General features: G+C 43.4%; 1 protein-coding gene across 4 annotated transcripts; it reads right to left on the bottom strand.

The window, feature by feature from the left end:
* Positions 1-29,351: 29,351 nt before the first annotated feature.
* LOC138744617 (glutathione S-transferase A-like) lies at positions 29,352-70,867 on the bottom strand. Of its 4 annotated transcripts, none has more exons than XM_069901046.1 (6): positions 70,588-70,853; positions 70,382-70,447; positions 69,944-70,049; positions 50,918-51,036; positions 48,204-48,292; positions 29,352-31,534 (listed from the first exon to the last, which is right to left on the bottom strand). In XM_069901046.1, exons 1-6 carry the CDS (start codon positions 70,753-70,755, stop codon positions 31,390-31,392), a joined length of 693 nt encoding a protein of 230 aa, XP_069757147.1. In that variant the 5' UTR covers positions 70,756-70,853; the 3' UTR covers positions 29,352-31,389. The 4 variants fall into 4 exon arrangements, with proteins under 4 accessions (XP_069757147.1, XP_069757148.1, XP_069757145.1 ...); XM_069901047.1 differs by having other exon boundaries at positions 31,424-31,534; positions 50,887-51,036; positions 70,588-70,862; XM_069901044.1 differs by lacking the exon at positions 29,352-31,534 and adding an exon at positions 35,512-35,866 and having other exon boundaries at positions 50,887-51,036; positions 70,588-70,867.
* Between the last annotated feature and the right edge of the window lie 1,222 nt (positions 70,868-72,089).

The raw sequence follows: 72,089 nt of genomic DNA, 5'->3' as shown, positions 1-72,089 counted from the left end.
CCAACCTGAAATGTTAACTCTGTTCTTTCTCCATCAATGCAATTCCATGCATTTTATAATTTGGTTGCTGATGCCAGTTTTCAAGAAGGAAGAACAATTCTGAGGAGGGAGATTCTACCAATCTTTCCTGAGGTTTCTCCCTTGTCTTGTACACACAGTGGACTCAGTTACTCATTTCAGTTTCAGGGCAATGGGGACACATTGATCACTATTTTCAGTCTCATCTTGGTTTGGTGCTAGTGGTGGAGGCGAGTACAATAGGAACATTTTTAATACTCTTAGATAGGAACAGGAACATAAGAAAAGCTAAGGGTTACAGGCTATGAGGTTGAGGAGGCTTAGATTGATGTAGAATAGGTTAATTTACTTCGTCACAGCAACATGGTCGAAAGGGCTGTTCTGTTCTGTGCTAGGCCTATGTTCATTGCTGGTCTTGAATTTTGGACTGGTTCCGGGAATGTCAGTGATCACCTGGAACCTAGGCCAAGAAACATAGGCCTCAGGGAGAAAATTTGTGAGTCAAATAGTGACCACTTAAAAAAATGGTTTGTAACCCTGGTCACTTTGCTTATGAATGTTGATGGAACATTTAAGGTTAACTACTGTCAAGAAGGCAATGCTAAGTGGACACCACAAGAGATTGCTAAATGAATATTGAAAAGAAATGTGTCAGCCTGAATAATGGGGAAATTATGCAAAAGGAATGTCATTTTGTTTCAGTAAAAGTGGCTCATTAGTGATTAACACAAATGCAGAGCCAACCTAGAAGTATTTTATTCCAAAGTGTATTTTTCAGACATAATTACAGAATTAAAGGAATGAGTGAAACATGAAGTCTGCAGATGCTGTGATTGTGTGATGTGTCTCGAGGTTCTAGCTCGGAAATAAGACACACACACAACAAGGAGGACAGTTGACACTGACTTCAATGAACTGGCTGCTCTCTTTTCTATGGTCAGGCAGATGCTGGGTGTCATGTGACCGATGGGTGTAACCCGTGCCCCTTCAGGCGGGATCGGCCCATTTTGCTGCAGCATTATCGACAGGTGTGGTTTGTGTCAGCGATTGGCTGGCAGAGCCCATTTTGCAGTGGCCTATGGGAATGGGCCACTGACGCCTCATGCAGCCCGCTCGATTGCCTTAAAGAAGGACTCAGCTCAAAATGTTGCTTCTATATCTTTACCTCTTATGGACGCTGCGTGAACTGCTGAGTTCCTCTATCATTTTTGTATATTTAAAGGAAGAGGTGACTGAACAAAGACTGGCAGCAGATGAGAGCTGCAATAAAAGGAAGAGACCAGGACTTGTGTGAGGATCCTTGCTCATCTAATTTCAAAGCATAAAATAGAACTGTTGTTGCCATCGTGGAGTTTAATAATAGTCAGAGAGAGACTGGTAAAATTAGCAGACATGTGGGTGATAAAAAATATAACAGAAAAGTGAGCAATGATCAGTTTTGGAAGAAATGATTCAGAGAAGTTACATGAAATAAATAGTGCCAATTTAAAAGGGTTAAAGGAGTGATGTAGAAACACAAATGAATGAAAGTAGGAGGACAGAGTGAGCATATTGCTGATGCAATCTTCACACTTACAATTCGAATCCACACCTCAATCTCAATAAAAGCACTTGTTTGATTTATTAACAAGAATGTGACCTGTTCCAAGAACCAGAGTCCTAGCTTGGTTGTATGACTGAGGTTTTGCCTGTTACTGAAAAAGACAAAAATGTGAAAGCTGTTTTTTTTTGATCAGTGCAGTTAACAGATGGATCAGGTTGCTAAAAAGATATTGCTGCTTGTTCCTTGAATAAAAGGAATTGACTTAAATAGCAAAAAAAGTTTGTGTATATTAATAGAAACATATACCTCTTTCACTTAGTTTTTCAGGGAAAAACACTTTGATAGGGAAGTTATAAATTGATAAATTCAAGGTAAGGGCTCAAGCCTGACACGTTGGTTATGTATCTTTATCTTTGCTATATAAAATGCACAATTTGACTTGCTGAGTTCCTCCCACATTGCAGACCTTCGTATTTTACTTCAGCTCCTTGCAGTTACTTTTGACTGCTCCTGGTGAGATAAATATATGATAGGGCAGCATGGTTAGCGTAGCAGTTTACACAATACCATTACAGTGCCAGTGATCCAGATTCAAAACCATCACAATCTCTAAGGAGTTTGTATGTTCTCCCATGACCTGTGTGAGATTTCTCTGGGTGTTCCAGTTTCCTTCCACCTTCCAAAAGCATATGGAGTTGATAGGTTAATTGGGTGTAACTGAGTTTGGCATGGGTTTCAATGGCCAGAATTGACCTACTGTGTGGTATATACATTTAAAAATGTAAAAATAACATATATGCATAAATGTACAAAATTCCTTGAAGGTGGATTCCCATGTAGACAGGGTGGTTAAGAAGGCATTTGGTATGCTGGCCTTCATAAATCAGTATAGAGTATTGGAGCTGGGAAGTGATGCTGCAACTGTTTAAGGCATTGGTGAGGCCAGGTTTGGAGTATTGTGTTCAGTTCTGGTCTCCAAATTATAGGAAGTATATAGATAAGGTGGAGAGGGTGCAGAGAAGATTTACAAGGATGTTGTCTGGCTTACAACATCTAGAGTATGGAGAAAGATTAAAGAGACTAGGACTTTATTCATTGGAATGTAGACGGTTGAGAGGGGATTTGATAGAGGTATTTAAAATTATGAAGTGAATAGATAGACTGGACATAAGTAGACTCTTTCCCCTGAGGGCAGGGGAGGTTGGAACAAGAGGGCATAAGTTAAGTGTAAGGGGGAAAACTTTAGGAGAATGTTAGAGGATGCTTCTTCACTCAGAGAGTGGTGGCAGAATGGAATGATTTTCCGGAGGAGATAGTTGCGGCAGGGTCCTTTCTGTCATTTAAGAGAAGGTTGGATGTGTACATGGATATGAGAGGGTTGGAGGGTTATGGGTGAAGAGTGGGAGTGGAGTTGTTCAAGTGAACCGGCATGGACTCGAGGGGCTGATCTGGCCTGTTTCGGCACTGTAAACTGTTATATGGTTATATGTATAGTCAACCAGAATTATTGATATGAGGGGAAAGTTACTCGTCCACATCGTCAGATGTAATCCCTTCATCTGCAGCCCACTCCCATCCATGCCACAACTTTCCCTGTACACATTTCTTGGACAGAGTTAAAATCAATTCAAAGTCAAAACTGGAAGATTTGCAGCAAAGCAACACAGCAAGGAATCTAAACAAGTAAAAAATACTGTACCCACTAAACTACTTGGCACCTCAGGGCTATTTGCTCAGCCCGCTCCTGTTCATGCTACTGTCCCATGAATGCATCACTAGTTCCGGCACTGACATGGTCATCAGGTTTGTAGGTGACACAACAGTCGTTGGCCTCATCAGCAATAATGATGAGTCGCATACAGAGAAGAGGTGGAAAATCTCATGATATGGTGTGAGAGTAACAACCTGAGCTTCAATGTGGACAGGGCAATAGAGATGATCGAAGACTTCAGGAGGACCAGGAATGATCACCCTCCACCACACATCAACAACTCCATAGTGGAGTTCACTTCACTTATCTTGGACACGCATTATCTCCTCACTCGTTAGGAAGGTGCAACAGTGACTGCACTCCTTGAGAAGACTGAAGTGGGCAAGGTTAATGGCCATCATTATGTTAACTTTCTATAGGAGCTCTATCGAGAGTATTGTTACGAGCCCAGAGGACCCTAAAACCCATCAGCAATAGATACTCTCCAAGACAAATGGTTACTTAAACATAAGTTGCTTTTAATTATCTTTAAACATAAAAAGAGAATCAAACTTTAACTTTTCACTATTGACTTACTTAACCTAACTTAACCCCCTTCTAATTCTAAGTGCACGTGTGTATAATGTGTGTGTGTAAAGTTCAGAAAAGTTCTTTGGTTCACAGTCCAATCTCACTTCTCATTCCTCCAAGTTCAGTGGATGCAGGCAATTCTTATACTGTACACAGAATTTAACATTTATAAAGTTCACCAGGCTTTGATGCTTGAAAGGTAAATGGTTACCATCAAGGAAGGCTCTTGTCAGTTTTCAGAGAAAGATTTGTTGTTTCAGGACGTCCACAACTGATGTACTTCCATCAGTCAGCTCAGTGTCTTGCTGACGAAACTTGCCCCGTCAGGGTTCTTCAAATGATAACCTCTTTCTTTCGGGTCACCACAGAGTTCCTTTTTGTTTCACTTATTCCAAATGAACCATTAGACAGCCAGTCCTCTCCTCTTGCATGAACCACAAAGGTTTTGATCAGGCTATCTTCTAAAAAGGCTTTCCACAAGCTTTCCAGCTTGTCTTGTTCTAGTCCCAGCTGCTTCTTCTGGCTGTACACGTGATCTCTCTCTCTCTCTCTCTCTGAGAGAGAAAAGTCTGTTTGACTCAATCTGCTTGCAAAACCACATGACCCTCCAAGAAGAACAAGTTCTCTTCCAGACAATCTGCGGCTCCAGCAAGGTCTTTCATCTGTTGCTTTTTGTAAACAACAATCCATTAGTGAAGTCTCTTGAGTGCTCTTCAAAACTCTTGCAAAAGCTCTGAGGCCCCGATGTGTCTAGCATGGGGCAAAGCTCCAGTATTTTATATAAGATCTGTTTTAAAGTGTTTGTATGAGACTTACTCTAACAAACTTTTCCCAATTCATCTCCCAAAAACATATCTATATACTCAATCACAGTATCCTGACTGGCTGCATCATAGTGTGGAATGGTCGATGCAGAGAAATGGATGGGATCATAAGAGCAGTAGAGAGGATCACTGGAATCTATCCCACCCCCCCCCCCCCCCATTGACATGATCTACTGGTATCACTGTCTGAAGAGGACACAAAGAAACTTTGAGGACCCCTTCCACCATGCACACAGCATTTATCAGCTCCTCCCTTTGGGATAGAGATATAGGAGGATCAGAGCCAGCACCACCAGGCTAAGAAACAGCTTTTTCCCACGGGCAGTGAGAATGCTGAACGACCAAAGGAACTGCTCACACTGACCATTGGAGACCAGTGGAGACTCTCATATTTACGAAACAAATCATTTATTTATTTGTCTACATCATGTTCAAGTTCATTCAGAACCTTGCACGTGGCATCAGTTTCATCTCAACCTTTAATCATTTTACTCTTTGACTCTGTGCAGCAGCCAAATATTCATTCTATTCCCTAGTGTGAAGAACAACTGGATGAAACGGCTTTCTTCAGTCCTCAATATAAAAATGTGCAAACACATGTATAAACATAGCACACATATTTACAAATGAATACTTATCCTGCACGTGTGTTATTTGTCTGTATGTGGGTTGTGTCTGGTTGTGTGTTTGCATGTTTCGCACCGAGGACCAGAGAACAGTGTTATGCAATCAGATGACAATAAACTTGACTTGCATTTACTATGTTGCACGAGTCAATTTTGTCTCTGTTAACGAACAGCAGCTCTAGGGAATAGAATGAATATTTGGCTGCTGCACAGAATCAAAGAGTAAAATGATTAAAGGTTGAGATGAAACTGATGCCACGTGCAGGGTTCTGAAGAAACAGGATGCAGAAAGATGCAGGTGCTCATCTTCAAGAGAAAATTGCCAGCAAAGCTCTGCCAAAGGTAGTGGACACAGCCCAGGGTATCACAGGTAGAAACCCTGCCCACCATCGAGAATACCTACAGGGAACGCTGCAGTCAGAACAGCAGCGATCATCAAGGATGCACATCATCCAGCACATGCTCTGTTCTTGTTGCTGCCCTCAGGAAAGAGGTATCGGTGCCACAAGACTTGTAGCTCCAAGTTCAGAAACACCTGCTGCATGTGCTACCCCTCCACCAACAGGTTCCTCATCTACAAATTCAATTACACTTTATTAATTTTTTTATATCTCTATATTGTCCAGTCAGTTTGTTTACATTCATTTATTCGTTTAGATGAATAGGTTGAATTTGGTTTTTATTTTTAAGTGGTAATTCTGCCTCACCTACAGGTCAAAGAATCTCAGGGTTGTATGTAATATCATGTATGTACTCTGACAATAAATCTGGAATATGAATCTGAATCTGAGCATCTGTGTCTCCTGTGTTATTGAGCAACTTGACTTGGATTTTGCTGCATTGAGGCTGCAGTTCTAATGGAATATCTAGCACAGTGGTTCACAACCATTTTTTTCCAATCACATTCCACGTTAAATAAATATGCCATATGGCATATTACCAATTGAGATCCTACTTGAAGGATAAATTAGGAAGCAGCTTGAGTTTGCCAGAGGGAAGTAACCTTGAATATGTGATTACAGATACAATGTTAATCAAAAGATTTATAACAAATATGTATATTAAACTGCAAGAAAAGGAGAATGAGGAAACAAATGGTAAAACTAAACAAAAATGGGAACAAGATTTAAATATAAAGATAAAAAAGGAAACATGGGAGAAGTTATGCTCCGGAACGATGAGAAATACAATAAATACGAGGTTACGTATGATACAATATAACTGGATACACAGGCTATACATTACACCTCAAAAGTTAAATAAATGGGACCCAACAGTATCTGATAGATGTTTTCGATGTAAAAAAGAAATGGGAACAACAATTCATGCAATCTGGACATGTGAGAAAGTAGAAAAATTTTGGGAAGATCTCAATCAGATATTAAATAAAATAACAGAAAACAATATACCAAAGAATCCAGAGATCTTTCTCCTAAGTAACATAAAAAACAAAGAATTTGGAATTGATTTGGAGGATGCACAAAAAAGATTTGTTAAGATAGCTCTAGCCGTAGCAAAAAAATGTATTATGTCAACTGGAAATTGGAAGATAATCTGAAAATACAACAATGGTATATAGAAATGAATAAATGTATTCCATTAGAAAAAATTACATATAGTTTAAGAAATAATATTGAAATATTCAAACAAATATGGGAGCCTTACATTAAATACAATAGCGAAAACCTACCGGGGACAATCATTACCTAAGTTGATGGAAGGAGAAGGAAAGAAAAGAATGGACTCAGTAGAATTTCTGGTGTATTTTTGTTGAGTGACAACATTGTCTGACTGGTTTAATGTAACCTAGATTGTATACCTTAAATGGATGGGAGGGGGGGGGTGGGGAGGGTGGGTTGGGAGGAGGGAGGGGGGGGAGAAAATGTCACTGTATATGTGTGAAAAGGAAAAAGTGTGTATCATGGCTAATGTGATTTATGGTGTGAAAAATAAAAAATTTAAAAAAAATAATAATAAATATGCCATAGGTGCACTGTAAGGGATTATTTAAGGTATGTGAATGGGGAAAAAAGGACCACTGATCTAGGATTTATCCAGTGCAAGGTCTTACAAATTCTGGGGCTCTAGCAGATATCCCAATCTCTCTGGTTGTTATTGATTTCTCAGTTGCATTTTGCTATCAGTACAGCACAGGACTCAACAGTAGAACAGGGTCTTGCTCATGTTCCCCAGGACTTATGCCAAGAGATCGGTGTTCAGATCTCGGCCAGGTTAGACTGAATGCTGGATCCTATTCAATATAATGGAGACTGAGCAACTGCAGGATGGAAAAATAAAGCATCAAATAAGAAAATCTGCAAATGCTGGGGTCGAGTGCAATACACGAATGTGCTGGGGAAACTCAGCAGGTCACGTAGCATCCACAGGCCTTGTACAGGCTCTTCATCAGAAAATCTACTGAAAGAGGAAAGTAGGTTTGCACTTAAGACCTGAGTAAGTTCACAGTGGTTGGTTGTAAGAGTATTGCATGGTTTGATGCTGTTGCAATGCCAGTTTATCTTGCAATATTAAATCAAAATCAATGTCCCAGATGAGTCTTTTCCCCGAATAACTAATGAAATGGTTTTATTTTTCAGCAGGAGAACCAAAGCTGTTCATAGTTCTCTTGATGTGACCTCACTAGTGCCTTGCACAGTTATAGAAACACGTCCTTACTTTTCTACACTAGCCCCTTGAAATGAGGGCCAACATTATTACCATTCCTCATTGCCTGCTGCATCGTTTACTGGGTTTCTGAGGTTAATGTCCTCGGCCCTACATACCATTTGTGTAGTTTATGCCCATTGAAAGAATACACCATTCTTTTGTCCCTCTTTTTAAAATTAACCTCTTCCCATATTAAGCTCCATTTGCCAGCACTTTGCCCACTCACCAAAACTCTGCAAACTGTTTCAAGTCAAGTCAAGATTTTTGTCATCTGATTGCACAAGTCCAACCCAACAAAACAGCGTTCTCCAGTCCTCAGTGCAAAACATGCAGAATCACAACCAGACATAACTCAGATGCAGACAAACGATACACATGCAGGACAAGTATCCATATGTACAAATAAATCAATAAATATTGTTTTATAAATACCTCAGATGATTAATATGAGCAGTTCCTTTGATAATTCAGCCTTCTAACGGCCTGTGGTGCTGGCTATGATCCTCCTGGATCTCTTTCCCGATGGGAGCAGCTGAAAGATACTGTGTGCAGGATGGAAGGGGTCTTCAATGACTTTGCGCGCCCTCTTCAGACAATGATTCCAGTAGATCATGTCGATGGTGGGGGGTAGGGTAGGGGTTGGGGGGAAGGAGACTCCAGTGATCCTCTCTGCTGCTCTTATGGTTCTGTACATTGACCTCTAATCCATTTCTCTGCAACAACCATTCCACACTGTGATGCAGCTGGCCAGGGCTCTCTCGATAGAGCTCCTGCAGAAGGTTGACATGATGGTGGCCAGTAGCCTTGCCCCCTTCAGTCTTCTCAGGAGGTGCACAAGTGAGGAGATGTTGAGTGTCCATGATATGCCACTAGTTAAGCGAATGCCAAGGAATTTGGTGCTCTCCACTCTCTCCACTACAGAGTTATTGTAGTGGAGGTTGGTCGTTCCTCATTCTCCTAAAGTTCAGGATCATCCCCTTCATCTTGTCCACCTTGAGACTCAGTTTGCTATTCTTGCACCATATCATGAGATTATTCAGTTCTTCTCTGTAGAGTGACTCATCATTCTTGCTGATGAGCCCAATGACTGTTGTGTCATTGACAAACTTGATGACACTGTTGGAGCTCTGGCATTGTAGTCATGGGTTAATAGAGTGAACAGGAGTGAGCTGAACACAGTACTGAGGTGCACCAGTGCTCAGTGTAACACTTCTTGGTGCTCTACTACTGACCCGGACAGAATGTGGTCTTTCCATTAGCAAGTTCTGAATCCAGCTACAGTGTGGGGTGTTGAGTCCCCAGTGAGGACAGCTTCTCCACCAGCCCATGGGGAATGGTTGTACCCTTCTTGGAGCATGCCCTCCCACCCTTGTTTGGGTCTTCCACAAACTTGGCTGACCATATATTTGTCTCTTTTCTCCAGCTCTTTGATAATTATTATATACAATTGCAGTCCCACACTAATCCCTGCAGGATCCCACTGGTCACAGTTTGCTAACCTGAAAATGACTACCCATTGGCTGCTTATTGCCAGTTAACCAACATTCTATCTGTGCCAATATATTATCTATAATATTATGGGCTCGTGCATCTTAACCTTTCTTGAGGTACGTTGTTGATCCTTTACTGGAAGTCCAACACATCTGGTCCCTCTCTACCAAAATCTGGTTTGAGGCATTCTCTTTATCTTTGTGTTCAGTTTGAAGTTGTCTATCATAATCCACAATTTTGTTTCAGGAAGCAAACCTTTTCAAAAAATTTGTTGTCCAGTGTAATTGATTTCGACATTTTTACCAATAACTGACATTAGTTTGGCCATTCAGCCTGCGGTTACCTAATTGTTTGAGAGTGTTTGTTCAATGCTGTTGGAGAACATCATAAAAGCAAACCATTTTTAAAATAGATTTTTAGAAAAGTTAACCACCTTTAATTCAAGATCAGAATCAGAATCAGGATTTATTGTCATGATCAAGCCATGAAATTCAGTGTTTTGCGGCAACATCATAATTCAAACATACATTTTATATCCATCTCTCAATATTACTATCAAAAATAAAATAACAATAACATTAACAGGGCATGAAAAGTCAGGCCATGTCTTTGGTTCATTGATTATTCAGGAATCTGATGGCAGTGGGGAAGAAGCTGTCCTTGTGCCACTGAGTGCTCTTCTTTAGGCTCCTGTACCATTTACCTAACAGCAGCAGAGTGAAGAAGGTATGGCCTGTGGGTGGGGGTCTTTGAGGATAGAGGCTACTTTTTTAAGACACTGCCTCATGTAGAGGTCCTCGATGGAGTGAAGTCTGGTACCTGTGATGTTGCAGGCTGAGTTAACAACCCTCTGGAGTTTATTCTTGTCATGAGAGTTGGCGCCTCCATACCAGACAGTGATGCAACCAGCCAGAATGCTCTCCACAGTACACCTGTAGAAGTTTATGAGAATCTTCGGTGACATACTGAACCACCGCAGCAGGCGTTCTTGGTGTAACTGAACAAACCAGCCTCACTCTAAGAGAGCTTCAAATTGCTATTTTGAAAAATCGCACATGGCCCTCAGCTAAGTGTATTAGGTTTGCGAAAATAGCTTGCAAGTAACAGGAAGCTGTTAGCCCACAATAATGTCCCTGAGCAATTGCAATGCACTAGCTTGAGATGTCAGTAACCATGCTTTGCAAACTCAGGTCAATGCAAAACTCTCCCAAGTTCACCTGTCAATAGACTCAGCTGAACCCTTTAACAACTTAACACTTTAATAGCACCTGTGAAATTTAATGGAACGAAACCATAGCCATTTGCTAAAAGTACTCTAAAGTATCCCTGGAGCATCAGAAAATGAGAGGAGATTTGATAGAGATATTGATACAGGGAGGTAAATGCAACCACTCATTAGGTTAGACAAGAACTAGAGGACATGGGTTAATGGTGAAAGGTGAAATGTTTAAGGAAGAGTTTCTTCACTCAGAGGGTGATGAGAATGTGGAACAAGCTGTGAATGGAGGTGGCGGATATGGGTTCGATTTCTATAGTTAAGAGAAGATCGGATAGGTACATGAAAAGGAGCAATATGGGGGGATACTGGTTGCAGGTCGATGGGACGAGGTGGAATAAATAGGTCAGCACAGATCTGTTTCTCTGCTGTATGGTTCTGTTATGGTATTGATTTACCATAGCTTACAAATAAAGAATACACTCACTTGTTTCTTTCAGTGCATCACGAAGTCAACTTTCTTTTATTCTTCACTCGGCACAACTCTGCATTCTTCAACTCCCCAAATCTTCTTCTTCTTCTTTGGCTTGGCTTCGCGGACGAAGATTTATGGAGGGGTAATGTCCACGTCGGCTGCAGGCTCGTTTGTGGCTGACAAGTCTGATGCGGGACAGGCAGACATGGTTGCAGCAGTTGCAAGGGAAAATTGGTGGGTTGGGGTTGGGTGTTGGGTTTTTCCTCCTTTGCCTTTTGTCAGTGAGGTGGGCTCTGCGGTCTTCTTCAAAGGATGTTGCTGCCCGCCGAACTGTGAGGCGCCAAGATGCACGGTTGGAGGCGATATCAGCCCACTGGCGGTGGTCAATGCGGCAGACACCAAGAGATTTCTTTAGGCAGTCCTTGTACCTCTTCTTTGATGCACCTCTGTCTCGGTGGCCAGTGGAGAGCTCGCCATATAACACGATCTTGGGAAGGCGATGGTCCTCCATTCTGGAGACGTGACCCACCCAGCGCAGCTGGATCTTCAGCAGCGTGGATTCGATGCTGTCGGCCTCTGCCATCTCGAGTACTTCGATGTTGGAGATGAAGTCGCTCCAATGAATGTTGAGAATGGAGCAGAGACAACGCTGGTGGAAGCGTTCGAGGAGCCGTAGGTGATGCCGGTAGAGGACCCATGATTCGGAGCCGAACAGGAGTGTGGGTATGACAACGGCTCTGTATACGCTAATGGTGATCATGACGCTCTCACTCTGCTCCTCCTGCGACTGATATCCATCACCCATATATTGACGTTTAACACACCCGAGCATGTGTCCTGGGTAAACTTGTACCTCTCACTTTATTCATTTTAGATTGATCACAGTGTTTGAGCTACCGAAAGAAAACAGAGACATACACCGAGAGCAGTTCAGTTTATGCAAATCTTTATTACTAAATCTAAAGCTGATTTCAAACTACAATATGCAAGCCCTTCCCAATTATACTTATCAATGCCGAAGCGAGGCAATGACCGCACACTTGTAGTAGGTTGTCGGGGCGCCGGTAGCAGCTTCTCCACCGCACCTGACCGGAATGTTGGTTGGACTCTAGAAGTTCTTCTTCTTGCTGAGAGATGTTTCCACCCCTCAGAGAGTCTGAGTCTTCAGCAGCGGGACCACGGCTTATATTACCCAAAAATTGCTTACTCAAACACCTATTCCCTGCGCAAAAAAAAGGATAACCGAGCACACCTTTCTTTCTTCTTCTTTGGCTTGGCTTCGCAGATGAAGATTTATGGAGGGGTAATGTCCACGTCAGCTGCAGGCTCGTTTGTGGCATGCGAGCACACCTAGGCTTCTATCAAATACCACAACTTTCTCGCTTATCACTTGGAATACAATGGTTTACTTAGCTTCAAGGTCTCACCTGACAGTCTGCGACCAAAAGTCCCATCAATCTCAAACAGCAACCAGCTAACAAGCAGGAAGATTAAACGTTCTTGGTACCAGATATCTTTTTGTGAGATAACTGCATCTCTGAGCCCCATGGTGGAATTTAGCTTATGTCTGCTGATTTTTACATTATTCTCAAAGTAGGTTACTGATACTCAGCCTTGCATAGGCAAAAGGAGGGTCTAAATCCTCCATTACATTCCACCCCTTGGTTGCAGTCTGTCACTTACGAGACCTAACAAGCATTCGAGTACAGAAGGAGCGAAAAAGAGAAACTAAAACTATAATAAACACAAAAATAAGCAATAATGCAAGCAACCAACGGAGAATATTGTGGCCCAATCCCCCAAATGTACCAGTTAACCATGGAAAAGGATTCCAACCAAGGCTCAAACTATCCTTGTGGGCCACAATACCCAGACGCTGAAGCTCACAAACAGATTTTGAAACTTGCTGAACAATATCAGATATATTAGTGGATACATCAGATCGTGTCCCCCACGGGCAACTCCCTCGGAACATCCTCGATATTACAAATCCAATTGCTGGTACCAAAGCAGCTGTTAAGCCAGATCAGCAGGAGCGCAAGATGGAGGACCTGGAACAAAGAAGCCTGACATATGTCACTCACGAAGCCGTAAGCGCTCAGTATTTAAACAAACTAAACCATCCTGTCCCACAATAGCTACCCACCGAGTGTTACCCTGGGCAGGTGTCGCTATTTCTCCTTTTACAGGAGGGTCACTACCTGGTGGTGCCACCCATACCTTTTGTCCAGCATTCTCTAGTTCAGGACTGAGGGGCAATGACTGTTTTTCCTCTGGAATAGGCTGTAGTTCAGAAGCGTGAAGAAGTCAGTGGAAAGGTGTACCTCCCTTCAAAGGGCGATGATTCACATTGTCGACTGCCTGCTGCAGCACATGGCACCACCCCTTCAGGCTCCCCAGTGGTGTTAATAAATGAATTTGTTCCTTCAGTAAGCCATTCATTCATTCAACTAACCCAGCAGCCTGCGGGTAATAAGGAATGTGGTGGAACCATAAGATACTGTTGTCATTTGCGCAATCACAGATTGCCTTCCCGGAGAAGTGCGAGCCATTATCAGACTGAATTTCCTCTGGTACATCATAACGAGAAATTAAATGGTTTAGGCCTTGGATAGTGGTAGTTTGGTCAGCTGTCTTGGTGGGAAAAGCAAAAACCAGGCCTGAAAAGGTGTCAACCATTACTAGGACGTAACGTTTACCCATACAGTCTGGCATGAGGCCTATGTAATCAATTTGCCAGACCACAGCCGAGTGTGCTCCCCATCTTATTCGGCCATGCGGACCAGGAGGAACAGTGCAGGACTTCACAAGCTGGCATGCTGTGCATGTATGCACGACCATGCGGACATCATCCTGATGGACGGGTAAGGCATGTGTACGGGCCCACATAGCTGATCCCTTCTCCCCCAAATGGCCACTCTGTTCATGTGCCCATTGAGCCTGGGGAACGGTATCGGTGTGGCTGATAGTGGCAAGCTGATCTGCTACTGCATTATGTTGTGCCATGTTTGTCGTCGCATTGGTATGGGCGTCAACGTGATATATGGTTATCTCACGATGGTGGGAAGCATCCCTACAACAGCTGCCACAACTGTTTGCCCCATATTGGGCAATCATGTATCAGCCAGTCGTTCTTTTGCCAATCAGGCATCCATACCACTAGTCCATTAGCCACAGCCCAGGAATCGGTAAACAGGCGAAGAGGGTGATCATGGGGGTCTAGTGATAAAGTGACCACCTTCAACTCAGCATACTGGCAGGAGCCACCATCCCCCTCCTCCAATAAGTGAGTTCCCGACCTGGGATGGTAAGCCACCGCCTTCCACTTCTGTTTCCTTGCACCCACCACCTGCTACCATCAGTAAACCAGGTGTCCTCTTGTTCTGCTGGAGTGAACAAATCATATGGTTTACCCCACTGAACTGGTGAAGGGTGTAGGGGAAGGGGAAAGGCAGGTTCAACATCCTCATGACGAGACGGAAGATCAGCCACCTGTTCGTGTATGCGGCCCACTCCTTCAGGCCCTCTGGTCGCACGACTCTGAATATACCACTTCCATTTAACAATAGAAGACTGCTGAGCCCGCCCAATCTTTAGATTAGCGTCATTAGCCAGGACCCAGTTCATTATTGGAAGTGCAGGTCACAACTGAGCATCTGCATCGCCTGTCATTCTTTTCGTCTCCAGCAGGGCCCAGTATCAGGCCAGTAACTGTTGTTCAAAAGCAGAATAACGAGTGGCAGCCTCGGGCATGGTTCGTGACCAGAATCCCAGTGGGACTCAGCGGCCCTCTTGTTTCTGCCAGAGGCTCCAGGAGGCCACATGATCAGTAACGGAGACCTGTAGTTTGTAGGGGGTATTTGGGATGCGGGGAGAAATGGGCAGGGCCTGAAGAATAGCCTGCTTGGCGGACTGGAACACCCTTTCCTGATCGTTCTCCCATAAAAAGTCTGTTTTCTTTCGGGTAACCTTATATAGAGGACATAAAAGCAACGTCAAGTGTGGAATATGGCGTCACCGGTATCCCAATAACCCGAGGAAATGCTGGGTCTCCTTTTTACTAGTAGGAGTGGCCAAGACTACTAAAGTGCGAACTTTATCGGGAACCACCTGTTCTCCAGCATGCCACTGAATTCCAAGGAAAATAACCGACTCTGTATGTTTGCAGTGTTGTATTTAAGTTTTTTATTTTCCAATTCCTGATATTTCTCATTAAATCCCTGGTTTGGTATCTTTTTCAAATTTTGTGATCTCCTGTTCCAGTGTTTCCACCTGTCATTTTTTTAATACTTTTGGTATATTAAGTTATTTGTCCCCTTAGATAAGCCTTTAGTGAGTCCCAGATTAGAAAGTTATTATTAGTTGAGGGACAATTTGCTTCACAAAATAGAGCAACTTGGCTCCTTAGAAAAGTAGAGTTTTTCAACAGCATATGCCATCTATAGGCATCTGCCTGTTTTTCAGGCATTGTTATTTGTAAGGTCAATACTAGCCTTGCTAAATATACTGATTCAAGCACTCTGCCTTCAAACTGGACAGACATCAGAAAATAATCAATTCTGGTGTGAGAGTCATGGACTTCAAATAAAAGGAGTAGGCCCTAGCCTGCGGGTTCCTCTGTCTCTGTCTGTCAGAATGGCTTTCCCTGCCTTGGACCTTGGCAATGTCTTTGTTGTCTTATCTACAAAAGGATCCAGAGAGAAATTTAGATCTCCTCCAATTAATATTTTCCCTTTGCAACCTTGAGGAAAGCATTTTGCATAAACTGTTCATCATCAAAGTTTGGTGCATTGAGATTTAGCAGTGTCCACTGTTCCCAATACTACTGGCGGAGCACCATTACAAATCTCCTGGCCAGTTCTGTAGCCCCACCACTCACCACCACTGGAAACTTTCTCTGTATTAAAATGTCTACCCCTTTCCCCCTCCCCCCAGCCTTAGAGTTAAAGAAAGAGAACACCTGCCCCACCCAATCCCTTTTGAGTTTATCATGCTCCTTTTTCATTAAGTAGGTTTCCTGTAAAAATATTATATCTGCTTTCAGTTTTTTAAGGTGAGCCAGGACCCACTTCCTCTTTATGAGGCTGTTTAAGCCATTCACATTAATACTAATAAATTTGATAGGCTTTTCACCTCCACAGCACCTCATTGGTTTCTCTTTAATAGTGCCCTTTTCATTCCTCTCTGTTGTTCATGCTCTCTGCACACCAATGTCCACACCAGTCATGAAGAGAAAGAGAAAGTGAAAATAAAAATTATAAACCCCCCTCCCCACCCCCACCTCCCCATAAACATACCTGGACGAAATAAAATAAACCTTTTCAAAAACCCAATAGATCAAGATTAACATTCAAAATAATCTTGTCCTCTGTTTTGGGCCCCTCCTCTCTGCATCTGCACCATCTTCCCTCGTATTTCGAGTCTCCTCATGTACCATCTTCTCCCTTGCTCAGTCTACTCTGCAGCCTTGCGTAGCCCTTTCTGCCTCGAGCTCCCATTATCTTTTTTCCCCATTGATACATTTCTAAAACAAGGAAACGTATATAACCCTCCACTCCCTTCAATCATTATAAAACCCCTGCAACTATATACAACAGCAGTATCAATAGTCTTATTTGTTTCTGTGAATCAATGATTATAAAATCCATAATATCTTCCCTTTGTTCAACAGCTTCTCAGGCATTCCATTCATGGCTCTTTCAGGGTTCAGCTCCAGTCTGTATTCTTGCGGGTTTTACACCTTTTCTGGTAACTCCCGGCCACATAACATGGCCTCCCGTGGCTCCTTAAAGTGTTTTCTCTCCCCTCGTGGTAGCATGATCCTTAGGGTGGCCGGGTACAGCATCGCATAATCTATTATTTTATCTCGCAATATTTTCTTGCCCTGATAAAATTCTTTCTGTTGTTTGAGGAGCCCTGGACTTAGATCAGGGAAGGACATCAGTCTTCCCTGCTGCCCTCAGCACTGTTTCTCAATCCCGACTATTAACAAATCAAATCAGAACTCCACAGAGTCCTATTCTTCCTTCCCCTCTTTCAGGCCCAATAGTCAAATATTATTGCACCTATTTTAGTTTTACAAATATTCCAACTTATCTATCAGCTGCTTTTTCTCGACACATGTACCTACTACATGTGTGCAGCGAGGCAACGACTGCACACATGTAGTAGGTTGTCAGGGCGCTGGTAGCAGCTTCTCCATCTCCCCTGACCGGGACGTTGGCTGGACTCTAGAAGATCTTCTTCTTGCTGAGAGATGTTGCCACCTCTCGGAGAGTCTCCCACTTTAGCAGTTTGACCATGGCTTATATTACCCAAAAATTGCTTACTCGTAGCTTATCACTTTGAATAAATGGTTTATTTTGCGTCAAGGCTAGACCTCTGACAGTCTGAAACCAAAACATTGTGTCAAGGCTAGGTCTCTGACAGTCTGTGACCAAAACAGGAAATGTTCTTGGTACACAGAAGTCCTTTCGTCAGATAACTGCATCTCTGGGCCCCATGGTGGAATTTAGCTTATGTCTGCTGATTCTAAAATACAAGCAGGTTCAAAAGCAAAGGCTGCAAAAGTAAGAAACATGGTTAGAATTTTCCATTACATTCCACCCCTTGGTCACAGGCTGTCAGACATGACACTTAACAAGCATAAGATTACAAAAAGAGCGCAAAACAGAAATCAAAACTACAATAATCACAAAAACAAGCAATAATGCGTGCAACCAACTGAGAATAGTGTGGCCCAACCCCCTCCCCCCCCCAAATGTACCATCTAACCATGAAAAAGGATTCCAACCAAGGCTCAAACTATCCTTGTTGGCCACAATACCCAGATACTGGACCTCACGAACAGATCTTGAAACATGCTGAACAATAACATATTTATAGAAGCTGCACTTGAGGCGGGTGACCAAGGACTTCCTTGTTGTAATGCATCAGACTGTGTCCCCCATGGGCAACTCCCTCGGAATGTCCTCGACATTACAAATCCAATTGTTGGCACCAAAGCAGCTGTTAAGCCAGATCACCAGGAGCGTAAGACGGAGAACCTGGAACAAAGAATTCTGACACATGTCACTCACGATACCGTAAGCGTTCAGTGTTTAAACAGACTAAATCATCCTGTCCCTCAATAGCTACCCACCGAGTGTTACCTGGGCAGGTGTCACTATTTCTCCTTTTATAGGAGGGCCACTACCTGGTGGTGCCACCCATACCTTTTGTCCAGCATTCTCTGGCTCGGGAATTGGGGGCAATGACTGTTTTTCCTCTGGAATAGGCTGTAGTTCAGAAGCGTGAAGAAGACAGTGGAAAGGTGTACCCCTTTTAAAGGGTGATGATTCAAATTGTCGACTGCCTGCTGCAGCACGTGGCACCACCTCTTCAGGATCCCCAGTGGTGTTAATAAACAAATTTGTTCCTTCAATAAGCTGTTCATTTGTTCTACTAACCCAGCAGCCTGCGGGTAATAAGGAATAAGGAATAAGATACCGTTGTCATTTGCCCAATCATAGATTGCCTTCCCGGAGAAGTGCGAGCCATTATCAGACTGAATCTCCTCTGGAACATCATAACGCGAAATTAAATGGTTTAGTCCTTGGATAGTACTAGCTTGGTCAGCTGTCTTGGTGGGAAAAGCAAAAACCAGGCCCAAAAAGATGTCAACCATTACGAGGACGTAACATTTACCCATACCATCTGGCATGGGGCCTATGTAATAAATTTGCCAGACTGCAGCTGAGTGAGTACCCTGTTTTATTCGGCCATGCAGACCAGGAGGAACGGTGCAGGACTTCACAAGCTGACATGCTGGGCATGTACGCACGATCATGCAGACATCATCCTGATGGACGGGTAAAGCATGTGTATGGGCCCACATAGCTGATCCCTTCTTCCCCCAAATGTCCACTCTGTTCATGTGCCCATCGAGCCAGGGGGACGGTATCGGCGCAACTGATAGTGGCAAGCTGATCTGCTACTCTATTATGTTGTGCCATTTTAGTCGTCACATTGGCATGGGCATCAACATGATATACGGTTATCTCGCGGTGGTGGGAAGCATCCCACAACAGCTGCCACAACTGTTTGCCCCATACTGGGTTGTCATGTATCATCCAATCGCTCTTTTGCCAATCAGATATCCATACCACAAGTCCATTAGCCACAGCCCAGGAATCAGTAAACAGGTGAAGAGGGTGATCATGGGGGTCTAGTGGTAAAGTGACCGCCTTCAACTCAGCATACTGACTGAAGCCACCATCCCCCTCCTCCAATAAGTGAGTTCCTGACCTGGAATGGTAAGCCACCGCCTTCCACTTTTGCTTTCCTTGCACCCACCAACTGCTACCATCAGTAAACCAGTCATCCTCTTGTTCGGCTTTCTGTACCATCTCTTCTGTGGCCCCTTGGATCATCACATCATCAATATAATCGTGAATCGAGAGAGAAGGCGATACTGGCACCATCTCCAAATCACGGGCAATTAGGCTGTGGCAAATAGTGGGAGAGTGTACATAACCCTGAGGAAGGCGGGTGAAGGTATACTGGCGCCCCTTCCAGGTAAAGGCGAACTGATCCTGTGAGTCCTCAGCTATAAGAATACTGAAGAAGGCGTTAGCGAGATCAATGACAGCATACCATGTTCCTGAGTTCCCAGTAGCAATGTTTTCAATAAGGGTAACAATGTCCAGAACTGCCGAAGCAAGTGGTGGGGCATGTTTGTTCAAAAAACGATAATCAACTGTCATTCTCCAGGAGCCATCCGGCTTCTGGACTGGCCATACAGGGCTATTAAAGGATGACATTGTGGGCCTCGCTACCCCTTCTTGCAAAGCATCGATTATGGCATTAATCTCTTCTTGCCCTCCAGGGAGGCGATATTGTGGAATGCACACTGATTTCATGGCACTGTCACAGGATCCCACTTAGCCTGACCCACTACTAGTCTTTTTGTAATAGTTTGAATTCCAAATGCAAATCCCCCTTGGCTAGTATTAAGGGCCGTACCGGCCAACATATTAATACCCAGGATACACTCGTTAGTAGCAGCCACCAGGGCATGTAACCAGACAGGGGAAGGGCTATCACCCACTGTGGCACGGACTTTATTTCCTTTGCCAGGGTGACCGCTCCTCCCAACCCCTCTATTTGAAATGTTGGTCCAGTCCAGAGGTCGGGGTTACCCGGAATCACCGAGTGCTCCGCACCGGTATCGACCAAGGCCAAATATTGGCCCAATGGATTGTTAACGGTATGTAGGGTCGTGGGTCCCTGAGTATCCTCCGTATCTCAATGGAGTAGACACGGGAGCCCTGCCCACACCTTCATGCTTTAGTAGGGTTCGGGGGCTTCCAGGCCACATGCCACTATTATCCATAAGAGCCTTGTTAACCATTTGTTGTACCTCATCACGGGTAACTGGAGCAGGAGAAGCCTGCTCGATAAAAGCAGCAGTGGGAGCAGAGGGCACAGCTGGGCCAGGAGGACTCAGCAGCTGGGGATGATGTTCCCCTGCTTTTCTCTTATAAAGGGCATAAAGGACTGCAGTAAGTTTCCCATCAATATCACTTTTAGATACGCCTAACTTTAACAAGGTTAGAAAAAGGTCCTTTCTTGTCGGTCCGTTATTAGTAGCAGCCCCTCTCTTTTCATCCTGCTTGTCTGATGTAACCTGGGCTGTACGTGAGTGGATTTTACATCCAAACTCTAATTCTCCAAGCCCAGATAAGGCGTGCACCGCCTCAGACACAGGGTGCCCAATTAGCGGACTAGTTACGGACAGAACCAGCCCCCGTGTAGTGGGTTGGGCGGAACGAACCAATCTGGTATGCATTCTGGCCGTGAATATCTCTTCATCAGGGCTCCCCCTGTGTACCCATAGCCTCAAACGCCCTGCATACAAGGCAGAGGCCAGGGCCTGTTGACGAATTACTGCTATACCCTCCTCTGGGGTTCTCCAATTGTTCTGCAAATGTAAATCCCAATGTACTGGTGATGGGTATACTCGTAGCAGGGCATCCCCTAGAGTAGTAAGTAAGTAATCCTCCTCTCTCCCTCTACCCCGCAGCTCAGCAGTGACCCAGATATCAGTAGATAATGTTCCTAATCTCAACAATTCCTCAGGGGTTAAAAATACATTACCCACCCCCCCCCCCCCAACTTATTCCCAAACACGCAGGAGCCAGGCTGCCAGAGTTTCTCCTGCCTTTTGCCTAAATCGATCTCCAATGGCAGCCAGCTCTTTTACAGAGAAGTCACGTATCATTGACTGTTTCCGACCCCTGTTCCCACTTTGGCCTGCAGGGTCCTCCACCCAGTCTAGGGGAGGATTCCGAGGCCATCCTGTAGAGGGAGTAGGCCATAGAGCATAAGCAGGGGTTTGGGTATTTTCCCCTGGGTCCATGTGGGAGACCGGGGTATCTATCCCTTCAATATCTACCCTTACATCATCCCCCCTTCTGTCTGTTTAGGAAGTCTGTTGCCTTATGGGGCAGGCGTGAACAGCAGGTGGAGAGGGCAGTATGTTAGTCACATGCTGAGGAGTATCTGCATTATTACGATTGTCATTCCAGATATTCCCATCCGAATCCTCAATTACATCAGGATCGTCACCATTCCTTATCATGGCATGAATACGATATGGATCAGGTTCTATTCCATGCCTTTCCTTATCTGCACAGAGCTGCTGCCGGAGTTTAATATTACGGCAGATCGTTTGGACATGCTTATCTTCCCATTCTTTGGCTCTGTCCTGACTGGTGCGAACAATCTCGCTCATCATGGAACAGCGTTGCCGCATGGCTTCTAACTCCTCCTCTAATTGCTCTCTCTTGCGCTGAAATTCTACTTCTCTTTGAACTGATTCTGCTTCACGCTGAACGGAGTGTTGTAAGGCTGTGGCCAGCAGCCAAAAACCGTCCATCAGCGTCCCCTTTTTAACAGGAAATTTACTTTCTCGAAGGAGAGTGGCAACCCGCTCTCCCAGAGGTGCACTTGACGGGTCTAAATTCTCATTCCAACTAATGGGTGGTCCCAGCAAAGACAGGGTATTGGCCAACATGCCAAACCCATCGTCTTTGGAAGTCCATCCCGAATCAAGAACTGCTCAGGGCAAATCTCTTTCTTTTGGCGAAACATCTTGAGACCAACCCTGCTCGCTGCGCCAAAAACTTATACCTCTCATTTTGTTTGTTTTAGATTGGTCACAGTGTTTGAGCTACCGAAAAAAAATAGACACACACTCCAAGAGCAGTTCAGTTTATACAAATGTTTATTACAAATTCAAAAGCTGATTTCAAACTACAATATGCAAGCCCTTCCCAACTATACATATCAACACTTGGACTGGTCCCAACTGCCGAAGCGAGGCAACGACTGCACACTTGTAGTAGGTTGTCAGGGCGCCGGTAGCAGCTTCTCCACCTCCCCCGACCGGGACGTTGGCTGGACTCTAGAAGTTCTTCTTCTTGCTGAGAGATGTTGCCACCTCTCGGAAAGTCTCCCACTTCAGCAGCGGGACCATGGCTTATATTACCCAAAAATTGCTTACTCATAGCTTATCACTTTGAATAAATGGTTTATTTTGCGTCAAGGCTAGGCCTCTGACAGTCTGTGACCAAAAAAGGAAATGTTCTTGGTACACAGATGTCCTTTCGTCAGATAACTGCATCTTTGGCCCCTTGGTGGAATTTAGCTTATGTCTGCTGATTCTTAAAAAAAAACAAGCAGGTTCTCGGCCTTGCGGAAGCAAAGGCTGCAAAAGTAAGAAACACGGTTAGAGTCTTCCATTACACCATGTGGCATGTACAGTCAACAAATCCCAACAGGCTTGTTTTGTGATTGAATAATTGGGTTTAATTATGCCTCACCCTGTATAGGAATTTATTTGTGGCCATAATATATAAAATCCCACCAAAAATGTGAGTCAAGTGATATGGAGTTACACAGCATAAAACAGGCTGTTGGGCTCAACCCACCTAAATAGTTGAAGTTATCTACCTGTGCAAGTCCCAACTACCATATCCCCTTAACGCTTTCCTATCCTAGTACCTTTCTCAATGTCTATTAAATGTCACAACTGTTCCTGCATCTACTACTTCCTCTGGCAGCTCGTTCCATGTACCCACCACCTTCTGAGTGAACAAAAGTGCCTCTCAGGTCCCTGTTAAATCTTTCCACTCTCATTTTAAGCCTAAGCCTTCTATGTTTAGACTCTCCTGCCCAGGGGAAGAGACTGTGACTATTCACCTTATCTGTTACCCTCGATTTTATAATCCTCAACACAATCCCCCCTCGGCTTCCAATGGGAAAAGTCCCAGCATATCTAGCCTCTTTTATAATTCAGTCCTACCAAAATCCTCATGAATCATTTCTGTCACCTGTCCAGCTTAATGATATCATTCCTCAAGCTGGGTGACCAGACCTGCACACAATTTGTACAGCTGTAACTCGAGGTCCCTGATCCTCTCTTCATTGCCTGACCAATAAAACCGAGTGTGCCAAATGTCTTATTCACCACCCTATGTTCCTGTGCCTCTCTCCTCTCCAGGATCCTATCATTAACTGTGCAAGCCAAAGGTAAATTACAGGGAACTCCACTGGATATTGATCATCACTTCCTGGCATTAGTAACTTGCTCTGTGATTCCAAGCCTAAATGATATCAATGTTCAGGCATGGATTGCCTCTCTGAGAACATCTACAGGGAACGCTATCATCGGAGAGCAGCAGCAATCATCAAGGATCCACACCACCCAGCACACGCTCTGTTCTTGCTATCATCAGGAAAGAGGTCTAGGTGCCACAAGACTCGCACCACATCAGGGACTCATTTAAGGACTCTCACTTTTGTAACTTACTGATTTTTTTTTCTCTCTGCATTGCACAGTTAGTTTGTTTACATTTCTTTATTTGTTTACATGTGTTCATTGAGTTCAGTTTTTTTTGTCAACACACTGAGATGCCTGGGGAACTCAGACCGTCTTTTCAGCATCTAAAGGAGACAAGGATATATTGCTAATATTTCGGGCCTAGGCCTTTCTTCAAGGAAAAAAATCAGAGAAGGTAGTAGCAGGATATCTCAGAATTCAAACAACGGGGAAGGAATCCAGACCAAAAGAAGGAGATAATGGGATGTGATAAGGGACTAGGTGAGAATTTATGTGACGGGAAACAGGGAGAGACAATGGGGAGGGGAAGAAGTGATTGATGGGGTTGGGGGTTAAATGAAACCAGAGAAGTCGATATTAAGGCGCTGTTCCTCCAATTTATTGAGTCAGTGGGTTTGCAGTAAATGTGGTCTCAGACTGGCAGTACATGAGACCAAATCTGCTTCACCCACAGGAAAAAGAATCTCAGGGTTGTATGTGATGTATGCTATGCATGTACGCTGACAAATCTGAAATCTGTAATCTAATGGCTCAAGTTTATCACAAGCCGACAAGAACAAATCCTGAAATCATGTCCTTTGTCGCCATCTACTGCCTCGTTCTACCTCCTGCAGCTCTGCAGGGAAGCAAGGTTGTGCCCCAGAAATGTCTCAACGGTGCAGAAAGAACACGAGAGATTCTGGAATATGGAGCCACAATCAGCCGCAGGAATTCAGTGGGTTGGGCAGCATTAATGGGAGAAAAAAAATTTGTTGACATTTCAGGCCAGAATCCTTTGTCAAGACAGAAGGTGCAGAGGAGGGTGGGAGGGTTTGGACACAGGCCAGTGGGGATGGGTGAACCAGGTACAGGGGAAGGAGGCAGTTGATTGGCAGGTGCCAGAGAAAAAGAGAGAGAAGCAAGGGGAGCAAAGGGGTCAGGTGGGAAATGAGCCGTATAGGCTGGAGCAGAGTGATGCAATCTGATAAAGAAGAGAAGGCCATAACAGTTGCATAATGAGATCTGGGGAGAGCTGGTCAACGAGAGCAGATGGATTCAAGGAGGGGTGGAGGAGGTAGAGGGCAAAAATCCATGGGAAATATGGTGAGAGGAGAATGGAAGAGAGAGGGGGTGAATTTGTGGCGGGGGTGGTGCTGGGGAAGGCAGACAATGGGGTGGGGAAAGAACAGAAGTGGCTGGGGAGAAGAGAGAGAGATTTCCAGAAATTGGACAAATTCAGTGATCATATATATAAAAGTGCTGGAGAAACTCAACAGGTCACGCATTGTCTATTGGAAGCAAAGTGTAACCAACATTTCAGGCCTGAGGTCTTGTCACAGTATGAGCAAAAAGCAGGCAGAAGCCTAAATACGAGGTGCTTGTCCTCTAGTTTATGGTGGACCTTGCTCTAACAGAAAGTCAAGATGGACAGGTCAGCATGGGACTGGGAAGGGGAGGTGAATTGGCAGCAACTGGGAGCATCGGTGTTCCCGATGTGACCTCCTCTACATCGGTGAGGTTGGAGGAAGTGCGTATGAATCTTTCCCTCAGCTGGAAGAGCTGTTTTGGCCCTGGATGGTGGTGAGGGAGGAGCTTCACAGGAATGTGGCAGGGATCACAGAGTGGGAAGAGATGAATGGACCAAGAAGCCACAAAGGGAATGATCCCCAAGGAAGGTGGGAAAGAATGGGGAGGTGGTCCAGTTGCACCTTACAGGAATGACAAAAAATAAAGTGCTGAATGTGGAAGCTGGTGGGCAAAAGGTAGGGAAAAAGGAAACCTTCCCCTGTTCCACATGATTGGGGGTGGGGGGGAGCGATAGTGAGAGCAGAACTTTGAGGGAATGTGAGAGCTGGCCCGATTGACCACAAGAGAGGGAGAAGCTGCAGTCCTTGAAAAAAGGACACTTCAGGTGTCCTGGAACAGAAGGGTTCATGTTGAAGGCAGGTGAAGTAGAGGCGGAGAGAAAGGGGTGGCATCCTCACAGATGACAGGGTAGGAGGAGGTGTAGTCAAGGTAAGTCCACGAGTCAGTGGGTTTGCAGTAAATGTGGCTGATCGCTTTGCCTCCTGAAATAGAGGCCACGAAAAGAGAGAGTGAAGTGACAGAAATAGTTCAAGTAAAATTCAGAGCAGGGTTCAGATTTGCAGCTGAGATTGCAGGAACTGTGAGGCATTAGTTGTTCCAGATGTGTGACTATGTTGCCCAATGGAACTCCACAAAGCTCCTCATACGTACACACTAGAAGGACCAGGAACTCAAGGCACCACAGACTGCATTAGGATGAATGCTGCACATTGTATTAGCTTTCCAGCTGAAGTTGAGGCTGGAATCTATGGTAGAATAACTTGTATTTGCTTAACACCTTTCAAAATTCCAAATCTTCCCTCTGGAATGACTGAATCACAACCAATATGGACTACCTGCTCTATTGTACGAAATGCAGCTGCCACTGGATTGCATCCTACTTATACAATGCTGGTCTGCTTGCAAAACAACCACTATTACTGTACTGCATTTACAATGTGACAATAAACAGAAACTTGAACCTATGCTTATGGATACTGTCCAATTAAATTTCCCATTGGATTGTGATTTCTTTATTCGATGGTATTATAATTTAAAGAAATGTAATATTCATGATCAGACCGTAGAATGAGCTTGTATTCATTAAGAATTTGACAGCATACTTGTCAGACTGAATTCATCTTGGAATTTCTGAAAATCTTTCAACTGCAGAGAAAGACATTTGTTGTTTTTTTGCTGCTCACTTACCTCCTGTTACATTTTTAGGATGCTTTTCCACCCACATATTTTGTAAGCCTTCTAAAGGGAAGGATCATTTGTATGATAAATGTTAACAGTCAACATTCGAAGTTTAGATTAATAATGATGGATTTTGCAGAGACATAGCATTTTTGAAGGGAATAATTCAGACAGAAGCAAATCAAGAGCCATAGAATTTTGCTAAGTGAGACCCAATGTGCATTTGATTCCTCCAATATAGAAATTCCAGGTGCACTGAATGAAATACACAGGATTTAGGATCTATTCTGCAGTCTTCTCTATTTTGGAAATAAAAAGGCAGATTCAGAGACTACTTTCTAATTTAATTCCAAAGACCATGCTAATCATACTATATTCTTTGACTCACTACCGTTGGGATCAGCTGAAGGTTTGGATTCGTTTGAGAAGTGGTGGGACACACTGGTCCTTACCCATATAACCATATAACCATTTACGGAGCGGAAACAGACCAGGTTGACCTTTCGAGTCCGCACTGGTTCACTAGAACAACTCCACTAGCTCAAACCTCCCACTCTCCGCCAATAACCCTCCAATCCCCTCTCCTCCCAAAAAGGTACTCCTACAAAATTTGATCAGGCCATACACAGTATGAAAGTCTATAGGCCAAACTGAACAAATTTCAACCATGACCTACTGTCAAATCTAATAACCCCACTGTACTTATTTGAGTTCAGGCTTTGCGCATGCAGGCTCACCATAGAGAACTCAAAGGGAATGGGCGAGTCCATTGTTTATTGGGATGTTCTTCTGGGAAGAGAGCTGTGGTGGTTGGGGAGGAAGCAACAGAAGGGAACTGGCTCTCAGCAGTGAAGGACCTTTTAAGAATGACTAAAGCTCTCTCCCTATCATTTGCCCTCAACCCATGAAGGAAAAATATGAGATAATAAATTTTACCTGGGAAACCATCAATTTCTCATTTGCATAGCCAATTCAATTTTTAGTCCTTAATTCCTGTTAATAGTGCGTAATCCTAATAGTGCTATTATTCTCCAAAGTTGAGAGGAAGAAAGGTACAAAGGAAATGGACAACAAAAAAAGACTCTATCTCACATACCTTCATTCAAGCCTGTGCAGTACCACTTGGTCTCTAATCATCTAGGACTAAGTCGGTACAGGCCTTGTGTTGTGGATAAATCCCTCTGCCCCTACCCCCCCCCCCCCACAAAAAAATCACATCTTCCACATTCCACCACAGATGCCTATTTGATCATGGAGCAATTACAAGAGGCTCCACCTAAATGAGGAGCAAAATATTTGGTAAGAACTAATGTATTCTCTTCAGTGGATCGTGGACTTCTTTACCAACTAGCCCAGTCAATCTGCGGTGGCGGCAAAATCTCGAGTCCCATTATGCTGAGCACAGGCCCTCCTCATGGTTGTGTGTTCAGCCGGCTCCTCTTCAGGCATCTGACTCACGACAGCACTGCCAGATTCAAACAGAATCATCATGTTTGTGGATGCTGACCTTATTGGCACCGATGTCGAGTTGGCTCACATAGGCTTTTTCAGGTGCATTCTACGCTAAGAATGCACCTGAAGAAGCAGAAGCGGCCCTTTAAATTGTCGTTCGGGTGGCAGCGTTTAAAACACAGCGCTGGCCACCTGAAAGGACACAGCTGCACAGGATGCACATCTGAGCGCATTCCAGCTCCTGTCCATTGGGCTGTCAATTCAGGATGGCAGTCAGCGCGGGGACGTCCCCACACTGATCCCACTACTCCACTCTCTCCCCACTCATTAATTCAGTCCCCACACTGTGGGGCGGCCGGCGCTGGCTGTCAGCACGGAGACATTCCGCACGGGACGTCCACACACTGATCCCGCTGCCCCGCTCTCTCCCCACTCACGGGGCTGGAGCGGCCGGCGGGAGAGAAGGAGGCTGGAGCGGCCAGCGGGGGAGTACGGCGTTCGAATCGGGTACCGGCATTGTTTCGGCCAGCCCCCGTTCTCCCCCGCCGGCCGCTCCAGCCCCCGTTCTCCCCCGCCGGCTGCTCTAGCCCTGCAGTTCCCGCGCTGACATCCCAGCCAGCTGCCCCTGCCCCGACGTCCTGTGTTGGGGGCAGGGGCAGCTGGGAGAGGAGCCGTCAGGCGCTCGCCAGCTGACTGTCATCCCAAATACAGCCGCTTTTAGGCGGCTGCATTCAGATGGCTGGGGAGACCACTATGCTGCGGCAATTATCCCTCTTGGAGGAAGGTTACAAAATTCACCTTGCAAGCACCTCTTGCACATTCACGAGGCCTCCCAACAGCAGCATATTACCAAAATATGCAGCTTTACAAGCGGGGAAATTGGCCACCTGAAAGTGCCAATAGTGGAGGTGGGGAGGCTTATCAAAAGGTGCAAGAAGAACCCGAATCTCTTCGTGGGCAAGACAAAGGAGGAAGGCTGACCATTATTTCTCCACTACATATCATGGTTCTATCTGGATAGCAAAGTTTTTTGGTGTGCATACAAAGTACATCTTATCCTGGACGCACAACCCCTCCTCATTAGTCAGGAAGGTGCAGCAGTGTAAAAGATTCTATTTTTGAGTCATCCAGAAGCAACAATTATTACGTTTATTAATACAGATTCTCTGCTTTACTCCAGGATTTCAAGAGAGACACAAATTTTGCATATTAAGAAAAATCAGTCCACCAAATTAGTATTTAAGTTAACTATTCAAACTACTTCCTAAATGAATTGTTTCACAAGTTGACAGGAGCATTAATAGCTGAAGTGATCTGACAGACTCTGTTCCCATGTGATTGGGGTCGCCGATAGCGATTTGTCAAGATTACTGCAGAAGGCATAGACTTCACTTTTTGTATTGAACCAGGTCTTTCTCTTTGAACTTGAGGAAAAGTTCCTTTTCCCTTGTGAGTCTTAAGAAATCAACTAATTCCCAAGACTTCTGATTTACGCGTGTAAGATAAATCTTGAAATTCATGTACATAGGACAGGCTTGTCAAAGTGTATTAAAAGGCCATTTTAATATCAGGCGTCCTCCTGGAGGCCGGCTACAAGAGTGGATCGAAAACTTAAAATGCCTTTCAGACAGCAGCCCTAAAAGGCTGCTCCAGCATCATATTCATAATTGAGACATGCCTCTGGAGCCAGGGTGACTGGTGCCGTAGTGCCACCCGTCATAAATATGCAACAGAGCAATGGCCATCTTTCCTACCCATAACCCCCCAAGCAGATGGAACCACTGTTTCCCAGAACAGTTCCAGCCATGTGGGGGATCATGGGTAGGAAAGACGGCCATTGCTCTACTGCATTTTGAGCTGCAGAGCAGTCCCCAAGACCGAAGCAGCCTGGTGAGGTAGTCACAGCCCACACCAGACACTCTTGCTGGGCACCACTGCCCCTGCCTTGAGTGGGGGGGGGGGGGGTCGGGGTCATGGAAGGAGAGGGGAGATGGGTGACGGCGTCATCAGCCCGCCCCTAACCAGCCGTTTGCAGCAGTTGTTCATTCAGGTCAGACAGCAGAGCATAGCGCCCTGCCGATTATCCTTCCCCGAGAAGGGTTGGAATCGGCACCTCGGAGCCGGCCACTGCACATTCAGAAAAGTACGTCTTTAGGCACAAGGGTGAATAACCTCTGCCTTTACAGACAGGTGTTTTCCCTGCTTGAAAGGGCCTAAAGACAAAACCTCCTAGACAGGAGTTCATCTGTTTGGGAGATATGAAGTTTCAATAGCTGATTGGTGTCAATCATTTACATTTCTTAATAAAGGCAATGGTGTTAAAAGGAACTGTCATATAATTCTTCAACTGAATTCAAAGATTTATGCTTATCAACGCAAGAAATATGATGTAAAAAATAAGTACAGTGCTGTTTCACTGAGATCTTTGAATGAGATGCAATATTGACAAGGGTGCCATGGTCTACCTGACATTAGTATCACTCATTCCCATCAGCGTGCTTTAATAAATGTGTTTTGTATGATCTATGGTTCTGTATGTATTTTTCTATCTGGACAGCGAAAACTATTACAGCAACACCTACAGTTCATGAGGGGGCAATGCTACTGGCTCCCATCTTGACATTTTGCCGAAAATTGACTACACGATCAGGCTGCATCAGCACGAGGTAGGGTAGCAGTAAAGCATTGGACCAGATGTCAATAAAAAAACAATGGCCAATTGGATCATTGGAACTTCCCTGTCCTCCATTAATGGCTTTCACCAGGAACGTTGCTCAAATAGGGCTCAAAGAATTATGGAGGATTCCTACCACCCATCACACAGTATCTCTTACCCGACAACCATTAGGTAAGAGGTATAGAAGCTTCAAAATTAGGACTACTAGGCTGGGAAATAACTTCCTCCTGCAGGCTGTAAGATTGATGAACAGTATCCTGTAACTTTAATAAAAAGTAAGTACATTATTCAATATTAATACCATACATTTATGTGATTATTGTGTGCTGTGAGAAAATAAATGAACTCATCCAAACTTGTCATTAGGGTGGAGTCTGCCAAAAAACTTGCTTGATAACACAAGGTGGAATTAATAGTTTAATTAATATGTCAGTTTTGGTATTGCTCCTGTCAAGGGCAAAAGAAAGGCTCTTGTTTAATTATGAGGTTTTCTAGGAACTCAGTCTGACATCCTTCAGCACGTCCATAGGTGGAGGGCACTCATTCCAGTGTGGAGGCCACGAGGCCTGGATGCTTGGCCGCTCTTTCACTCTGGTATAATATTCTGACAGCTTGGGATATTCATCCAGTGATAGCCTGGAAAAATTAAGATTTTTTTTTACTCATCTTCCCCAAATGCACACATACTTCACACAATCAGAGAACTTGCTCAAATGTCTTTAGTATAGCTCAGAGACCAAGTCTGCTATAGAAACTTAGTCCAAGATGGGAAAGAGTTTAGAAGTCACCTTAGCATATGATGTTGCTATGTTTTAATTAAAATTTGTTTCTTAACAGCACAACAATTTCAGAAATATCTGGGACAGAGACTTAAGTTTCTAACAGTGTGTATCAACTGCCACAGATAGATGAAATATCAACCAAATTTCCACTGAATCAGAATGCAAGTCTGAACATTACAATGATAGTTTATTGGAATTCATCATAATTTCCATCATGTAGTTAGTACAAGAGCACAATCAACTAAAGTACATGGTAAAGTGTATCAGGGCTGCAGGGTTAGTGTAGTGGTTAGTGCAATGCTGTTTGAGCGCCAGTAATCGGAACTGGGGTTCGAATGCTGTGGTGTCTGTAAGGAGTTTGTATGATCTCCCGGTGTCTGTGAGGTTTTTCCCTGGGGTTCCGGTTTCCTCCCACTGTTCAAAAGGTACAGGGGGTTGTAGGTCAATTGGTGGCACAGGCTCATGGGCCAAAAGGCCCGACATCATGCTGTATGGCTAAATTTAATTTTTTTTTTAAATGTCACGATGTGGAACAATACAGCAGATCTGGCACTCACATCATTTTTTCCAAAGACTAACATTGTTAGCAGCAACTTCCTCCATCCAATTTCCTTGGCTGATACAGACCATAATGCAAAATGTCTATTAGTTTTGGCAATTCATCCACTTCAAATTTTAAACTTGTACCTATCCACCCCTATCCACCATGACCTCTTGCCCGTGGCCTGTGCTTCTCCCCCAGCCCTTCTCCCTATCATTTTATGCAGAGGCCTTTTAGCTTAAAACTGGAGAAAGGGCTCAGGCACAAAATGTTAGATAATTATATTTATCTTTGCTACAAAGAATGCTGCACAGTTTTCAGTTTCTCCAGCACTTTTGTGTAAAATTCAATAAAAGATCTTTACCCAATGCATGAGATCTCCAGGTGCATTTTAAATATACACCAAGGACTAAGCTTGCAATCTTCCAAATGTGGTTATCTATTCAAGCAGCAGTTTTGAGCTGGCATTGAAGAGGGTCCAGTGGAGTTTAGAAAGACAATGGTGGGGGTTTGTTTTTGAGACACTAGAATTGAAAGGGCTTGATAGACTCAATGTGAAGGGGACAGCTCAGAGTAAAAGGACATCCGTTCAGAAGCAAGATGAGCAGAAATTTCTTCATCGAGAGCAGTGCTTCTCAACCACCTTCTTTCCACTCACATACCACCTTAAGCAATCCCTTGTTTATCACAGAGCACCTATAGCCTAGGGATTACTTAAGAGTGATATGCAAAAAATAGAGGAAGAAATAATAGATCCGGCAGGGAGGTATGTAATGATAATGTCAAATATATTCAGAATTTTGGAATTTGCTCTATATATATGCACCTAACGATGAGGATCAAAAGTTTATGGAGGATAGTTTTTTGAAGATTGTAGACACACAAGGAAATATATTGATAGGAGGGGATTTTAACCTTAATTTGGACCCAATGTTGGATAAAACTGGACAAAAGACAAGTGAAAAGAATAAAGTAGCCACATTTATGGTTAAGTCAATGAAGGAAATTAAACTTATGGAAATATGGAGGAGGCAACACCCAGAGAGAAGTAATTTTCATATTATTCGAGTAGACTCAAGGATTGATATGTTTTTGTTGTCAGCCCATATTCAAGGGAGAGTTAGGAAAAGTTAGACTACTATCAGATCATTCACCCCTATTATTAGCAATAGAACTGATGGACATCCCACCAAGAACATATAGATGGAGGTTAAACTCCATGCTACTTAAAAGTCAGGAATTTAGGGAGTTTATTGAACGCCAAATTAAAACATATTTTGAAATAAACACACGATCAGTGAAAGACAAATTTATATTATGGGACACAATGAAAGCCTTCATTAGAGGGCAGATAATAAGTTCTGTGACTAAGATGAAAAAGGATTACAATCGGGAAATAGAGCAGTTGGAAAGGGAGATAGTAAGTACAGAAAAGGAATTAGTAAAAAGGGATGATATAATGAAAAGGAGAGAATTGGCAGACAAAAAAAATTAAATACGAAACATTACAAATGTACAAGGTTGAAAAGAACACAATTTCTTTGGCTTGGCTTCGCGGACGAAGATTTATGGAGGGGGTAAAAGTCCACGTCAGCTGCAGGCTCGTTTGTGGCTGACAAGTCTGATGCGGGACAGACAGACACAGTTGCAGCAGCTGCAGGGGAAAATTGGTTGGTTGGGGTTGGGTGTTTGGTTTTTCCTCCTTTGCCTTTTGTCAGTGAGGTGGGCTCTGCGGTCTTCTTCAAAGGAGGTTGCTGCCCGCCGAACTGTGAGGCGCCAAGATGCACGGTTTGAGGCGATATCAGCCCACTGGCGGTGGTCAATGTGGCAGGCACCAAGAGATTTCTTTAGGCAGTCCTTGTACCTTTTCTTTGGTGTACCTCTGTCACGGTGGCCAGTGGAGAGCTCGCCATATAACACGATCTTGGGAAGGCGATGGTCCTCCATTCTGGAGACGTGACCTACCCAGCGCAGCTGGATCTTCAGCAGCGTGGAGTCGATGCTGTCGACCTCTCCCATCTCGAGTACTTCGACGTTAGGGATGAAAGCGCTCCAATGGATGTTGAAGATGGAGCGGAGACAATGCTGGTGGAAGCGTTCTAGGAGCCGTAGGTGATACCGGTAGAGGACCCATGATTCGGAGCCAAACAGGAGTGTGGGTATGACAATGGCTCTGTATACGCTTATCTTTGTGAGGTTTTTCAGTTGGTTGTTTTTCCAGACTCTTTTGTGTAGTCTTCCAAAGGCGCTATTTGCCTTGGCGAGTCTGTTGTCTATAGGTAACTGCTTGACCGTTTTGAGTTTTGTGTGCCCGATGGAGATGTGGGGGGGCTGGTAGTCATGGTGGGGAGCTGGCTGATGGAGGACCTCAGTTTTCTTCAGGCTGACTTCCAGGCCAAACATTTTGGCAGTTTCCGCAAAACAGGACGTCAAGCGCTGAAGAGCTGGCTCTGAATGGGCAACTAAAGCGGCATCATCTGCAAAGAGTAGTTCACGGACAAGTTTCTCTTGTGTCTTGGTGTGAGCTTGCAGGCGCCTCAGATTGAAGAGACTGTCATCCGTGCGGTACCGGATGTAAACAGCGTCTTCATTGTTGGGGTCTTTCATGGCTTGGTTCAGCATCATGCTGAAGAAGATTGAAAAGAGGGTTGGTGCGAGAACACAGCCTTGCTTCACGCCATTGTTAATGGAGAAGGGTTCAGAGAGCTCATTGCTGTATCTGATCCAACCTTGTTGGTTTTCGTGCAGTTGGATAATCATGTTGAGGAACTTTGGGGGACATCCGATGCGCTCTAGTATTTGCCAAAGCCCTTTCCTGCTCACGGTGTCGAAGGCTTTGGTGAGGTCAACAAAGGTGATGTAGAGTCCTTTGTTTTGTTCTCTGCACTTTTCTTGGAGGTGTCTGAGGGCAAAGACCATGTCAGTAGTTCCTCTGTTTGTGCGAAAGCCGCAGTGTGATTCTGGGAGAATATTCTCGGCGACACTAGGTATTATTCTATTTAGTAGAATCCTAGCGAAGATTTTGCCTGCAATGGAGAGCGGCGTGATTCCCCTGTAGTTTGAACAGTCTGATTTCTCGCCTTTGTTTTTGTACAGGGTGATGATGGTGGCATCACGAAGGTCCTGAGGCAGTTTTCCTTGGTCCCAACAAAGCTTGAAAAACTCATGCAGTTTGGCATGCAGAGTTTTGCCGCCAGCCTTCCAGACCTCTGGGGGGATTCCATCCATACCTGCTGCTTTGCCACTTTTCAGTTGTTCGATTGCCTTATATGTCTCATCCTGGGTGATGACCTCATCCAGCTCTAGCCTTAGGGGCTGTTGAGGGAGCTGGAGCAGGGCGGAATCTTGGACTGAGCGGTTGGCACTGAAAAGAGATTGGAAGTGTTCTGACCATCAGTTGAGGATGGAGATCTTGTCGCTGAGGAAGACTTTGCCGTCTGAGCTGCACAGCGGGCTTTGGACTTGGGGTGAGGGGCCGTACACAGCCTTTAGAGCCTCATAGAAACCCCTGAAGTCGCCAATGTCCGCGCTGAGCTGGGTTCGTTTGGCGAGGCTAGTCCACCACTCATTTTGGATCTCCCGGAATTTGCGCTGAAGATGGCTGCATGTGCGATGGAAGGCTTGTTTCTTCTCTGGACAGGACGGCTTTGTAAGGTGAAAACAATGAAAACAAAGCAAAAATATTACGAACTGGGAGAAAAAACACAAAATATCAGCCTGGCAACTTAAAACAGAACAAGCTACAAGAACGATACTGGCATCAAGGAAAAAGGACAAACAAATTACATACAATCCAACAGAGATTAATGAAAATTTTAAGGAATTTTATGAACAATTGTATCAAACTGAGAACGAGGGGAAAGATGATAAAAAAGAGGAATTTTTAGCTAAAATTGAACTGCTGAAATTGCAAGAAGAGGAACAAAACAAACAAATGAAACCATTTGAAATAGAGAAAGTACAGGATGTATTAAAAGAGCTGCCGAACAATAAAACACCAGGAGAGGATGGATTTCCAATAGAATTTTATAAAACATTTAAAGAGTTACTAATTCCTCCTCTCCTGGAAGTAATGAACCAGATAGAAGAAACACAAAATTTGCCAGATTTATGTAAGACAGCAATAATTACAGTAATACCAAAGATGGGAAAGGCTCTATTAACACCAGCATCATATAGACCAATATCTCTACTTAACTCAGACTATAAGATAATAGCAAAATTATTAGCAAACAGATTGGTTGATTGTGTACCTAAAATAGTAAAACAAGATCAAACTGGATTTATTAAGAAAAGACGAACAGCGGACAACGTCTGCAAACTTATTAATCTAATCCACACAGTTCAAGGAAATAAGAAACCAATAGTGGCTTTTGCTCTAGAAGCAGAAAAAGCCTTTGACAGAGTGGAATTACTTATTTAAAGTATTACAGAAGTTCAATTTACCAAAAAATATATGGACTGTTGGCAAAGGTAGCAGTAAATGGATATGGATAAGTAGGTCAACTAGACAGGGATGTCCACTATGCCCCTCATTGTTCGCCTTAGCAATAGAACCTTTGGCAGAACTGATTAGAAAATAAAATAAAAGGGATAAAAATAAAGGAGAAGGAGTATAAAATCAGCTTATTTGCAGATGACATCATAGTATACCTAACAGAACCAAAGGTATCAGTAAAAGAATTACATAAGAAATTAAAGGAATATGGAGAAATATCGGGGTACAAGATCAACGAAATAAAAGTGAAGTGATGCCAATGAGTAACACAGACTATGCAGAATTTAAAAAAGAATCACCATTTAAATGGCAAACACAAGCAATCCGATAATCCCTTTTACAATAGACAACCTTTCCTTTAGAGAATGGGAAAGAAAAGGAATCAAAAGAATAGAAAATTGTTTTTTGGGAAATAACTTATTAACATTTGAACAGTTGAAGTACAAATATGGAATAACTTGTGGTATAATGTTTGCATATCATCAATTAAAAGCTTATTTAAAGGATAAATTGGGAAACAGATTGAGATTACCTGAAGGAAGCAGCTTTGAATACGTGATTACAGACACAATGATAATTAAAAGATTTATAACCAACATGTACATTAAACTGCAAGATAAGGAAAATGATATAAACTATAAACCTAAGCAGAAGTAGAAAAAGGATCTAAACATAAAGATAAAAAATGAAGTATGGGAAAAGTTATGTTCTGGAACTATGAAGAATACAATAAACACAAGGTTACACATGATACAGTATAATTGGTTACACAGGGTATATATCACTCCTCAAAAATTAAAAAAATGGGATTCAACATTATTGGATAGATGTTTTCTCTGTAAGAAGGAAATGGGAACAATATTACATGCAACTTGGGCATGTACGAAAGTAAATACATTTTGGGAAGAATTAAATTAGATACTAAATAAAATTACAAAAAATAACATACCAAAAAAACCAGATTTCTTTTAAAGTAACACAAGAAGTAGAGAATTAGGCCTCAAATTGGATAAAGTGTAAAAAAAATTCATTACGATAGCCTTAATGATAGCAAAAAAAAAATGTATAATGTCAACTTGGAAAATGGAAGCCTGAGAATACAGCAATGGTACATGGAAATGCATTCCATTGGAAAAAAATAACATATAATTTAAAAAAATTAAGTCGCAATGTATGAACAAATTTGGGAACCATACATGGAACATATCAGAGAGAGCTTGCATAGGACCTCCATTCCCTAGAATGAAAATGATATACAATTATATTGTATATGTTGAATATTTATGGGTTTTGGAGGGGGTGGGTAAGGGGAAAGGGGAAAAAAAGAACACTGTGTAAATTTAATGAGAAATGTTTGTACATATTTTGGTTGATATGGTTCATAGGTGAAAAATAAAAAAATTATTAAAAAAGAGTGATATGCGAGTGGAAAGAAGGTTGAGAACCACTGATCTAGAGAGTGGTAAATCTGTGGAATTCATTGCCATACAGCTGTGGAGGCCATCATTGGGTAGATTTAAAGCAAAGGTTGTAGGTTCTTGATTAGTTAGGGGTGAGAATGGGTTGAAAGAGAAAATACATCAGCCATGATTTTAATGGCAGAGTAGACAATTGGTCAAATTGTCTAATTCTGCTCCTACATTTATGGCCTTCCGACCCACTATCATAAGGAATTGGATGAATATATTGGCCAGTTGAGAGTTCATCATACATTGTCACTCTATGACATTTTGCATTATGAATTAAGTGGAAAAAGTATTTTATAATATTCAATGGATTGGTCAGTAGCATTACACTGCAGGTTGAAAAAGACAAGCAAGATGCAACAGTAGGGGAGGTGGGGTGAATGTCTGCCAAGCTGCCGGTCTCCCCTCTGTCGAGCCTTGCTGTACTAACATTGGCTGTTCATTATCTCTACTGTTAAGGACACTCCTCTTGGGTATAACTGTGTATGTACCTATTGTCTTTCATTATTGTACCACGAGTTTCTACTAATAAAATTGAAGTGCCAGTTGATGAAGTAGACAAATATGATGTGGTCAAACAATAATCATGGCTTTTATTAGCAGAAACTAATAAATGGGGTTAGATTGTCAATCTCAGATGAACAGTGTAGTGTTATATTTTGGTGGGAAACTACCCACACTTACCATCCCCTGCGCTAGTTAGTTTAATGTCTGTCCACATTAAAGATCAATGCTCCCTAACTTTTCAGTGATTTATCCCGAGTGTCGGCCGATTTCCCCTAAGAGCCATTCTTACAGCAAAGAGGATCGTGAGTTTATCAAAGCTGAGACCCAGAGATTGCTTAAAGAGGGAGTAATTGGGGGAGGAGTCACGTGATGGAGTAGCCGGTAGGAGAATACCAGCCCTCTCCAGAAAAGGAAAAAAGTGAAGAAAAAACAAAACCCCAGACACACAAATCACAACAAATAAAAAATAAAGGTGTGGAGGAAATGGCACCAAAGAAAGAAAAGCCAAAAACAACGGGAAGAAAAGAAGAAAGAAAGATGGCGGAGGAGAAAAAAAGCAGGGACCTGCCGTGGAAAGAGGAGCCCACTCCCTGAGGTCAGTGGAAACCCTGCAGGATGGTGACCCATTGAATACAGAACTGCAAAGATGGGTCACAGAGCCAAACAGAGACAAAGACAACACCGACGGGATGGGGGACCAGCTGTGGAGTGGAACTCTACAGCACGAACAGCTGAGAATGACCAGACAGCAGGGCTCCCAGTGGGAAGATACAGAAAATAATGGGAACGAGAGGGATGAGAATGAAAAAAGGAAACCAGAGACACAACAGATAACCAGCCCAGAAGAAGAGGACCAACATCAAGACACCATAAAAAACATACCCAACAAACTGAGACAAGCAGCCCAACAAGAAAGTCAGAAGAGACACAGATACAAGGAAGAGAAGTAGAAGACACAAACCCTAGAGCAGACTCAGAAGAAAAAGGAGAACATCAAGGTCTACACAGAGAAATAGAAGATAAAGTGAATGGACAGTACATAGATTTTTTTTAAAATTTCAAGAATATATGGAAGCATTAAAAGAATGGCTGACACGAGAATTTAGTGAAATAAAAAGAAAAATGTAAAGTACAGAAGAAAAAGTGAGTAGAATAGAGCTGGTCATACAGAAATAGGGAAAAGAATAGACAAGGTGGAAGAACGAGAAACAGCCATAGAAATGGAAGTGAATGACTTAAAAAGAAACTGATAAAAAAGTTAAAGAAACACAGGAGTTGTTAGCTCAGAAGATAGATATAATGGAAAACTATAATAGGAGAAACAATATAATGATAGTGGGCCTTAAGGAAGATGAAGAAGACAAAGATATGAAAGAATTTATAAAAGAATGGATCCCCCAAGGTCCTGGGAATGCCAGAAATGCAGGAAGGAATGGAAATAGAAAGGGCACACAAAACATTAGCCCCGAAACCACAGCCACAACAAAAACCAAGATCAATTTTAGTAAAATTCCTGAGATATACAAGAGAAAATATATTGGGGAAGGCAATGAAAAAAATGAGAGAAGACAAAAAACCACTGGAATACAAAGGTCAAAAAAAAATTTCTACCCAAACACAAATTTTGAGCTCCTGAAGAAGAGGAAGGAGTTTAGCACAGCAAAATCGATCCTATGAAAGAAAGGCTATAAATTTATGTTAAGATATCCAGCGGTGCTTAAAATAGTTATCCTGGGGCAGCAAAGCAGACTGCTCTCGGATCCGGAGAAAGCGCGAGAATTTGCAAAATGCCTGCAAAACAGAAAGAGAGATGAAGAGATTTAACAAGAACGAAGAATGACAACAAACTTCATATAAAGAAGAAAAATAATGTACAAGTAAGAACTAAGGAGCGGAAGAAAAGGGAAGGAAGGAAGTAAGGGGGGAATAAAGAGGCTGAGCTTTGTTATATGTGAAGATAAAAGTCTTTTCTGGAGGGGGTTGGGTGGGAGAGAATAACAGTCACTGTGAAATCAGTTGACGTTTGCGAGCAGGTTCACAATCCAAATGGAGAGGGGAGTTGTGGTTGCCTCGCAAGGGACAAGGGGCGACTCAGGGGGGGGGGGACATTTGGGGTTAAGGGAATTCTAGATGTGGGAATAGTGGAAATATTTTATGTTTTAGAAGTGTTGTCTTACAATGTGTTCAAAAAAAGAAAACAGAAAAATCAAAAGGAAGAAGCTGTTAAATTTACTGAAGAAAAAATTGATATAGCATTCGTGCAGGAAACACATCTAACTGAAGTGAAGTGGAACACAAAAAATTAAGGAGAGACTGGGCAGGGCACATAACAGCAGCATCATATAATTCAAAAGCCAGAGGAGTATCTATATTAATCAATAAAAATGTACCAATCAAAATAGAGGAGGAAATAATAGATCCAGCAGGGAGGTACGTAATGATAAAGTGTCAGATATATTCAGAATTTTGGAATTTGCTCAATGTATATGCACCTAATGAAGAGGATCAAAAATGTATGCAACATATCTGTTTGAAGATTGCAGATATGCAGGGGACTTTAACCTTAATTTGGACTCAAAGATGGATAAAACTGGAAAAAAGACTAGCAGAAAGACCAAAGTAACCAAATTTATGGTTAAATCGATGCAGGAAATGCAACTTTTGGATATATGGAGGAGACAAACACCCAAAGGAGAAGGAATACTCATTATTCGAGTAGACATAAAACATACTCAAGGATAGACCTGTTCCTGTTGTCAGCCCACATCCAAGGGAGAGTTATAAAAATGGAATATAGAGCTAGATTGTTATCGGATCACTCACCCCTGTTATTAGCAATAGAACTGGAGGACATCCCACCAAGAACATCTAGATGGAGATTAAACTCCATGCTACTTAAAATACAGGATTTTAGAGAATTCATTGAGCGCCAAATTAAAATGTACTTTGAAATAAATACGGAATCAGTGAAAGATAAATTTATACTATGGATGCAATGAAAGCCTTCATCAGAGTGCAGATAATAAGTTATGTAACTAAGATAAAGAAGGACTACAATCAGGAAATAGAACAGCTGGAAAGGGAAAGAGCAAGTACAGAAAAAGAACTAGCAACAAGGGAAGATACAACAAAAAGAAGAGAATTGGTGGACAAAAAAATTAAATACTTAACACTACAAACGTACAAGGTGGAGAAGAACATAATGAAAACAAAGCAGAAGTATTATGAGCTAGGAGAAAAAAGGCACAAAATACTAGCTTGGCAGCTTAAAACAGAGCATCAAGGAAAAAGGACACAAACAAATTACATATAACCCAACGGAGATCAATGAAAACTTCAAGAAATTCTACAAGCAATTATATCAAACTGAGAACGAAGGGAAAGAAGACAAAATAGATGAGTTTCTAGCTCAAATTGAACTACCAAAATTGCAAGGAGGAGCAAAACAAATTAATAAAATCATTTGAAATAGAGGAAATACAGGATATATTAAAAAAACTACTGAACAATAAAACGCAGGGAGAGGACAGACTCCCAATAGAATTCTATAAAACATTTAAAGACTTATTAATTCCTCCTCTCCTGGATGAACTATATTGAAGAAACACAAAACATGTCAGATTCATGCAAAACAGCAATAATTACAGTAATACCAAAGTCAGGGAAAGATCGACTAACACCAGCATTGTATAGACCAATATCTCTACTCAACTCAGATTACAAGATAATAGCAAAACTATTAGCAAACAAATTGGCTGATTGTGTACAAAAATAGTAAAACTAGATTTATTAAGAAAAGACAACAATGGACAATATCTGCAAGTTCATTAACTTACTCCATGCAGAACAAGGAAACAAGATGCCAACAGTGGCAGTTGCCTTAGATGCAGAGAAAGCCTTTGACAGAGTAGAATGGAATTATTTATTCAAAGTACTACAGAGGTTCAACCTACCAGAGAAATATATTAATTGGATTAAAGCATTATATAAGGGACCATTGGCGAAGGTGACAGTAAATGGATATATATCAAACCAATTTAAATTAAGCAGGTCAACTAGGCAGGGATGTCCACTATCTCCCTCACTGTTCGCGTTAGCTATAGAACCCTTGGGAAAACTGATAAAATAAGAGGGATAAAAATAAAATAGAAGGAATATAAAATCAGTCTATTTGCAGATGACGTCATAGAATACTTAACAGAACCAGAATTATCAATAAAAGAATTACATAAGAAATTGAAGGAATATGGAGAAGTATCGGGGTACAAGATCATCGCAAATAAAAGTGAAGCGATGCCAATGAATAATGCGGATTACACAAAGTTTAAGAAAGAATCACCATTTAAATGGCAAACACAAGCAATCTGATACCTAGGCATTCAACTAGGTATCAGATACCTAATACCTAGGTATTCAACTAGGTATCAGATACCTAATACCTAGGTATTAGACTAAATGATAAGGCCATCTATAAGAATTAAATTATCAGCCATTAATGAAGAAATTACAAGATGACTTAGAACATTGGAAAGATTTACCACTAACACTGATAGGAAGGGTAAATTGCATTAAAATGAATATCTTCCCAAGGATACAATACCTATTTCAATCGTTACCAATTCACCTAACAGAGAAATTCTTCAAAGAGCTAAAGAAAATAATAAGGAAATTCTTATGGAAAGGGGGGGAAACTGAGGATAGCGCTAGATAAATTAACAGAATAGTACAAACAAGGGGGCTTACAGCTACCAAATTTTAAGAATTATTAAAGAGCAGCACAATTAAGATACCGATCAGATTTTTATCAAACAAGGGACAAACCAGATTGGACCAGATTTGAGCTAGATAAAATAGGGGAGAAGGTACCTGAACATATACTATATAGGTGAGATGAAAAGCTGGTGCAACATAGGAATTCACCAGTACTACACCATCTGCTCAAAGTTTGGAAGATTCACGTAGAAAGGAAAAAAATTATCAACTACCAAAATTAATATTGATCCAAAATTAACTAATCCCTTTCACAATAGATAACCTTTCCTTTAGAGAATGGGAGAGAAAAGGGATCAAAAGAATAGAAAATTGTTTTTTGGGAAATAACGTATTATCTTTTGAACAAATGAAGTACAAATATGGTATAACTCACGGTACAATGTTTGCATACCACCAACTGAAAACCTACTTGAAGGACAAATTGGGAAGCAGGCCGTGGTTACCAGAAGGAAGCAGTTTTGAATATGTGATTACAGACACAATGATAATTAAAAGATATATAACAAACATGTACATCAAACTGCAAGAGAAAGAGAATGATGAAATAAGCTGTAAACCCAAACAAAAGTGGGAACAAGATCTAAACATAAAGATAAAGAATGAAATATGGGAAAAGCTATGCTCCGGAACCATGAGAAATACAATAAACACGAGGTTATGCATGATACAATATAATTGGTTACACAGGTTATACACCACACCCCAAAAGTTAAATAAATGGGACCCAACAGTATCAGATAGATGTTTTCACTTTAAGAAGGAAACGGAAACAACTGTACATGCAATTTGGGCATGTGAGAAAGTGGAAAAGTTTTGGGAAGATCTAAATCAGGTATTAAATAAAATCACAAAAAATAACATACCAAAAAATCCAGAGATCTTTCTTCTAAGTAATATAAGAAGTAAAGAACTTGGCCTCGATTTGGATGAAGCACAAAAAAAGATTTATTATGATAGCCTTAGCTGTAGCAAAAAAATGTATAATGTCAACCTGGAAATCAGAAGAGAGCCTGAGAATACAGCAATGATACATAGAAATGAATGAATGTATTCCATTGGAAAAAAATAACATATAATTTAAGAAATAACATCACAGTATTCGAACAAATTTGGGAACCGTTCATGGAACACAACAGAGAGGTCCTACCACGGACCTCCACCACCTAAAATGACAGAATGAGAAGAAGACAAAATGAACTGACCCAATGTGTAAAAAAAATGACACAATTTTCTTGTTTATTTTCATTGTGTGTTGACATTGTTTAATGGGTTTAATGTATTGCATATGTTGAACGTTTAGTGGGTGGGGGGGGGGGTGGGAAGGAGGGAGGGAAGGGAGGGGGAAAAAGGGGAGAAAATGACACTGTGTGTATTCAAAGAGGGAAATGTTTGTGTGTATTTTGGTTCATAGTGTGAAAATTTTTTTTTAAATTAAAAAAAGAGGGAGTAATTGAACCCAGTAAGAGTCTGTGGTGAGCCCAGGTGGTAGTTGTGAAAAATCACACTAAGAAACAACTGGCTATTGACTATAGCCAATCAACAGTTACACCAACCTGGATGCCTACCCCCTGCCACGCATCAATGAAATGATTAATCAGATAGTGGAGTACACTTTGTATTGCGCTATCGACCTCAAAGTAGCTTACCACCAAATCCGCATTAAAAAAAAAAGGAACGACCCTATACAACCTTTGAGGCTGATGGGGGGGGGTTATACCAGTTTAAAAGGGTACCTTTTGGAGTCACTAATGGTGCGTCAGTATTTCAGATGGAAATTGATAAGATTGTTAGGACGTACAAGTTACAGGGTACGTTTCCCTGTCTGGATAATGTCACTCTCTGTGGGAAAACACAGGCTGAGCACGACAACAACTTAAAGAAATTTTTAGCAACAGCTAAAGAACCCAACCTTACACTTAACGAGGGCAAATGCGTGTTCAACGCAACAGAGCTACCCATTCTGGGCTACATTGTCCGCAAGGGCGAAATTCACCTCAACCCGGAAAGAATGGCCCCCTTAAGAAGTTACCACCCCCAAACTCACCAAAAGTCCTTAAAAGGTGTATTGGATTCTTTTCCTACTACTGCAAATGGGTTCGGGACTACGCCACGAAGGCACGCCCTCTGTTTGACACTAAATCTTTTCCTCTCTCTCCAATGGCCTTGAAGGCTTTTGAGAGAATTAAAGCTAATATTGCCAAATCTGCACTCTTGTCCATTGATGAGGATGACCCATTCCAAGTGGAAACTGATGCCTCAGATTGTGCCTTGGCAGGAACCCTTAATCAAAAGAGCAGACCTGTGGCATTCTTCTCCTGCATGTTACACAGACCTGAACTTAAACATCCTGCCACTGAAAAAGCCCAGGCTATTATTGAAGCTGTTCGCTACTGGAGACAATTTCTAGCCAGCAGAAAATTTACTCTCGTCACTGATCAGAAATCTGTAGCCTACATGTTCAGTACTAAGCACAAAAGTAAAATCAAGAACAATAAGATGGCACACTGGCGAATAGAACTCTCAACTTATAATTATGAGATCCAGTACAGATCGGGCAGGTTAAATGATCCCTCTGATGCATTGTCACGATCTGCTGCTGGAGGGGCTAAAAGAGACCCATAGCAGACTCTGCCACCCAGGAGTCACGAGATTCTTCCACGACATAAGGGCTAACAACCTGCCTTACTCTCTGGAAGTCAGGAAACTGACTAAAAGCTGTCCTGTTTGTGCAGAATGCAAACCGCAATACTTCAAAGCTCCAGAGGCCACTCTCATCAAGGCAACCTGACCTTTTGAGAGGATTAGCTTAGATTTTAAAGGACCATTACCTTCCAACAACAAAAATGTATATTTCCTTACTGTAATTGACGAATATTCCAGGTTTCCCTTTGCGATACCCTACCCTGACGTCTCGTCAGTGTCTGTCATTAAGTCACTTGACAGAATTTTCAGCATTTTTGGTTCTCACAATTACATTCATACTGATAGAGGCTCAGCTTTCATGAGCGCTGAACTGCGGCGAGCCCTGCTACGAAAAGGGATTGCCACCAGCCGTACCACGAGCTACAACCCGCAGGGCAATGGGCAGGTTGAAAGGGCTAATGCTACAGTCTGGAAGACTGATAATCTTGCTTTAAAAACACATGGTTACCCTGTTACCCGGTGGCAGGAGGTGTTGTCTGAAGCACTACATTCTATTCGGTCTTTATTGTGTATTGCAACAAATCAAACACCTGATGAACGTATGTTTGCCTTTCCTAGGAAATCAGGAACTGTGATGGATTGGCCAGCCTGTTTATCTGAGCCTGGAACCGTGCTGCTGAAGACCCATGCTCTGGCGCGTAAAACAGACCCCCTAGTCCAACCAGTTCAGCTACTGCATACTAACCCCAACTACGCTCATGTTAGATTCCCAGATGGGAGTACTGACACTGTACCCCTAAGCGATCTGGCCTTGCCTGGTTCACCCCTTCCTCGCACCCCTACTCAGAGTGAGCCTGAGAGGTTGGACTCACCCCCCTCCAGCCCGTGACCCCTAGTCAGCTTTCACATGGCCATGCTGAGGCTCCACTGCCTCACGCTGGCGATTTTGGAGCGGGTCCAGAAGTCAGTCCTTCCCACACTGCAGACCCAGGACCTGTACCAGTTCCCAAGGTTGCAAAGGAGCCACCTGTTTTGAGACGAAGCACCAGAATTTGTAAACAACTTGATATAATGAGATGTTTTATGAATATGTCAGCCTATTTCAATTGCTTGCTAGATACTGGCATACTTTGGCTGTTAGAGTATCTCAAGGCCAAACATGATATCCATGTATCGCTTGCTTCAGTCTTTCCTAGCAGCTGTCCTTTTGCTTTTAACCCTTCTTCTGCCGAGGGGAGACTGTGGTGAATGTCTGCCAAGCTGCCTGTCTCCCCTCTGGTGAGCCTTGCTGTACTAACGTTGGCTGTGCATTATCTCTACTGTTAAGGATACTTCCCCTCATATAATTGTATATGCATCTATTGTCTTTCATTATTGTACCATGACTTTCTGCTAATAAAAGCCATGATTATTGTTTGACCACATCATCTTTGTCTACTTCATCAACTGGCACTTCAGGAGGTTTGAGGTCTCCATTGGCACAACCGCACCAACAAAGTTGTGTGTTCTTTGCAGTATTGTTTACAGAGAGGGCTAGACAGGTGAAATGTCAAAGAGGCAAGAATTTATTGTTGAATGAGCAAGCACCAAATTTCTGGCTGATGCACCAGAGCAGGCCTGACGGACAATTATAGTGTTGGAGGAGCAAATACCTCTTAGAAGCAAGGATTTATTGCTTTATTTCAAACGTGACTGAGGACAGATGCTCCTGGTGGTTTTAGACATTTGTCTAGTTTGGGATGAAAAAGAGAAGCAATAGAGAGTCCCCGCAGATTCACTTCCAGCACTTACGCAGCCGCCCCCCCCCCCCCCCCCACCCCAAGAGTCCAGTCCAAACATGGGCAACCCTGAGCTCCAGATCCAAACCTCTGACACAGTCAGGAACCCTTCAGCACCCTTGGCACCTCCTTGCATCCCGGTTCCAATAACTGGTACCCCTACAGCCAGTTCAAGCCAGTCTCCAAATCAGCCAATGTGTTTCATTCACAGTTGCAATGTCTGATCGATAGCAAAAGGTACTGCTCACCCCAACAGGATATACCTATTGTCAAACATTTCAATAGATTAATTTTTCTAATTTGTAGAAACAACTCACCCAAACCGAACAGCATAGGCCAACTGTGGAAAAAGCATCACATCCGCCATTGTAAAGTTCTTCCCTGCAATGTGGGAACCTTGAGGCAACTACAAGAGAAAGGAAATTTAGTGTACAAGAGTGCTACTGATAGATTAAATACAATAAAATGAAGAATACAAAGCTTTACCATATCCTTACTTGCAGAAGGATTTCAAATTATAATCTTAGAACTCTTATTATGTTCGGTTCAACAATGCAAAACTGAACAGGGATTAGGTGCTGTAAAGAGATTTCATAAAATAACATATAGTTTAAGAAGTAATATTGAAATATTCGAACAAGTATGGGAGCCTTACATTAAATACAATAGCGATAACCTACCGGGAACAAAGATTACCTAAGTTGATGGAAGGAGAAGAAAAGAAAAGAATGGACTCAGTAGAATTTCTGGTGTATTTTTGTTGAATGACAACATTGTCTGACTGGCTTAATGCAACCTAGATTGTATACCTAAAATGGATGAGAGGGGGGGGTGGGGGGGGTGGCTTGGGAGGAGGGAGGGGGGGGGGAGAAAAAGTCACTGTATATGTGTGAAAAAGAAAAAGTGTATATCATGGCTAACGTGATTTATGGTGTGAAAAATAAAAAATTTAAAAAAAACAGTGTTGTCACTCAATAAAAATAAACAAAAAAAAAAGTTATTCCTTGCAAATCCAAGGTGAGAGGTGAAGGAGCTATTTACACAAAGGGCGAGAGTAACCAGACCAAGTAATGGGGCATATCATTGGAATGCAACTCCTTCCATCCCTATAATCAATGCCATTAACCCTGGATACTTGGCTCAAAATTATATAGTAAAATCCCAATTATCCAGCACCTATGGAGATTGTGGATACAGAATATGCAACTTTTCTGGTTGCCTGAGACACACTTACAATGCCTAATTAATACACCTGCATTAAGAATAAACAGTTTAAAAGACAAGACAGAGCAAAATGTAAAATACTTTCTCGAAATAATGAGTTTGAATGTTCTCCCCTTGTCTGTGTGGTTTCTTCCAGTTGTTCACTTTTTCCCACCCTCCCCACCATTCAAAACACATTAGGGTTGTAGGTTAATTGGGTAGCACAGGCTCGTGCACCGAAAGGACCTGTTACTGTGCTGAAAGTCTAAATTTACTTTTACAATTTTAAAATTTTATTTAAATTTTTCTTTATTTCTTCAATTTTTATGCTGGTTGCTTGGGGATGCCAATTGCTTGAATACTGGATACCAGGGATTTTCAAGATTCGATTTATTGACATAGTAATAAGTGTCCTATTACACAAAATTGCTTTTTGCCTACTGCACAGATTCACCACTGGCAGGAATTGCCCAAGTACCTCTTACAGTCAGACTTAGTCAGAGAGAGAGAGAGAGAGAGAGAGAGAGAGAGAAGCAAAAGAGGGTCCCTGTAGATTCACCCAGTGCTTCCACATCCCCCCACACTGCCCCCCCCCCCCTCCAGAGTCCAGTCTAAACAATGGCAACCTGAACTCCAGATCCAAACCTCTGACATAGTCAGGAACCCTTCAGCACCCTTGGCACCTCCTTGCATCCCGGTTCCGATATCTGGTACCCCTTCAGTCAGTTTAAGCCAGTCTCCAGCAGTCCGCAGCCTGGCATGCATATTCCGACAGCAGTCTCTTGCAACCCGCCGCATACACTGGTCGCTCATCCGCAGAGCCCCCTCTCTGTCCCTGCGGGTTGTCTCCTCAGTTTCTCAGACAGTGTGTGTGATCTTCCAGTCTTCTGGTGCTCTGTTCCAATCCTTTGCTTTCCCGGAGTCTGCATTTCATCGGTCATGGGATTTCAACTAAAACCATTGTCGGCTCCCCCATGCAGAGTCGATGGCAGATGACTGGGGGGTGGGGGGCGGCTGGATCTTGTGGGAGCACTGCATCTTCGCTCCCCATGGGTCCTCACCAGCAGCAGCGCTGCCATCTTTGAGTACTTTGCGTGCACTGAGCTTAACTGGAGTAAAATCCATTCAATTCTTCAACAACTGATAAACCAAGAATATCCATCATCAAACAGCTCAGGGGTGATTAAAGAACACTGATCTTTAGATCACTACATTTCCAACGAAGACCCCATTACGAAATTCCCACAGAGAAAACCCACAAAATACTGGGTGGCACAACATGGTGTAAAGGGTGTCAAACAAATTGTCATCAGGTACAATTTTACTTTGGTAGCTTTGAACATATTTCAGTCACTTGGAAAAAATGCTGGTAGGAGACATTTGTCCATGTGAAACAGCAACCAATTAATTGTTGGGCAAGTGGCATTTGATGTAAAATATTACTTGCATACATCTCTTTAAAGGAAAGGGAAATTAAAAGGGCACAATTTTTTTTAAATGTAGACATGCAACATGGTAATAGGCCCTTCTGGCTGCAAGCCTGTGCCACCCAATTAACATACAAGCTCAGTACACATTTCTTTTTGTACAGTGAGAGGGAACAGGAGCACCCAGAAGAAACCCACACAGACTTGCAGCGAATGTCCAAGCTCCATATAGGCGATGCCAGATTTGGACCCAGGTCACTGGTTCTAACCTTGCTGCCGTGTGGGACTATCTTCAATAATATGCAGAATAATATACTCAATATGCCAACTAATATATGGAACTATACTTCAATAAAGAATAGTTATCTACCACTCCCCCTTGAGAGTTTAGTCGCAATTACTTTCTCAAAGTATCCTTCCCACAGTTTCAGCTCCACATTCAATGCTTTTTTGTTCCTCTCCAAAGCAGAATCACAGCGCTCATTTTCTGGAACCTTCCAGAAGTAATAAACAATGGCATCTGCAAGAAAATTAGAACAAACTGAGTTTTATATCATACAGAAGTACAATGTGTGTGAATATACATTTACTTGCTGTAGCCAAACTGGTATGCGCAATCCATGAATTATAATAAATAATACAGAACATTTCTAATTATCCAAAAACCATTTTACTCAGTTATCCAAATTTTTTTTGGCTGCAACAAGATGTCACAAGTTGAAAAAAAATTCACCCGATGTGCTCACGTGGAGCAATGACGTGCTGTTAGCACCAATTTAGCAACAACAGAGCTCAGAACTGGTTGTAGCAATTTATGGCAGGAAATGGTGGGGGGTGGGCAGATGCTACTGTTTGGAAAATAGTGCCGTGATTTGTGTGGCTATAAATCGTTCTGGGCTTTGACTGGAGCAATACGATGATGGACCTTTGCGAGAGGATGGGTTCGTGTATCGAGGTGGAAAGCATCCTTCATATTGACTGTGAGAGGAGAGGCATCCCTGACCGGCAGTATTACAGCACGCCCACCTCTTATTCCCGAGCCACACTCCCACCTCCCGCCAAGCCACGCTCCCCCTGTCAAATACCCTTTCAGCTGGGGGGGCGACGGCCGATGCAAGTATTCCACTGATAATACTGGGCTGCTTAAAGCAATTGCTTGGTTATCAGGAAGATCCAGTTAACCAGTAAAGGTCCAGTCCCGAGTGTTTCAGATAATCAGAAACATACTGTATAACAATCATCCCAATACATAAAAAGTTTATAAATATAACGGGGAGATACATTACATCAATATTCACAGTTAAAGTTAATTCAAGAAAAAAAAGTGACATTTCAAAGTGCATAGTGGTTTTTTTTGGTGGGTTAGGAGTAGTTTATGGTTAGGGGCAGGAGGTATATACCTGGTATACATTGGATAAAAATTGAAACCAGAGGTGCTGGGAGTTCTGGCTCCTGTACCTTCCACTCCACACTATGCCCCGCCCACCCACCCCCAAAGGTAGTAGTGAGAAGAAGTTGGGACTGGAGTGATGGGGGTGGGGGCTCTTTCTAATGTTGGATGCCTTCTTGAGACAGCACCACAGTGGTCTTCAACAGATGAAAGGTCAGACTGCAGTGATTTGGCTATTTTTGCAACTTTCTGCAGCCTTCTGCATTCTTGGGTCTTATATTACCAAATGTAGCCATTATGCCACCAGTACGTACACTTACCATAGTGCACCTGGAGAAGTTTGACAGAGTAACAGAGAATCTGGCAAAATGCCAAATGTCCTCAGACTTGGAAAGTACAGGCGTTAGTGCACTTTCTTCAGTTGCCTCGATGTGCTGGCTCCAGAAAGAGTCCTCCAACATGTGGACTCCCAGAAATGGGAGGGTACTGACCCTCTGCCCCATTAAGGAAGACAGGTACATGGTCCATCAGCCTCTACTTCCCTAACTCCACATGAGGTTCTTTGGTCTTATTGATATTGAGAGCTATGTTGTTGTTCTAGCACCACCCATCCAGATTCTCAATTTCCATCCTGTATTCTGACTTAACGTTTCTCATTATTCAGCCAATAACAGTGGTTCTTCAAAAGTGTACAGAGAATAAGGCAGGGGACTAAGCATGCAGCCTTAGGGTAGAAATGTCGATGGTCAGCGAGTAGACAGCGATGTTGCCAATTCACACTGAATGGGGTTTGTCAATGAAGAAGTTGAGGATCCAATTTCAGACAGAATCCCAGATCTCTTATTTTGATTGCAGACTTTGCTGGTTTGATGGTGTTAAATGAAGAGTTGTAGTCAACGATTCCCCTTACGTCGGTATTCTTGTGGTCCAGGTGATCTAACAGAGGGGAAGGCCAGCAAGACGGCATCTGCTTTACCCATTATGATGATAGGCAAATTAAAGTGGGTCCAGGTCCTAGCACAGACAGGAGCTGCCAGCTGATAGTCCATCAGAGCCACATCACCTTGTTCTGAAGGTCAGTGGGTACCTAAAAACATAACAGCGAGAGGTTGATAGTGTCCACAGAAACTCCAGCCCGTCGGGCTGTGCAGGATTTAAGGATGTGGCCAGGTACATCATCTAGGCCAGATACCTTTTGAAGATTCACCCTCCTGAAGATTCATGTCATCCTCAGAAACTGGGAGCACAGAGTTGTTTGGGGCTGCTGGGGCTTGCCAGGTTGAAAAGTTTTCCCTTTTGAAGTTTCCAAGGAAGACATCGAGCTCATCCAGAAATGATGATATTGTGGCAATGCACAGAGACGCAGGCGAACTGGCTCCACACTGTTACAGCTGCGGCAGTGGAGCACCCATGTCAAGATGGCTCCACCAGGTGCATCTTCTCCCGTGCTCAAACGGGCCATGCACTCGGCTGCATTGCGATGTCACCGCCTGCGCATGGGTGGGAATTATGGGCCGCCTTATAAGGCTTTTCAAAAATAAACCACTGGAAGTGCATGCAACTTATAGAGTGGAGTATCTTCATTTCACTTCCCCATGTAGCCACCGCTACAATTGGTGACTCCGATGAGCCGAGACAATTCTGGACTCTCCACCATGGATGCTGCAGCGGTCAAGACAGTGGCTATGAAATTGCCAACCTTCTGGACACTTCACCCAAGCACTTGGTTCAGGCAAGTGGAAGCACAATTTCACCTTCGGCTCAACAATGTTTTACCACATCGTCAGCTCCCTAGACCAAGAGACCACAGCCAGGGTGGACGACCTGATACACAACCCTCCAGAGGAAGGTAAACACCCAGCCCTCAAGAAACTCCTCCTGAGTACCTTCAGCCTGTCCAGACAACAGCGTATGGGCAGGCTCATGCACTTTGATGGCTTAGAAGACAGAGCACCATCCGCCTTCATATGGATGAGATGTTTGCACGAGCAGAGGGCCACAAGCCATGTCTCATGTTTGAGCAGGCTTTCCTGGAGGAGATGACATACAATTGCTGTTGGCGGACGAAGATTTCTCAGACCCATGTAAGGTTGCGGCCAGAACAGATGCTCTGTGGCGCATAAAACGTGATAATGAGTCCACCGTGAACCAGTTAACTAGTCCTAATCCAGGCCAAGACCTGACCCCACTGGAACCCAGCACAACCGCGTCCCAGCAAAGGCTCCGAACACTAGCTGGTGTTTTTAAAAATCGCTAACGCTGGGGGGCACAAGCGCGAAGATGCAGGCAGCTCTGTTAGTTTTCAGAAAATGCCCAGGCCAACCACTGCTAATGGCTATGAAGGCTGGGTACACCAATAGCCTACTGCATGTCACCAACAAAGCTAGTGGCCAACGGTTTCTGATTGACACGGGTGCCGAACTCAGTGTCATCCCACCAACCATCCTGGAGACACAAATGCGCCCATGAGGTCCCACTCTCCAGGTGGCAAACAACACTGCCATCAAGACGTTTGGCATGTGCAATGTCCAAATGCAACTCAGCAGAGAAAGTTTCCAGTGGAATTTCACGCTAACCACAATTGGCACATCACTCCTCAGTGCAGATTTTCTACAAGCACACAGCCTGATGGTGGACGTGAACACCAAATGGTCCAAGCCCAAACATTCCAGACCATCCAGCTTAAAGCAACCAACACTCTCAGCGTGGCCACCGTGAGTGCCTCAAAAGATGAGTATAGTCACATCATGGACAAATTCCCATCCATCCACAGGTTACAGATTACCTCCACTATGCCACTGCACAGGGTGAACCACCACATACCGACCCAAGGCCGCCCGCTCCACGCCAAAGCCAGAAGGCTTCTCCCAGATAAATTGCAATTGGCCAAAGAGGAATTTTCTCAGATGCAAGAGTTGGGCATAGTCCGAAGCTCTGACAGTCCGTGCACATCCCCAGTACACGTGGTCCCCAAGTCCTCAGGCAGGTGGCGGGCCTGCAGAGATTACCGCCACCTTAATGACTCCACCACACCCAACAGCTACCCTGTCCCACATATACAAGACTTCACGGCCAACCTGCATGGCACAAAGGTTTTTTCAAAGGTCGATCTATTGCGTGGCCATCATCAGATCCAAGTCCACCTGGACGACATTGGAAAGATGGCCATCATCACCTCATTCGGACTGAATCTATCCACGTGCCATTTGGCCTCAAGAATGTGGCGCAAACATTCCAGCACTTGATGGACACAGTGGGCAGAGACTTGGACTTTGTGTTCATCTACATGGATGACATACTCTTTGCCAGCAAAGCCCACGAAGAGCACAGAGATAATTTTCGCAGTCTCTTCACTCGCCTGTCCGACTTCGGCCTCACAGTCAACTTGGCAAAGTGGCAGTTCAGGAAAGACTCCATGTAATTCCTTGGTGACACTATCACTGCAAACGGGGCAACACCATCAATGGAAAAAGTCACAGCCATACGACAGTTTGCCCGCCCTAACACCCTCAAAGCCTCCAGGAATTTTTCAGGATGGTTAATTTCTACAACTGTTTTATCCCAGGGGCAGCACACATCATGCAACCGCTGTTCACCACGATGTCGGCCAAATGCAAGATCCTAGCTTGGACAGAGGAGGCCCACACAGCTTTCACCGCAACCAAAAACGCACTGGCAAATGCCCCCTTGCTGGTACACTCCAGGTGAGATGTGCCCATGGCCCACAACATTGATAATCAGCTATCGGGGGCGTCCTCAAACAGTCCTTCAATGGTCAGTGAAGGCTGTTGGCCTTTTTCAGCTGCCATCTATGCCCCCCCCCCCACCAGAGATTATATACAGCACATTTGACAGGGAGCTCCTGGCACTCCACCTTGCCATTAGACATTTCTGCTATTTCCTGGAGGGCAGGCAGTTCATGGTTTTTACTGACCACAAGCCCCTCACACATGCCTTCTCTATGGTCAAGGTTCCCTAGCCATCAAGCCAGCAACGGCACTTATCGTACATATTGGAGTTCACCACCACCATCCGGCACCTCTCTGGTAAAGGACAATGTTGTGGCCGTCACCCTCTCTCGACCCATCATCCAAACCTTGTCCTCTGGGCTGGACTACTCCCAACTGGCACGAGCCCAAAAAGAATACGCGGAAATGCAGGCTTTCCGCACAGCCATCACCGGCCTCTGCTTTGAGGGAATCAGCCTGCTGGACAGCTCTGACACACTGCTGTGAGATGTCCCCACTTGCTCACCGTGCCAGGTCATACTACAGCAATAGAGGTGCCAGGTTTTCCAGGCTGTCCACGACCTTATCCACCCGTCCATAAAGACCACAACCTGCGTGGTGGCAGAGGTTCGTATGGCACAGCTTGAGGAAGCAGCTCCCCCAAATGGCCCGCAATTGCACTTAGTGTCAGACTTCCAAGGTTCACTGACATGTCAAGTCCCCTGTCCATCAGTTCGAACCATCGAAAAGGCGGTTTGATGTCAGCATCGTGAGCCCGCTACCTGTCTCCTGGGATGCCCGATACCTGCTAATGGTGGTAGACCTCACAAGATGGCCAGAAGCCATCCCACTAAAAGACACTTCCACTGATTCCTGTGCCAGGGTCACACATTGGATTGAGAGGTTTGGGATACCAGCTCACATTACCACTGACAAAGGGGCACAGTTTACATCAGCACTGTGGGCACAGTGTGCAACTCTCCTGGGCGTTTAGCTGTACCTCATCACCGCCTACGACCCACAATCCAAAGGCCTCATCCAACGTTTCCACTACCACCTGAAGTTAGCTCTTACGCCCCATTTAACCGGCCCCAGATGGTTGGATGAGTTCCCCTGGGTCCTCCTGGGTATCTGAACTGCAACCAAAGAGGACCTGCAGGCCTCCTCCATGGAACTGGTGTACAGTGGCTCATTAATCCTGCCAGGAGAATTCTTCCCACTTAGACACCGAGGGGAGAGCAGCATTGCAGAAACTAGGTACAGGTTAGCCTCCTTCACACTCCCCCGGCCCAAGTGCATTCCTCAGGACTTATTAACCTCAGGCTTTGTTTTTGTCCACTACGGAACTCATTCTGCCCCCTCCAATGACCCTACGAAGGTCCATACAATGTCCTCTGCAGTACAGGCAAAACTTTCATACTGGACTTTGGGGGTAGGGAGGAACTGTTCACAGCCAACCGGCTGAAGCCCACACATCTCGACCTCAGCCAGCCAGTTGTGCGAGCGCAACCGAAGCGCCGGGGACAACCTCCCAAAGATCTGGCCCCACTGTGCTCAGGGGTAACAGAATGCTAGATGCTGGTTCTGTGGTGGGGGGGGGGGGAAGGGGGGTGTGTGTGGTGGCGCACAGAGACGCAGGCAAACCAACTCCGTACTGTTACGGCCGTGGCAGCGGAGTAGCCGCATCAGTGCATCTTCTCCTGTGCTCAAATGGGCCACACACTCGGCTATGTTATGATGTCACCACTGACGCGTTTACAAGGCACAGCGCAAGCTTTTCAAAAATAAACCATTGGAAGTGCAAGCGATTAACAGCATGTTGTCTCCTCATTTTACTTCCCCTTGCAGCTACTGCTACAATATCACAATTACTGTCACTACCTTGTTTCACTTTAAGAGGATGTGAGGGCTAGAAGCCCTGCCACAGCTGCCATGTGTGAGACTCCAGCTAGGTCCACGATAGTCTTTCTGTGTTGTTACTGACCTTCTAAATGTTGTACCTGCAATTCTCTGAATTGTCTAGATCAGTGGAATTCAATCTTTTTCTTTCCACTCACCTACCACTAAGTAATCCCATTTTCATCAGTTCTCTGTCATTAGTAAGGGATTGCTTAAGGTGGTATGTGCGTGGGGTGGAGGGTAGGGGGGGTGGAAAGGGAAGGTTTAGAACCACTGCTCTAGATCTAATTTTGACTGAAATATTTTGTTAAAGAAAAACTTTCATTTGCCTATTTACTTTGGAGTTATGAAGCAGTCCACCTGACAGGTCAATTAGGTATGATTAAAACAGTGGTTTTCAAACTTTTTCTTTCCACTCACATACCACTTTAAATAATCCCTATACCACAGGTACTCTGTGATTAGTAAGGGATTACTATCACCTCTGGGGCACACTCAGAGCCATCGGAGTCTTTGAACATGGGCTAGTTCATTGCCTCCAGATTCCACAAAGTCACTCTTCTTCCTTCCCAGACCATCTCCGTACACACTTCTCTACTGGTGCAGTGTTCTTCCACTCCTGCCGTTATGCAGGAAGGAAAAGCACAGCTGTGTGGGTGTGGAATGGAGCCGAACCTGGTCCCTTGTCCTCTCCTTCCTGAAATCCACAATAAATTCTGTTTTTGTTTTTGATGAGGAAGGATTTTGTTCTAACACCACCCAGTCACATTCAGGAACAGTAACTGCATTCCTGAGTTTCCACAGTACGCAGTTGGTGCACGAGATAAATCTGAGCTCAACTGCGATGAGTGAAAATTAGAAAGTTGACCGGTTTTGGAAGAATTAAGAAGATCCTTGCCTCACTCTCCTCACTGAACCACTCTTTGATTCACCAGCTTTCTTTCTGATCCATTCTCCTCTGATCTTATCCCTTTTCTATGATTGTCTCCCTCTGATGCCCTTCCTCTCTCTAATCCTTTCCCCCTCTCTGATGCCTTTCCCTTTCTCCCACCCCCTTGCCCTTACCCCTTTGATCCCTTCCATACTGTCTGACATCTAATCACCTCTCTCTGCTCTTCCATCTCTGAACTGCTATTTCTCTATTAACATTTAACGCTCGCCAAGCCCCATCTCCTCTTAACTCTCCCATCTCTAATTGTCCCTTTTTTCTTTTTGATCTCTTGTCCATCTGTCCTCCTCTAGGCATCTCTCTCCAATCCTCTCCAGTCTCATAGATCCCCTCCTCTCACTATCCAACCCTTCTCTTTCTGAGGGGAGGTACCAAAAGACTAGAAGGTGGCAGGAATGTGGCCACCTGATGAGAGAATTGAGGAAGAGTTAAATAGAAGATTTTGAAAAACTGACAACTTAATCAGCATGAAGGTTAAAGGACAGGGTGATGTCAGGACATGGCTGACATCTGCTAAAGGATGACATCCTATGATAATTTTCAATCGCATTTTTCAGTCTAGACTCTTAAACATTGGGTTTGGACCCAAAATAATTTTGAATGCTCTCAATCTGTATATTAAAAACTCAAATTATTCAAGGTTTTGTTTTTGGACACTGGGGAATCTGATCCAATACCTGGTCATCTTCTTTAACATTGGACACTGCCCACCCTTCAGCCACTTCATCTCTGAATGGACATCAGACATTATCCCACAGCTTTATTTGTTTTGACAATCATTGTGTTTAGCCCATACTTCAGCCAATTTAACAGCACATACAATTGACTTGCAGTTTGATTGTTGGCTCGGATCTTGACTCTGCCCTGATAGTTCAGAGGAAAGTCCACCCCTCAAAAGGTACCTGGTGGAAAGCTGGAAAGCAGGTAGAAAGTGGAGAATAGTCGTAGAAGGAAAGTATTCTGCCTGGAGGTCAAAGACTAGTGGAGTGGCGCAAGGATCTGTTCTGGGACCCTGTGATTTTTCTTTAATATACAAGTAACCTGGATAATGAAGCAGAAAGATGGGTCAGTAAGTTTGTGGATGACAAACTTGGAGGAGATGTACATGGAGCTGTAGGTTGTTGAAGGCAACAAGAGGATATAGACAGGATGCAGAGTTGGGTAGATAAATGTGAGGTGATGCATTTTGGAAGGACAAACCAGAAGACTGAGTACAGGGTTAATGGTCAGTTACTTAAGAGTGTGGACAAACAGAGGGACCTTTGGGTTCAAATCCATACTTTCCTCAAAGTCACCGCACAGGTTGATAGGATAGTTAAGAAAGCCTATGGGATGCTGGGCTTCATTAACAGGTGGATTGAGTTCACGAGTCGAGAATTCATGTCGCAACAATACAAATCTCTGTTAAGACCATACTTAGAGCATTATGTTCAGTTCTGGTCACCTCATTACAGGAAGGATGTGGAAGGAGAGGGTGCAGAGGAGATTTACCAAGATGTTGCCTGGATTGGAAAACAAGTCTTATGAGGGAAGGTTAGCAGAGCTGGGACTTTTCTCTTTGGAGTGAAGAAGTACGAGAGGAGATTTGATAGAGGGCTACAAGATTATGAGAGGCAGCCAGCACCTGTTTCCCAGGGCAGGATCAGCCAGATCAACCAGCACTAGAGGACATATATACAAAGTTAAGGGAGAGATGTTTAGGGGAGGAATCACAGTTAAAAAAAAAATTAATTAATACAGAGTTGTGGGTGTCTGCAATGCCTTGCCAGGAACAGTGGTGGAGGCTAAAACATTAGGGGCATTTGAGAGACTCTTACACAGGCACATGGATGAAAGGAAAATAGAGGGTTATCGGGCAGTGTGGGTCTGGTACTTTTTTCTTAAACAAAGAAATATATGGGTCAGCACAATATCAAGGGCTTCCATTCTTTGCATTATTCATGATGGTTACTGGCTTTCGGTTTCATATCTTATCTTTCACTATTCGAGATTTCTATTCAAGTAATCCGCTTTAATTTCTACTTCTCTTTCCCTATTAAAACTACAAACCATTTGACTAATAACCATGTGCACTATTGTGCGGTTTTAACATTTACCACACAATCAACTTACACTCCCATTGTCTGTGACACTTGTGTTATTTAAAAAGAGTATATTCAGACAGTGAATCACTTTCTATTTCAACTAGCTCATATAATGCATCCAGAATTCTGTTCATTTCAAGTGGATCAGTAAGAACAAAAGGGACAACTGTAACTGCTCTGTCCCACTTTCTTTTTGTTTTGCTTTAAATGTTCCTGCCTGCTCCTTTTGTGCATTCTGCCACACTTGACTATGTCTCCTGTAATGGCCAGCAATAAAGCTGGGTCCACGCCTTAATGAACACTTCTGCTATAGCAACTGGGAGAACTGAAACTAGCTGATAAACATGTGTATGCTTAAAAAAAATGTATGAAAGAGCTTCAGCAGCAAATGGCAGATAGAGGTGGAGTCGAGGTCCTCAGGAGGGAAAATAGGGAGTTAAAAGATAGGACCTGGATTGCTGCCTGTGCCATGTGTAGACAGGGTACAAATAGGAAGTTATGGCAGATGAATGCGTGGCTAAAGAGTTGATGTAGGGGGCAGGGCTTCAGATTCCTAGATCATTGGGATCACTTTTGGGGAAGGTCAGACCTCTATAAAAAGGATGGGCTTCACTTAAACTGGAAAGGGACAAACAGCCTGGCAGGAGGGTTTGCTAGAGCCATTGGGGAGGGTTTAAACTAGCTTTGCAGGGGGAGGGGAACCAAAATGAGAGCAAAGAGAACAGGTTAGCAACGAGACAAGGAGCTGCAACAGAGGTAGAAATTAATAGTAAAGAGGTGGTCAATAATGTTGTGGTTCATCCCTTATAGTCGAAGATGACCATGACTTCAAAAATCAAATGGAAGATTGTGGGTCCCGAAGTGACTGGTGAGACCAATCTGGGCCCTGAAGGCTCGCCCACATGTGGGACACAAGTGGGTGGGTGCTGTCGTGGCAGTGGATGCTGCTCGGGCCTTGCGCACAGTACGCGTTCGTTGCACCTCGATGATGCACCTGACTCCAGCTACACAGGCTCCTGTAGTAATCTTGCTGCGCCAAGCTGGACGGTCGAGGGCAAGCGTCTCCCACGTGTTGATGTCAACACCCAGGCCTTTGACGGACAACTTGAGGCAGCCTTTGTAACGTTTCTTCTGCACCCCCCCCCCCCCCCCCCCACCGTCCCCGACTGAGCGCTTGCCCTGACACAGTTCTCCGTAAACCAGCTGCTTAGGCAATCAGCTGTCTGGCATTTTTACAAAATGTCCAGCCCATGTGGCTTGGGCTTTCAGCAGGAGAATGTAGATGCTGCAGAGCCCACCTCGTTCCAGGATTTCTGTGTTGGGGACTTGGTCCTGCTACCTGATGTGGTGGAGTCTGCAGAGACAGCTCAGGTGAAAGTGGTTGAGCTGTTTGGCGGGTCTGCTGTAGACAGTCCAGGTCTCGCTGGTGAAAAGGAGGGTGGTAAGGACCACTGCACAGTAGACCTTCAGCTTGGTGGTAAGGCTGAGTAAAGAGGTGGTCAATAAATGACAAAGGAAAGGCAGGTGAGTAGACAGGAGAAAGAGCTGTTCAACAGGAATACACCACAAATGACATCAATAACAGGTTTATGGGCACTATACTTCAATGCACGTAGCATTAGAAACAAAGTAGATGACCTGGTTGCTCAGATTCAACTGAAAAGCTATGACATTGTGGCCATTACTGAAACATGGGTATTTGAGGCATGGTGATTGGGAGCTCAATATCCAAGAATACACAGTCTATAGGAAAGACAGGCAGGAGGGTGGAGGTGGAGGGGAGACTCTAATGATAAGTAATGGCATTAAACAATAGAAAGAAGGGACATAAGAGTCTAGAGTGGTAGAATCGGTATGGGTTGAATTAAGAAATACCAAAGGTAAAACTATCATATTAGCAGTTATTTCCAGGTCCCCAAACAGCAGTCTGGAAGTGGACTATGAGATACAGACAGAAATACAAAGGGCATGTCACAAAGATAATGAGGAATTTTAACATGGCAAGGGATTGGGAAGGACAGGAAATTACTGGATCCCAGGAGAGTGAATTTGTAGAAAACCTAAGAGATGGATTTTTTGAACAGCTTGATGAGAAGCCCACCAGGAGATCTGCAGTTCTGGATCGGGTCATGAGGAATGAACCTGAGATCATTAGGGAGTTAAAGGTCTTAGAACCTCTAGGAAGCTGTGACAATAATGGTTGAATTCAATTTCAAATTTGAAAAAGTAAAAATATTATTGGATGCATCAATTTTTCAGTGGAATAAAGGAAATTATAGTGGTATGAGAAAGGAACTGGCTCAAGTTGACTGGAAAAGCAAACAGAGCAGGATTGGAAGATACTTTTGCAATAAAAGGCATGCAGGATAGATATATTCCAAAGAAAAGGAAAAGGAAATTAGTCAAAGGAAAGATGATACCAATGTGGCGAACAAAAGCAGTGAAAGCCAAGATTAAAGCAAAGGGGAGGGCAAACAAGGAATCTAAACTTAGTGGGAAATCAGAGGAGTAGGTTTCCTTTAGAAACTTACAGAAAGAAATAAAGAAAGTCATAAGGAAAGAAAAGATGAGTTATGAAAGGAGATTGGCAAACAATATAGAAAAAGATGCTAAGATTGTTAAAAATATATAAAGAATAAAAGAGAGACACGTGTTAACATAGGACTGATAGAAAACGATGCTGGGGAAATTATAATGGGTTATAAAGAAATGGCAGAATAATTAAATCAATATTTTGCATCAGTATCAAGGAATATGGAGAAAAAGGCTGGTAATTGGACCTCGGTGTGAGTTCTTTGGCCTTTGTCAATTATGCTAATTAAAAACTAAACCTAATACTTCATCGCTCTGCATCAGCAGATCACCAAGCACTCATCTATATCCTTTTTACTCTTGCATCTTACCAACACCACACCAGATTTCCTCCCAAACAGCTACATTGAAAATAATGGTCATAATCAAACACACACATGGTCTGTTCATCTATTAACCAACATGTCATTAGCATATGAAATAAGAGAATCCTTTTCAATCTTCTTCAGCATGATGCTGAACCAAGCCATGAAAGACCTCAACAATGAAGACGCTGTTTACATCCGGTACCGCACGGATGGCAGTCTCTTCAATCAGAGGCGCCTGCAAGCTCACACCAAGACACAAGAGCAACTTGTCCGTGAGCTACTCTTTGCAGACGATGCCGCTTTAGTTGCCCATTCAGAGCCAGCTCTTCAGCGCTTGACGTCCTGTTTTGCGGAAACTGCCAAAACGTTTGGCCTGGAAGTCAGCCTGAAGAAAACTGAGGTCCTCCATCAGCCAGATCCCCACCATGACTACCAGCCCCCCCACATCTCTATCAGGCACACAAAACTCAAAACGGTCAACCAGTTTACCCATCTCGGCTGCACCATTTCATCGGATGCAAGGATCGACAACGAGATAGAAAACAGACTCGCCAAGGCAAATAGCGCCTTTGGAAGACTACACAAAAGAGTCTGGAAAAACAACCAACTGAAAAACCTCACAAAGATTAGCGTTTACAGAGCCGTTGTCATACCCACACTCCTGTTCGGCTCCGAATCATGGGTTCTTTACCGGCATCACCTACGGCTCCTAGAACGCTTCCATCAGCGTTGTCTCCGCTCCATCCTCAATATTCATTGGAGCGACTTCATCTCCAACATCGAAGTACTCGAGATGGCAGAGGCCGACAGCATCGAATCCACGCTGCTGAAGATCAAACTGCACTGGGTAGGTCACGTCTCCAGAATGGAGGACCATCGCCTTCCCAAGATCGTGTTATATGGTGAGCTCTCACTGGCCACCGAGACAGAGGTGCACCAAAGAAGAGGTACAAGGACTGCCTAAAGAAATCTCTTGGTGTCTGCCACATTGACCACCGCCAGTGGTCTGATATCGCCTCAAACCGTGCATCTTGGCGCCTGACAGTTCGGCAGGCAGCAACCTCCTTTGAAGAAGACCACAGAGCCCACCTCACTGTCAAAAGACAAAGGAGGAAAAACCCAACCAACCAATTTTCCCTTGCAACCGTGTCTGCCTGTCCCGCATCGGACTCGTCAGCCACAAACGAGCCTGCAGCTGACGTGGACTTTACCCCTCCATAAATCTTCATCCGCGAAGCCAAGCCAAAGAAGAAGGAGAATCCAGAAAAAAAAACCAATGCATATTCTTTCTATGTCTAAAAACTCCACGAGATCAACACCCAAGATCTGGATTGGACTCAGGTTCCTGAAACTGCAAGGCAGCTGCTTGTATATACAAATTAAGAGCAGATACCATTTCCTGCTTTATTCCAATCAAGTTATTGGGAAAATTATGCAGTTCATTTGCACACGATCAAGTCTGAGACTCAATTCAACCTTAGCACGTTAAGAGCACTCTTTACCCATTTGCCCTTGACATTTAAATATTATGGTTGCAAAATCCACACAACTTTAAACACAAAATATTTGGCTATACAAGCCAAGGTTTGTTTTTTTTTTGCCACATTCCCATTTCTAGGCTTTTCCTCCATCTACAAATTAGTACACAAAAGAATTTTGCTAGCTTTTAGGTGTGCTTCTTAAAGGGGAAATGTATGTGTTGGAAATGTCGTAATAGGGAAATGTTACAAAAGTATTTCGAAAATTGGGAGGACACTACAATATTTGCGTGAAAAATGGTATGATAAAACACTAAAGCTTATTAGTAGTAATATTAATGGGATAAACTGGTCACTGAACAGGGTCTTGGGATACTTAAAGAAATTAAAAGTGGATATTCTTTTTGTAGGAAACACATCTTACCAAATTGGAACATGATAAATTTAAAAAAGTACGGGTGGGACAAATAACATAGTATTCCTTTGGTTACAAGGCAAGACGGGTGGTGATTCTAATTAATAAAAATACATCAGTGTTAATAGACGATACCTTAATTGATCAAGCTGGAAGGTACGTAATGGCACATTGTAACATTTATGGAGAAACATGAACATTTATGAATATTTATACCCTAATTATGATGATGAAGCCTTTATGAAGGACATCCTAAAAACATCAGAGGGAAGAGAAAATATACAGAGGAGACCAATACTAGATAAATCAGCAAGAACAATAATGAGGGGGAAAGCAGCAAACATCACAATTTCATATATGAAAGATCTAAATCTTATTGATATATGGAGGCAATTAAATCCCAGAGAGAGAGACAACTCTTTTTACTCAAGGCTGCACAACTCACATACAAGGATTGATTTATTTTTAATATCTGCCCAGTTAAAAAGTAGAGAGATTAAAACAGAATATCCAGCGAGGCTTCCATCAAACCATTCTCCATTAATATTAACTATAGCAATAATGGAAAAGCAAGAGAATGTAAACAGATGGTGTCTCAGTACTACATTGCTTAAAAGAACAGACATGCAAACTTATAAAGAGACAGATAGAAACTGTTTTTAACATTGGCGGTAGCAAAAAATGTATTGCAATCACTTGGAAGTCCAACTCCCCTCTACTTATAGCACGATTGGCTACAGAAATGAACAGCTGTAAGCTAATGGAAATAAAAATCACCTACAACAAAGAATTAATATGACATTTTGTAAAGGTCTGGCAGCCATTCCTGGACCACATAGGGCCCAGATAGAGTCATAAAAAGGAACAAAGTATAAAAGTAACTATTATATACAAAATGTTTTCTCCAACACTACTCTATATCCTTAAAATATGTAAGCTCTGACAGCAAACGCATCTGTATGTATGGGAGGGTCTGTTTTTTTTGTTTGTGAGAAAAAGTTTAATATGTATATTTAAAGAGTCAATATGCATAATTTTTGGAGGAAAAAAAATATTCAAAAAAGAATTTTTCTAGCTTCTCACAAACTTCTTATTTACCCTGAAGGACAAACCAACTCCAGCTTATTTTGGAAATAATCAATTTTCGTGCTCCTACATTGGGTCTTTATAGCACACCTAGAGTGGTTCAAAGTAGCCATGACTATTTTATACAAATTGAATCTGCATATTTAAATCGTTGGGGAGACAAGGAGGAGAGCTGAACGGACTATTATGCTCGCAAATTGTCATATATACTGTAGAATCTGTGGGGGAGCATTTTGGTGACAGTCAATTCAACTCCCTGACCTTTAGCATAGGTATGAATGAGAATAGTAAACAAAAGGTTAAAGTGTTTAATTGGGGAAGGATTAATTAGGATGGGATTAGGCAGGAACTCTGGAGAATAAATTTGAACAGATATTCTCAGGGAAAAGCACAGAAGTAATGTGCAGGATGTTTAGGGACCATTTGTGTGGAGTTCTGGATAGGTTTGTCCCACTGAGACAGGCAGAAAATAGTAGGATAAGGGAACTGTGGTTGACAAGAGATGACAGCTAGTTAAGGAAGTTTAGGAAGCAAAACACAGGAAGGGTTCATGAGAATTATATGGTGACCAGGAAATGACTGAAGAAAGGACTTAGGAAAGTTAGAAGAGGGTACAAGAAGGCTTTAGTCAGTAGGATGAAGGAAAGCCCAAAGATGTTCTATGCATATGTAAAGAACAAAAGGATTAAACAAAGGGTAGGGCTGCAACTTACGCCTGAAGCCAGAGGAGGTACAGAAGGTCCTAAATGAACACTATGGTTCAATGTTCATCAGAGAGACCTTGGACAATGTGATGTCAGTGTAGAACAAGCTTATGTGCTGTTGAAAGTAGAGGTTAAGAAAGAGGACATGCAGGATTTTCTTAAAAATATTAGTATTAATAAGTCCTAAGGACCAGACAAGATGCAACCCAGATTACTATAGGAACAGAGGGAAAGATTGCTGGGCAATGATCTTTGCATCCTCTCTGGCTGCAGGAAGGGTACTGGAGGATGGAAAATGTAGTCCTCTTTTTTAAAAAAATGTATTAGGGAGAATCCTGGGAATTATCAACCAGTGAGTTTTAAGTTAGTGGTGGGCAAACTATCAGAGATGATTCTTAGGGACAGGATTTATGAGCATTTTGAGAAGCATAGACTGTTCAGGAATGGTCAACATAGCTTTGTGAGGGGCAGGACGTGCCTCATGATCTTAATTGAGTTTTTTGAGGAATTAACAACAGAAATTGATGAAGTAAGGGCAGTAGATGTGGTGTATATTGATGTTAGCAAGGCATTTGACAAGGTCACCCATGGTAGACTCATTCAGAAACTCATAAGGCATGGGATCCATGGCTGTATGAATTCAGAATTGGCATGTCTGCATAGAGGGTAGTAGTATTATTCCGCCTAGAGATCAGTGACAAGTGGAGATTCACAAAGATCTGTTCTAGGACTCATGCTCTTTATGATTTTTATAAACTTGGATTAAAAAATTGGAAGGATGGGTCAGTAAGTTTGCAGGTGACAAAAAGGTTGGAGGTGTTATGGATACTGTAGAAGGTTGCCTAAGGTTACAACAGGACTTAAACTGGGTGGAGAAATGGCAGATAGAATTCAATCTGGAGAAGTGTGACAGTTTTGAAGGTCATACTTGAAAGCAGAGTATATGGTTATAGTGTGGAAGAACAGAGAGACCTTGGAGTCCAAATACATCACTCTCTCAATAGCCCTTTTTTCCACTAGCATCCCAGTTAATTGGCTATGCAGTGTTCCGGATAGGCCCAGTTTCCATTGGGCCACCCTTAGCTGGGATCAAAGTGTTCTACCTTCAACTTGAAACTGGTGACTTTTTGCTGCCCCTTTTCCACTGATTTTAATCAGTACTCCAGTGTCAGCAAACACCAGGGATGAGTTGGGGTTGAGATGGTCAATCTCCAAAGTGAAATGATGTGCTGACAATTTCCTTTTTCCACTGGACCCTGTCCCAGTAAATTCCTGGGACAAGCTGCCAGTGGAAAAGCGGCTAATGTTGCCATATAGCTTGATAGGGTAGTTAAGAAGGCCTATGGCAGTGTTGGCCTTTGTTAGTAGAGGGATTGAGTTCAAGAGTCAAGAGGCAGCTCTATAAAACTCAGATTAGACTATACTTGGAATATTATATTCAATTCTGGTTATCTCATGACAGAAGATGTTGTCTGGATTGAACAACAAGTCTTTTGAGGCAAGGTTGACAACACTAGGACTTTTCTCCTTGACACAAAGAAGGAGGAGAGGTAATTTAGAGATGTGATGTGCTGTAGACAGAATCAGACACATAAAAGGTAAAAACTGTACAATAGGCTTTAATCCACAAAGACCTCCACAGAACCAGGCTGGCTGTAGCTGCAGTAACTCTGATAGAGACTTTGGAGGCCAGCGCAGGCTTATATCCTGGAGGGTGATTGACACCCAACTGGGTGGGGCTTGATCCATTCAGGTTGACTGATTGACAGCTGGCCAGGTGTAGTCCTATCCCCCTTATTCTCCTGCAGGTTCAGAGGTTTCCCCCTCCAGTAGGCCAGTGGGACACTCCTGCAGGTACAGAAGTTTCCCCCTCCAGTAGCCAGTGTACCACCACAAGAGGCCTACAAGATTATGAGGGGCATAGATAGGATGGACAGCCAGCTCCTTTTTTCCCCTCAGTGTGACAGTGACAAATACCAGAGGACATCTGTAGAAGGTGAGGGGAGGAAAGTTGAGGGAGAAGTCAGGGCAAGTTTTTTTTTAATAAAAGTGTTGTGGATGCCTGAATGTATTGCTGGAGTGGTGGTAGATGCTGGAACATTAGGGGCATTTAAGACACTCCTAGACAGGCACATGGATGGAAGAAAAATAGAGGGTTGAGGAAGGAAGGGTTTAATTTTGTTTTAAATACATAGAGAGCACTGGGTGCCTGGAAGATGGTGGAGGTTGATACAATAGGGAAATTTAAAAGACATTTGGACAGACTCCTAGATTCAAGAAAAAGAAAGGGTTATGAGTGTTAGGGAAGTGTTATATAGTTCAGCACAACATTATGAGCCAAAGGACCTGTACAAAAAATGCTCTATCAACACCCAGAAAGTAGAAAGAAGACGAAACAGCTGTTATGACATCAAGGCATGGTTGATGCACAGAGCAATTCTGTCAAGAACTAGAAATACAAATCCTGGTGGAAAAAAAAATGGAAGTGCAAGATTCAAACAGTTATAAAAGCCAACTACAAGGCTGTAACCAGAACAGAGGGTACTTCTTGTGTAGGTTGATGATTTACAGATAACAGTTATAGTCCAAAACAGGAGATTACGCTGTAATTATTTCCTTCTAGCAATTCTTTGTTGTCTTAACGTTGTCCAGGCCTTTATTTTTCCTCTTCCCACAATGGGAGGAAAGGCACTTGTACAAGAGAGAACAAATTCTCTGGAGTACACAACAACAACAAAATCCTCTGGGAACAGCTCTGAACAAACTGCTCCTCCAGTAAGGCTGGGGAACTTACCGATTTTTTCCTGAAGAGTCAGGACTTCAAACATCCTCTGATAAGTAAGACCCTGTTCCTCTCTGGAATCCGGAAACAGCCGGGTACCTTGGGAATTGAACTGGTTCTGAGGGGAGAGGGGGGGAAGCAAATTCAGAGGGTGACCGTGCACGAACCTCAACACAACACTCGGTGACGGTAACTGGTCCAATTGGGTCCCTTTGACGTTGCAGGATTAAGGCAACTCAAGGCAGTAAGAAAGAGAGGCAAGAACCGCAGCGGGCGCCGGTGTCCACTGCAGTGCACGAAGCGTGCTGGAGAGATTCAATTCACGTCGCGATCATGGACAAAAACGAAAGGCTGTCGGCGTTTCAGGCCGGAATCCTTCAGCAGTGAGAGCCCCCCCCCCCCCCCCCCCCAAAGTTATTTTAATGCATTCCTGGGGACGAGGGTTCTTACCTCTAAATACAAGCAGACTCCGAAAGATTCGTTCAGGATGATGTCCCCATGACAGAAAGTGGGTAACTGCAACAACAACATTACACCTCGAGTTTCACTTTCTTTTCCCCGATTGCACAGCAATTTACCATTTAGACACTGCGCTCGGAAGGCTGGGCAGGTGGGTGAGGAGGGAAGGGGGAATGTAGCAAGTTGTCAGAGGGTACCTGGCCCCTGGGGTTAAGTTTCATAACCTCCGGCGTTTTGTGCTTTCCATTCTCGAAGGACAGTCTATGTTGCGTGTAGCCTTGCAGCTGCTTCTCTTCCAACACGATCATGACTCTCCAGCAAGGCGGGGAGCCGGAGCCCCAATACAGCACCATACTCTCCGCCATCCCTGGTCCTCGGTGCCTGAGTCCCCCGCACCAGCTTGTTTCCTTTAATCGTACGGCTCTGCTGGGAAAGAGGTGACGCTCGTATTTCTGCAACTCCTGGCTACAGCACCATCTAAAGGCAAAGTTTCAGACTCCTTTTTAAAAAAAACCCTCCACAAACTGCCGACAATGAATGGTCATCCCGGTGACCTTGTCTATAAAGCAGTACAGAGCTACAGTCTAGCCTTCCAGGTTTGTCTTGCAGAGAGACAAGACTTCTTACTGTACATATTAGTTTATTAAAGCTGACTTATACTCGCACTGCTGGTGTGGTTATTGTCAGTACATGGTCTGCACCACCAGATTTAAGAACACGCTCAACGCTGGCGGGAGTGCAGACGCGATCCCCGCTCTTTTACCCCACACTAGATGAGAAGCTGGAAGGCTCAGCGGGTCAGTCAGCTTCCATGGGGAGGAGTGGACAAGAAGGCTGTCAGTCAGGGCTGGAGAACTGGGACAATGCACAGAAGTGCAGGAGAAACTCAGCAGGTCAGAAAAGTAGCCATAGAAAGCAATAGGCAGTTGACGGTTTGGTCCTGAGCCCTTAGAACCATACAACACTACCGCACAGAAAGCAGGCCATTCGGCGCTTCTCATCTGTGCTGAAATGTTTTTGCGCTACTCCCACTGACCTTCACCCAGTCCATAACCATCCAGAGCTCTCCTATCCATGTATCTATCCAATTTATTCTGAAAATTTAAGTGAGCCCACATTTACCATGTCAGATGGTAGCTTGTTCCACACTCCCACCACTCTCTGTATGAAGAAGTTCCCTCAATGTTCCCCTTCTAAACCTTTCCCCTTTCACCCTAAAGTCATGTCTTCTTGTATTTATCTCTCCTAATCTAAATGGAAAGAGCCTACTCCCCTCATTCTTCAACACTCCAAGGAATAAAGTCCTAACCTGTTTCATCTTTCCCTATAACTCAACTCCTGAAGATCGAGTAAATCTTCTCTGCGCTCTTTCAATCTTTCTGTAGTTAGGCAACCAAAACTGCACACAACATTCCAAATTTGACCTCACCGATGTCTTATATGACCTCACCATAATATCCCAACTCCTGTACTCAATCCTTTGATTTATGAAGGCCAAGAAGCCAAAAGCTTTCTTTACAACCCTGTCTACCTACGAAGCCACTTTCAGGGAATTATGTATTTGTATTCCCAGATCCCTTTGTTCCTCCACACTCCTAAGTACCCTATCATCTACTGTCTGTGTCCTACCTTGGTTTGTCCTTCCAAAATGCATCACCTCACACTTCTCTGCATTAAATTCCATCTGCCATTTTCTGGC

The sequence above is a fragment of the Narcine bancroftii genome, chromosome 10 (assembly GCF_036971445.1).
Source record: "Narcine bancroftii isolate sNarBan1 chromosome 10, sNarBan1.hap1, whole genome shotgun sequence".
NCBI classification, from domain to species: domain Eukaryota; kingdom Metazoa; phylum Chordata; class Chondrichthyes; order Torpediniformes; family Narcinidae; genus Narcine; species Narcine bancroftii.
This window is presented reverse-complemented; position numbering and strand designations above follow the sequence as displayed.

What these genes read in the sequence shown, in the direction of transcription:
- LOC138744617 (XM_069901044.1), bottom strand. Translation starts at nt 70,755, where the DNA reads ATGGCGGAGAGTATGGTGCTGTATTGGGGCTCCGGCTCCCCGCCTTGC. An exon ending in AACTTAACCCCAGGGGCCAG is followed by an intron (nt 70,448 to 70,587) that starts GTACCCTCTGAC and finishes TTGTTGTTGCAG; the next exon opens with TTACCCACTTTCTGTCATGG. An exon ending in TAAACTCTCAAGGGGGAGTG is followed by an intron (nt 48,293 to 50,886) that starts GTAGATAACTAT and finishes TTTCTCTTGTAG; the next exon opens with TTGCCTCAAGGTTCCCACAT.